The sequence below is a fragment of the Hevea brasiliensis genome, chromosome 9 (genome assembly GCF_030052815.1).
Source record: "Hevea brasiliensis isolate MT/VB/25A 57/8 chromosome 9, ASM3005281v1, whole genome shotgun sequence".
NCBI lineage: Eukaryota > Viridiplantae > Streptophyta > Magnoliopsida > Malpighiales > Euphorbiaceae > Hevea > Hevea brasiliensis.
The window spans coordinates 77,359,482-77,431,570 of record NC_079501.1 but is presented as its reverse complement, the minus strand read 5'-3'; the positions used below and the strand labels follow the sequence as shown (position 1 = coordinate 77,431,570).

The 72,089-nt window shown below is 33.5% G+C and overlaps 2 protein-coding genes and 1 long non-coding RNA gene across 4 annotated transcripts; 1 reads left to right on the top strand and 2 right to left on the bottom strand.

The window, feature by feature from the left end:
* The first annotated feature begins 42,721 nt into the window (after nucleotides 1-42,721).
* LOC131182902 (uncharacterized) lies at nucleotides 42,722-45,604 on the top strand. Its single transcript, XM_058152289.1, has 4 exons — nucleotides 42,722-42,987; nucleotides 43,045-44,290; nucleotides 44,845-44,899; nucleotides 44,949-45,604. The coding sequence occupies exons 1-4, from the start codon at nucleotides 42,722-42,724 to the stop codon at nucleotides 45,602-45,604; spliced, it is 2,223 nt and encodes a 740-aa protein (XP_058008272.1).
* A 12,474-nt stretch (nucleotides 45,605-58,078) lies between these two features.
* LOC110658373 (probable WRKY transcription factor 2) lies at nucleotides 58,079-63,586 on the bottom strand. 2 transcript variants are annotated; one of them, XM_021815946.2, is made up of 6 exons: nucleotides 63,113-63,586; nucleotides 61,551-62,068; nucleotides 60,373-60,561; nucleotides 59,278-60,122; nucleotides 59,026-59,184; nucleotides 58,079-58,776 (listed from the first exon to the last, which is right to left on the bottom strand). In XM_021815946.2, exons 2-6 carry the CDS (start codon nucleotides 62,001-62,003, stop codon nucleotides 58,209-58,211), a joined length of 2,214 nt encoding a protein of 737 aa, XP_021671638.1. In that variant the 5' UTR covers nucleotides 62,004-62,068; nucleotides 63,113-63,586; the 3' UTR covers nucleotides 58,079-58,208. The 2 variants fall into 2 exon arrangements, with proteins under 2 accessions (XP_021671638.1, XP_021671639.1); XM_021815947.2 differs by lacking the exon at nucleotides 63,113-63,586 and adding an exon at nucleotides 62,984-63,083.
* A 4,892-nt stretch (nucleotides 63,587-68,478) lies between these two features.
* LOC131183424 (uncharacterized) lies at nucleotides 68,479-70,983 on the bottom strand. Its single transcript, XR_009151508.1, has 3 exons — nucleotides 70,809-70,983; nucleotides 69,303-69,366; nucleotides 68,479-68,715 (listed from the first exon to the last, which is right to left on the bottom strand). It is a non-coding gene; the product is annotated as an uncharacterized LOC131183424 (long non-coding RNA).
* Nucleotides 70,984-72,089: the final 1,106 nt, after the last annotated feature.

The window sequence follows — 72,089 nt, the reverse complement described above, 5'->3', positions numbered from 1 at the left end:
TTGATGCATGAGGATGCTCACTAATTATCTGTAAATAGGTTCCATTTTATTAAGGTTACAGTTACTCACCTTTTGTAGCCTATCAACCACCTTACTCGAATGGGAGCTATCATCAGATCCTTACCCTTCTGAATCCATCAAGTCCGATCCTATAAAATCGGACCCTAGAGTGTTATACAAGGTTTTAAAAATCTATACATATTGTAGACACTATATTTTATCTAGACCTGAAATAAAATTTTTAAAAAAAAATAAAAATAAAATAGGAAAGTAAAAAAAAGAAAAAGAACAATCAATTTATTTTAAATTTTCAATTTCAATTTTAATTGACATTTTCAATTTCAATCTTTACTTTTTATTTCCCTTTTTTAATTTTAGTTCTCAAGTAGTAATTTTATTTTTATTATTTAATTAAAAGTGCAAATTAAAAGGTTTGTTTGGATTTAATTTTGATTTTAATTTCAATCTTAAAATTCATTTTACATTTTCAATTTATCCTAAATTTTATTTTTTATTTATTTTACAAAAAGAAAATATTCTGTTGGGTTTTTTTTTTGCCATTAAATTTTAGATATACATCTTTTTTAGAAGAAATAAAAAAAGATAAAATTAATTAATGAGGAATTAATTTTATTAAATTTCATAAGCTTCTTATCTATCTGTACAAAGAAACCCCTCTTCTCCCCGTTGACTACTCTCTTGAAAACAACCCAGCCTCTCATGAAAAGGAAAAATGAGCCTCTCCTTAAAAGGGAAAGAGTTCTCCATTGCAAAAGGAAAGAGCCTCTCTAGCTCACATTTGCTCTCCACACAAAACCCACGCTATCTGCTCTCTCAACGCCACCCACACTTCATCAATGCCTGTCCTCACCAAAAACCACTCCCTGTTTTGGTTTCAGACCCATTTTCACTTTTGGTTGAAGCCCACGGCTCACCTACTCCTCTTCGCCAACACCAGTGCTTGCTATGCTCTAGACTAGTGCCTTCACAAAGTTACCCTTTCTATTCATTTCTGCCTCAGCCCCAACAGATCCATATGTAAAATAAATATTAATAGATCATAATAATCATTAATATAATGTGAATCATAAGATTCAACCATCACCCTAATAATGGATCTTGAACAAATAAATTCTCACAGATCTATAAAGCGTACTTGATGTGGAGTTTCATTGAGCCATGCTAATAATTAAGAGAGACCATTTAATTTAATAAACTAATTTCTCCCTCTTGACCCTTCTTAATTCACACACAAGAATTTAGCGATGGAAAACTTTCTTGAGATGACTCTATTATCTCTTACTTTATGAAAGAAAAAGTGTGTGACCTTATGGTTAGAGAGAAGACCAGATCATATATATATATATATATATATATATATATATATATATATATATATATACACACCCAAGACTTAATCTGGTACATCCATCAAGTATCCTTATACAATTAGAATTAGGATTTACTTCAATTAAAGTAATCTTGTATAATTAGGATTTGTATTAATTAAAGTAAATATCAATTAATATTGGGCCACATTAAAGGAATTGATTTTGGGCCATATAGTAATATTAATTACCAGACAAAATCTTACATTCTCCCACTTGGCACAATAATTAAGTGATATAAACTTTAATAACATAAACATTAGGTGCACATAAAATAAACAAATCCTTTCCATAATGTAATTCAAAACTACCTTCCTATAATAAATTACTAAGTATGAGTTATGGCGATTGTACATTGTTTAATCACATACTCCCTTCCATATATCACAATACTAGCAACTTACCATAGTAGGTACATAATGGATATATGTTTATCACATCATGGTCCACAATAATGTCTCAAAAGACTTTTCCTATTATCATTCACTCAAAATATTATGTGTACACAATAATGAGAAATAAGAAATACTTCAATGTATATCAGAAACACATCAATGAGATCAGAGTGTCAAAGCCAATACATCATTAATTAATACAACCAAGACCCATTCTAAGCACATGTTTTTTAAATGTCTTAGGTTGTAAGCCTTTAGTTAATGGATCTGTAATCAGGAGATCAGTATTAATATGCTCAATAGACACTCTTCATTTCTAAACTTCCTCCTTAATGGCAAAATACTTTAATTTCATATGTTTGCAACCCTTAGAATATTTGTCGTTCTTGGAGAAAAATACTGCTGCGGAATTGTCACAATAAATTCTTAGAGGCTTGCTAATGGTGTCGACTACCCCACATCTAGAGATAAAGTTTCGCATCCATAATGCATGAATTGTGGCTTCAAAACATGCCACAAATTCTGCTTCCATAGTGGATGAAGGAATAATAGAGTGTTTGGCACTTTTCCATGATACTGCCCTTTCAGCTATGTAACACCCCTATTTGCATAGCCTGGTATATATTACTATTCCCGTGATTGGTATCGGTTCGGACAATTAAGGGAATTAGAACCACGACTAAGACACCTAGATAAGCCTTGAACACAAATAATTAGTAATCGCCAAATAGTTAAGTATAAATAAGAAAAACATAACACAAGAAGTTAAATGAGCCAGGAGTCACAGTGATGGGTGACCTTCTCGGGAATGACAGTGAGGTCAATCTAAACTCAAATTTTGAACCGTAAAATGTGATGCCGCGGTCCTTAGGACTATTACGAACATAGTGGAAAAGAGAAAATCACGAAAAAGAATTATTAAGTAGGTCAAATAATTAGGTCAAGGATCCAAAAGAAATATTGAATAACTTGCAAATCGGATTGAATCAGCGAGGGGCAATTTGGTCAATTCACCACTAGAGCTGACACCTGACCTAACTGTCCAATAAAATTGGAGAAAAGAAAATTTTGAGATCAAGAATTAAATTAAAGAACTACTGAAAAATAAATGCAAAAGAAAAAGAAAATTGAAAAAGTTTATTTACATCAATTGGATGACATCATCATGATGTCAAAACTAATTTTAATTTTCCCATCAATATTGACCAAGTCAAAAGCAATTTTAAAGACTTAAAAATACCTAAAAAAGAAAAGAAAAATTATTTTTAGTCTTCTTCTTCTTCTTTGCCACCCCACCTCTTTCACTAGCCACCATTGTTGCATCATGAAGCTTGAATCCAAGCTTTAAAACAATCACCTAACCCTATTTTGTCCCCAAATTCCCCATTAAAACTTGTTAGACCAACTTGAGAAGGTGATTGATCAAGAAAAGAAAGGAGGAAAAATAGAGATTGAAGATTTGAAATTCAAAGAAAGAGGTTAGTCATCAATCGCTTAGTTTTTCTTTAAAATTCATGCAAATATGCTTTAATAAACCTAGAAATTGTGTAGAATCAAACAAAAACAATTATTGAGGGACCAAACATGAAATTCATCCAGCTAGGGTTAGGGTTTGAAATGAATGAGTTTGAAGTGTTTGAATGGTTATTTGAGGTGCACTAGGTGTAGAGATCATGAATGTGCACTTTGAATGCATTAAATTGAACTTTATGTGTAGTTAGGGTTTGAGCATTTTGAAGAAATTGGAGAAAAAATTGAGAATTAGCCAAATGATGTAGTTAACCTTATTTGGGTTGAGTAATGGTCAATTGTGACCATTTGTGGTGTGTATGAATTGTTGGAACCAAGTTCCAATTCGAATTGGTGAAGGTCAATCTACAAGCAGCTTGACCTAGGTCCCTTTCAGGGACCAAAACTGAAAATTTATCAACCCAATTTGTGTGAGGCTAATTGGAAATGGAACTAGACACAAAATGGCACATTTATCATTTAGGAATCATGCCCAAAAAGTGATGACAACTTAGTGAACAATTAGGCCAAATCAGGAATTGGGCACACTAACCTGTACAAATATGACCAAATGAACAGTAGTTACATAAGTGACCATAACTTGGTCTAGGAAGGTCCAAATGACCTGAATTTTATATCGATAGAAAGCTGAGACATAGCGCTACAACTTTCATGAAGAAAACAAATCCAAATTGTGACCATAACGTGTCCAAAAACTTACCTACAATCAACCCACAAAAATTACAAAAATCCAGGAAAATGCCCAGAATTCTGGGTAACACCAAATCTGGCCAGCCATGTTCAAATAGCCATAACTAGGGCTAAAAAACTCCAAATGGAGTTATTCAAAAAAGGAAATAAATTTAAGATAATAAGGAACAACTCCTATGAAGAAAACTTAGCCAAATTACCACAGCAACTTAACCAATAGAACAGTGAAAAATAGGGCACCAAATCTGAAATTTTGAAATTTCACCTAAGAGACTTAAAATTTGAGGAAACAACCTAAACCAACAAATTAGGTAATCAAAATACGGTATGTGGGTGAAATTAGAATTCTCATACCTATTAAGCATTAGAAAGTCAATAAATTAACTTAAATAGTATCGTCAATAGTAACTCCGAAATGAAAATTTCTAAGAATGCTAGTTTAAGCATATTGGGGCTAGAATTAAGTATATATGAATTAATTTTTGGATTTATTGTGAGATAAGATACTAAAACACTATAAATTGCGTGTTTCAGCTGAAAAAGACCTAGAAAAGGATAAGGCAAACTGAGTCAAGGCCTAGAGGCAACTCACATCAGCTTTGTGCACAACAAACTTAAAATTCTTTGTTTCTACTTGACAATTATTGAAATAAATGTTGTGAATATTTTTTATTGTTATGGCTTTGAAAATCTTATTTGAAAAATAGTCTGTTGCCTACTTTGTAAATGAAAAGTTTGGAATGAAATATGATTTGTGAATTGTATGAAATGTTTAAATAACTTGATTTAAATTATTTTTAATTCACACTTGGCATGGCAATATCACTATGTTCCTCCTCCATTTATGGGTTGAGTTTGACTATATTCCTCCCTCTCTGGCTTGCCAGTCTGAGGTGAGTTTGGATGAGTACTCATTAGCTAGCCACCCACCTCCCTCATTGATTTCGATTAGTGGGGTGAGTTTGCCTTGTCGTGGTGTACAACACGGCATGTTTAGAAATTTTGTGTCATGGCCTAAGTTGTGTTATTGATTGGCAACACTATGATTATTAAATTGTTTGATCAAATTTGTGTTATATTAAGCTTTGAAAATTATGAAATATTTAAATTGTGATTTGTTATAAATGTGATTTGAAAATTTGTGAAATGTGATTGTGAAATATTTAAACTGTGAATTAATGACAAATGTTTTATATTTTGCATTTTATATTTTATTGTGCACCACTGAGTATTTTTATACTCAGCGATAGCTTTCTTTGCTGTTACAGATAGAGGCAAGGAAAAAACAGTAGACTGAGCTACTGATTGTTGGGACTACACGGAGGCTTTTGTACGGGTATTTAGTTATATTCTTGTAGTTTATTTTGATGTAAATAATTTAGTGTCATATGTATTAATGTAAAATTGAGCAGTTGTACATTAAAGTTATAATAATATTATTTTTTATTTTCCTTTGTAAATTAAGACTTGTGTATGTAAAGTTAATTTAATGCAATGTTTATGAGTTTATCGAATTATTTTGAAAAATTTTTAAGTTTTGAATTTTGAATCGAGATTGGGTTGATTTGTATTGATTGAAAGTTTTGGTGGTTGCAATTGGATTGAAATGAATTATTTGGAAGTGTTTTTACAGGTTTTTAAAGAATTATTTTTCTCAAATATAGACGGCACTCTGCCGAAATTTTTTTAAAATTTACGTAAAATAAAAATGTGCAAAAATTTTAACTAGTCTTTAAACTTTAAGTAAATGTTTTTAATACCTGCTGTAAAAGCTCACCATTTTCAAAAAGTAAGAAAATTGTTTTAAAATCCCTTGTAGTATATTTAATAGGTTACCGGTAGGCGAAGTACAGTTAATCATTAAATGTACTACGGGATCATGTTACATCTTACTGAGGGGTAGGGTGTGACATGTGTAGTGGTATCAGAGTAATGGTTTTAAAATAAAATTTGAACTGTGAATTTGAAATATTTTGTTGGTAAATACAACTGCTCAAATGTTTGATACATATGACATATTTACATCATGAATATGCACTAACGGAGGTCAACCTCCTTGTTTTTGTTATCAGAGAGTAGAAAATTTCTGAAAGCGGAATGGAAGAAGGAGATCATTCTATAGAACAATCTGTCGAGGCTGAGGCCCAAGGAGAAGCCCCAGCACTCTAGAATGTGAGTGGGTTAGCCACTCCAGCTCCCCCTCAAGCACCGCAGTTCCCTGCTCAGTTTGCACACCAGATGGCTACGTTCTTTCAACAAATGGTAGGAAACTTGCCAACACAAGCCCCTACAGCACAACCACAACCCCCAGTAAGACAATATGAGAAGCTAATGAAATTTGGGGCTACAGAATTCAAAGGAACAGTGGATCCACTGGAAGTAGAACAATGGTTAGAGAGGATGGAACGGGTTTTTAGAAAACTACAGTGTGCTAAAGAGTTGAAGTTCGAATATTCAGTATCACTTCTGTAAAGGGATGCATATGAATGGTGGAAGACCATCCCCCATAGCCTGGTAGAGCCACCAGTCCTCACATGGGTAGACTTCCTAAGGAAGTTCAGACAGAAATGGGTCCCCGATACTTATGTTGATATGAAATTGCAAGAATTTTTAAGTTTGAAGCAAGGGAACAGAACAGTAGTAGAGTATGAGCAGGATTTCTCTCGACTAAGCCACTATGCCGGAAGCTTGGTCACCACCCCTAGAGACTGGTGTAAGAGGTTTGAGGCTGGGTTGTGGCCTAGCTTGAGAATGCAAGTGGTGGGGTTCCGACGCTAGAATTTTTCTGAATTGATGTCACAAGCCCTGGAACTAGAAAGGATAGAATCAGAAGAGGCAGTGAAAAAAAGTACAAAAGAGAAAGAGAAAATAGGAAAAGCTACTGGTCAAACTGCAAAAAGTAGTTCGGGGAAGAGAAAACATTTTGGAGGATCTAGCTTACACGAATCGGGTAGAGATAGATCTTCTGGGCAAAAATCACCCCCATCCGATCACCAAACTCAGCAGACACATAGAAATACGCTGTCAGATAGACTTTGTGAGACTTGTGGTAAACCACATAGTGGAGTATGTTGTAGAGCTATAGGAGCATGTTTTAATTGTGGAGGGACTGGTCATTTTGTTAAGAATTAAGTAAGTCCACGCCGTTATGGATCATTTACCACGTCAGAAGGATCAGCCCAAGTTTCTACCCCAAAGAGTCCACCAGCAATTGGTAGAGGCAGAGGCAGAGGTAGGGGTAGAACACCTAGAAGTCAGAGTACTGTGAATCAGCCAGGACAAGGTGATACTCCAACTAGAGTATACACTATGCGACAAAGGGACGAGGATGAGACTTCTGACATTGTTACTAGTATTTTCTCAATTCTTAATTAAGATATGTATATGTATAAAAATCAATTTTGATGTGTTAGTGATTAGTCTTTTAGGACAAGAATTATGATAATAAGCATGATTGGAATTAATTTTGGAAAAGTTTCTAGTGAGAGACATCTCCTAGACTATGATAAATTATAAAGTTAATTAGTAAGCCTAATTAGGTAAGGCAAGAGGACCTAAAAGTAAGTTATAGTAATATAACTACTTTAGATGCGGAAGGGTATTACTGCTGATAGATATCAGTGGGTACCATAATCAAAATAAGTTTAAGATATTAGTGGATTTGAAAGAAATAAGATATAGGGAAGTTTGATCTATTGGGATGTATCGTAGTAATTATGCAATATTCTTGATATTTGTGCTGTAAGCTGCAGATTACAATACTGACTTGGGATTTATTGTGTAGAGCTACGCACTACCCAATAGTACACAATGATAAGAATAGCTGTAAATGACATCTATTTTGGTATAGTTATGATAAGATAAAGTTTTCTTATTGGAAAGGAGTTTGAAAATCCTAAACCGGGATTTAAAACTCTAAAGTTAGAATATCGAAAGGTTATAGTACAGTACAAAAGGAAGTAATGTGTAACACCCTCACTGTAGCAATTACGTACATTCTACTGTTTCGGTGACCAGTGTCGGTCCGGATAGCTAGAACGTTCGGAAAAATATTTTAACTAAAGTGAGGAACTATAAATAACTCAAATGTTAATAAGAAAAATTTAGGAAAAATTTTAGAAATAAAATACAGCCAAGTTAAATGAGCCGGTGCCCTAGCGATGGGTAACCCAGAGGGAAGTTGCGGTTCTCACAACTAGGAGCCCTAGACCCGGGGGAAAAATTATAAAATAATTTTTGGAACTCCAGAGAAGGGTCATTGAGGTTCCTATGGCATTAGAATGCCAAGAAAATATTTATAAAAATTTTTCAATCGGTACAGATAATTTTGACCCGTTAAGCCGAACGGAGGGCATTTTGATCATTTCGCCTTCAGATGTGATTTTTGGCCGACTTGTCCAGTTGAGTAAATAATTATTATGACATAAAATATGAATAAACATTACTAAAAATTAAATTGAAAATGAGTAGAAGAGAAAAGAAAAGAAAAATAAAAAATTAAGCAAATTATGACATATGATGATGTCATTTAAAAAGCCACCACCAATCATAATTAAACAACCAATTCATTAACCAATAAAAGAGATAAATAAAGACCAAAGAAAACAAAAAGTAAACAGCCATCACCTTCCCAATTCCAGCCGCACCATAGCTATGCCAAGAAACCCTCCATTTTCTTCAATTTCAAGCTTGAAAAATCTCTCAAACCTCACCTCAAAACCCTAAGTTATCTTCACTAAAATTAATCCACACACCCTAAGGAAGCTCTAGGCAGCCACAAAGAGGAGAAATTCTAAGGAAAATACAAGTCCAAGAAGTGCCACTTAAAGGTTAGTGCATATACACACCTTAAACTTTTATTTCCATGATAAGAGACTTGAATTAAGTAAGAAATTGTAGCTTAAATAAATAAAAATTGTGTGTATGTCCACCATGAATTTTGGCTGCCCTAATGAAGGAATAGGAATGAGTGTTTTTTGTGAACTTAGAGTGAACTAGAAATCATGTTTAAAGTATATGAATATAAGAATAATGAATTAGTAGCTAACTAAGGTGAATTGTGTAAACCATGAATTTGAGCTAGGGTTTTAGGAGTAAAGTGTGGACTTGGCTTATGAATTGATTAATAGACATTTTAATGGTCACTTAGTGACCATTTGAGGCAAGTTAATCATAATTTGGAGTGAACTAATGCATGACAAACTGAAATGGATGTGCTGCCTAGAGACAGCAGAAATGAGGCTGTGAGTCCAGCCTGTTTGGACTGCCATATCTTTGGCTGTGTAGGTCCAATTGGTGTTTGGCCAACTGGACATAAAACTATACTTATAATGGCACAATTTTGTTGAAGAAACCATGCCCAAAAGACCAAAGCAAGTGGACCAAAAGTTGGCTTCATTTCGGATACCCTGCAACCAGCACTTGCAGAAATGACCAAATAAACAGTAACTGTTGATTTGGCCATAACTCACTGTTTGGACTGCCATATCTTTGGCTGTGTAGGTCCAATTGGTGTTTGGCCAACTGGACATAAAACTATACTTATAATGGCACAATTTTGTTGAAGAAACCATGCCCAAAAGACCAAAGCAAGTGGACCAAAAGTTGGCTTCATTTCGGATACCACCGCAACTTGCGAAATGACCAAATGAAGCGAATCGCTGATTTGGCCATAACTCACTGTAGATATGGTCAATTGACCTGAAATTTTTACAGCAACAATTAAGACGTAGACAAACAACTTTCATGAAGAAATCTACCCCAAATTATGACCAGAACCTAACCCAAATGGCAGTCACAGTCACTGTTTATGGTACTGTAGATTTGGTAAATTCTGCAGAATTGAAATCCGGCCAGCTGTGGTTTTTGGACCATATCTGGAGTTACAAAACTCCAAAGGGAGTGATTCAAAAAAGGAAATTCAACTAGACAAAATAAGGAACAACTTTCATGTTTATCATTTCCTCAAATTCCCACTGCAACAGGACCCAATGGAACAGTAAAGTTGGGTCACAAAAACTGAAAATTCTGCTCTCTTGGTTTTAGGTTTGGAAATGGATTTGGTGGTTAATTCCAACAAGTTTTAAATGTAAAATGTGGTACATTGAGGGTGCTAAAACCAATGTACCTATTTTCTATCCAAAAGTCAACATTTTTGTTGACCAATGAGGTGAATAGTGACACCAAAACTTGAAATTCAAAGTTTGAAATTAGAGATGCACCTAGGGGACTTTAAATTGCAATTGGCAATTAATACTAGCAAATGTAAAACTCAAAATGTGGGATCTTGGTGTAATTAGAATTAATATATCTACTAAGTATGAAAAAGTCAACATTTTGGTTGATTAGTAAGGTGAATAGTAATCAAAATGATTAGTAAATTAAGATGAAAACCTAGAACCAATTCTAAGCTTAAATGCTTAGAATTGTATGACAAATGTAGACTATGCATCCTAGTCAAAATTGTTAAAAAAAGAAATTAAGGCCATAAATTTAAAATCCATGAAATATTCATGGATTACTTGAAACATGAAAAATAAGTCACCTAATTGATGTGCATAGATAGCTAGGGCTTATATGCCCATCACAAATGGAATTCATAAAATATTAGTAACTCAACTTGAAATATAAAATTTATAATTACATAAGTAGATTCTTGAATGTATAAATGAGAAAGGAAAAATGTTTTGAATACAATGGTAAATGTGAACCATTGTTTGGAATTGTGATCAATATGAATAACATAATGAATGAATAAATGAACCATATTAATGTATGAATGAGACATTAGTTCTCATTATTGTAGAGAGGAGAAGTATTTTGAGTACAATGGTATAAAAGGATAATTGATGTGAATTGTGATCATATAAATGATCAAATGAATGTATGAATTATAATTGAAATTTATTATGAAATAATAAAGTCATAAAACACAATATATTAATATTTAATGATATTATGTGCCCTTGTATTGCCTAGACATGTGTGTCAGATTGGATAGTTTGGCATGCCAATAGGGTATTGTTTTAGCAGTACTGCGAAAGGCTTTATGCCTGTATTCATGACTTTATGCCCGTATTCATGGCTTTATGCCCTCATTCATAACTTTATGCCTGTATTCATGGCTTTTATGCCCGATTATGTGTTATTATGGCTTTTTAGCCATACTGACTGCATACGTGGTTGACGTTCCGCGTCCCATGGTATGACGGCCCGAGGCACTGCGGTGTCCAGTGCCAACGACCTGTTATCCAGTTTAGTCAGCCTGTCATAGGTTACTTGGGCAGTGAAATTTATTGAAATAAGTTAAGAATATTAGTAATAAAAAAAATAAATATTAGAAATTAAATAAATGAGTGAGTTGACCTAAAATAAATGAGAATAGTTATTTATTAGAAAGAATCGAAATGAACTGGACCGATATCAAAATTTACTTATTATGAAACAATCTGAGACAACCTAGCAAGTATAGAGAAAATGCTAAAAGATTAGCAAAGAAAATTATAACATAAATAAATATTGCAAATGTGACTTATATAATAATATAAGCATAAATTTATTATTTTTAGATCATTTTTCTTTGTACATTATTACTGTACATTGGCGAAATAAACACTTTCAAAGAAGACTAAATTAGGATAAAATATATTAAATTTTAGAAACCGCATGTGAAGTATAAATAAATCTTAATTATTTGTATTATGTTTTATTTCTATCTTTATTTGTATATTATTTCCTTGTTATATTATTGCACCACTAAGCAGTAATGCTTAGCGCGATGGATTTGTTTCCTCGCGCAAGTACTTTGATTAAGATTTTTGGAGTCCAGATCTGCAGAAGTGTCTGAATTATTCAAGGTTGTCACCTCCTCAGCAATGCATGTAGATAGGATCCATATAGATTATATTTTATATTTTGTATTTTGTTTAAAATGCTAGATATTGTATTATAATATAGATTATGAACAGGTAATTAATAGGAATGCGATGTAAATTAATTAATTAGCTTTTTCATATGTAATTAATTTATATATTATGTAAATTATGAAATTTTGTAATTATTTTGTAAATTATGTAAATTAAGGAAATTTGAAAATTTTGCTTATGTAATTTGAGAATGTTTACATATTTGAGTATGAATGGAAATGTATGGAAATGATTATGAAATTGAAATGTATGGATGAGATTTGAAATATGAGAAAATTATGAGAATGATTGATGAGATAATTATGATTAGCATGGATAAGATTTTATTTTAGAAATATTGTTGAATTTCAAACAGGTGAATATTGAAATACGCCAAACAATAATAAAATAGGGGAAACTCCGCTGGTTTCTCCATTAAAAAATAATTGATCTTAAATTAAATGAATTCAAAATTTTTAAAGAAATAAAGTAAGATAAGTTAGGGTGCTCCGGCACCGAATGTAGCACGCCTTGCTCGGCTACACTGTAGTCGGGTGAGGGGTGTTACATTTATTGGTATCAAAGCGCGGTTTAGGCGTTCCTAGGCTTAGATAGATAGAATAAGATTGTGTGCATGACATGCATTGCATTCATATGAGTTGAGGTGACACTAATGCAGATTTATTTTCTTGGTTATTTTAGGTTAAGGTATGGACTCAGAATCGCAGAGGGCAGTAGAAGAAGAAGTAGTAAGCCGTATCCCGACTTGGAGTGATATTGGAAATCGGGGAAATCCTGCTCCACCAGTGCAAGAGGTGCCTGTACAACCCTAACAGGCCTTGTTTGAGCAGATGACTGAATTCTTTCGACAGATGACTGGGGTTATTCCACCACTGCCTCAACGAAAATCACCTCTAGGAAAAATTAGGAAGTATGGAGCTGTAGATTTCAATGGTAGAAAGGAAGATGATTCTTCAGAGGCTGAGTATTGGTTAGAAAGGACTAAAAGAGTCCTGCAGTAGCTCCATTGCACACCGGAACAGAGTTTGGAGTGTGCAGTTTCGTTGTTACAAGAAGCTGCATATCGATGGTGGGATGTCGTAACCAAGGTAGTGCCACCAGCCGATGTAACTTGGGAATTCTTTCTTATAGAGTTTAGAAAGAAATATATTAGCTGTGTTCATGAAGAGGAACAGAAGAGGAGTGGTGATCAGCAAAAGAGGAAATTTGGACAGTCTAGTAATAAGAGGCCGAGAGAACAGTTAAGTCAGACATCTGATCAAAGTAGGAGATCCAGACCCAGGCCTATACCCAGAAAAGATCAACCGGAAACACTAGTAGTGAGTGCGCCAGGACTAGCAAGAAAATGTGGCCATTGTAACAAGTAGCATAAAGGTGAATGTAGGGGATTGACTGGAGCCTGTTATAGATGTGGGGCTATAGACCATCGACTGAAAGATTGTCCTAAAAGGAATTTACCACGGACCCAAACAGAGGTCGTGGAAGCACCAAGTACAACAGTAACACCACTTCCAAATGTCACCCAAGCCGGAGAGGAGCAAGAAGGCCCAGATGTGAATTTGAGGTCAAGTGTTTCCTTTATGATATACCTAAGTGTATAATGATAGATTAGAAAAGACTAAATAGTACCATATATATAAAAGAAGTAGACAGAGGGAGTAATAGAAAGGTAAAAGAATTATCTCAGAACCCAAAACACCCAGTAAATTTCGAGGACGAAATTTAAATTAGAGGGGAAGAATTGTAACACCCTCACTGTAGCAATTACGTACATTCTACTGTTTCGGTGACCAGTGTCGGTCCGGACAGCTAGAACATTCGGAAAAATATTTTAACTAAAGTGAGGAACTATAAATAACTCAAATGCTAATAAGAAAAATTTAGGAAAAATTTTAGAAATAAAATACAATCAAGTTAAATGAGCCGGTGCCCTAGCGATGGGTAACCCAGAGGGAAGTTGCGGTTCTCACAACTAGGAGCCCTAGAACCGGGTGAAAAATTATAAAATAATTTTTGGGACTCCAGAGAAGGGTCATTGAGGTTCCTATGGCATTAGAATGCCAAGAAAATATTTAGAAAAATTTTTCAATCGGTATAAATAATTTTGACCCGTTAAGCCAAACGGAGGGCATTTTGGTCATTTCGCCTTCAGAGGTGATTTTTGGCCGACTTGTCCAGTTGATTAAATAATTATTATGACATAAAATATGAATAAACATTACTAAAAATTAAATTGAAAATGAGTAGAAGAGAAAAGAAAAGAAAAATAAAAAATTAAGCAAATTATGACATATGATGATGTCATTTAAAAAGCCACCACCAGTCACAATTAAACAACCAATTCATTAACCAATAAAAGAGATAAATAAAGACCAAAGAAAACAAAAAGTAAACAGCCATCACCTTCCCAATTCCAGCCGCACCATAGCTATGCCAAGAAACCCTCCATTTTCTTCAATTTCAAGCTTGAAAAATCTCTCAAACCTCACCTCAAAACCCTAAGTTATCTTCACTAAAATTAATCCACACACCCTAAGGAAGCTCTAGGCAGCCACAAAGAGGAGAAATTCTAAGGAAAATACAAGTCCAAGAAGTGCCACTTAAAGGTTAGTGCATATACACACCTTAAACTCTTTATTTCCATGATAAGAGACTTGAATTAAGTAAGAAATTGTAGCTTAAATGAATAAAAATTGTGTGTATGTCCACCATGAATTTTGGCTGCCCTAATGAAGGAATAGGAATGAGTGTTTTTTATGAACTTAGAGTGAACTAGAAATCATATTTAAAGTATATGAATATAAGAATAATGAATTAGTAGCTAACTAAGGTGAATTGTGTAAACCATGAATTTGAGCTAGGGTTTTGGGAGTAAAGTGTGGACTTGGCTTATGAATTGATTAATGGACATTTTAATAGTCAATTAGTGACCATTTTAGGCAAGTTAATCATAATTTGGAGTGAACTAATGCATGGCAAACTGAAATGGATGTGCTGCCTAGAGACAGCAGAAATGAGGCTGTGAGTCCAGCCTGTTTGGACTGCCATATCTTTGGCTGTGTAGGTCCAATTGGTGTTTGGCCAATTGGACATGAAACTAGACTTATAATGGCACAATTTTGTTGAAGAAACCATGCCCAAAAGACCAAAGCAAGTGGACCAAAAGTTGGCCTCATTCCGGATACCCTGCAACCAGCACCTGCAGAAATGACCAAATGAACAGTAACTGTTCATTTGGCCATAACTCATTGTAGATATGATCAATTGACCTGAAATTTTTACAGCAACAAGTTAAGACGTAGAAAAACAACTTTTATGAAGAAACCTACCCCAAATTATGACCAGAACCTAACCCAAATGGCAGTCACAGTCACTGTTCATGGTATTGTAGATTTGGTAAATTCTGCAGAATTGAAATCCGGCCAGCTGTGGTTTTTGGACCATATCTGGAGCTACAAAACTCCAAATGGAGTGATTCAAAAAAGGAAATTCAACTAGACAAAATAAGGAACAACTTTCATGTTTACCATTTCCTCAAATTCCCACTGCAACAGGACCCAATAGAATAGTAAAGTTGGGTCACAAAAACTGAAAATTCTGCTCTCTTGGTTTTAGGTTTGGAAATGGATTTGGTGGTTAATTCCAACAAGTTTTAAATGTAAAATGTGGTACATTGGGGGTGCTAAAACCAATGTACCTATTTTCTATCCAAAAGTCAATATTTTTGTTGACCAATGAGGTGAATAGTGACACCAAAACTTGAAATTCAAAGTTTGAAATTAGAGATGCACCTAGGGGACTTTAAATTGCAATTGGCAATTAATACTAGCAAATGTAAAACTCAAAATGTGGGATCTTGGTGTAATTAGAATTAATATATCCACTAAGTATGAAAAAGTCAACATTTTGGTTGATTAGTAAGGTGAATAGTAATCAAAATGATTAGTAAATTAAGATGAAAACCTAGAACCAATTCTAAGCTTAAATGCTTAGAATTGTATGACAAATGTAAACTATGCATCCTAGTCAAAATTGTTAAAAAAAGAAATTAAGGCCATAAATTTAAAATCCATAAAATATTCATGGATTACTTGAAACATGAAAAATAAGTCACCTAATTGATGTGCATAGATAGATAGGGCTTATATGCCCATCACAAATGGAATTCATAAAATATTAGTAACTCAACTTGAAATATAAAATTTATAATTACATAAGTAGATTCTTGAATGTATAAATGAGAAAGGAAAAATGTTTTGAATACAATGGTAAATGTGAACCATTGTTTAGAATTGTGATCAATATGAATAACATAATGAATGAATAAATGAACCATATTAATGTATGAATGAGACATTAGTTCTCATTATTGTAGAGAGGAGAAGTATTTTGAGTACAATGGTATAAAAGGATAATTGATGTGAATTGTGATCATATAAATAATCAAATGAATGTATGAATTATAATTGAAATTTATTATGAAATAATAAAGTCATAAAACACAATATATTAATATTTAATGATATTATGTGCCCTTGTATTGCCTAGACATGTGTGTCAGATTGGATAGTTTGGCATGCCAATAGGGTATTGTTTTAGCAGTACTGTGAAAGGCTTTATGCCTGTATTCATGGCTTTATGCCCGTATTCATGGCTTTATGCCCTCATTCATGGCTTTATGCCTGTATTCATGGCTTTTATGCCCGATTATGTGTTATTATGGCTTTTTAGCCATACTGACTGCATACGTGGTTGACGTTCCGCGTCCCATGGTATGACGGCCCGAGGCATCAGGTGTCGAAGCCAACGACACATTATCCGATTTAGTCACTGTCATAGGTTACTTGGGCAGTGAAATTTATTGAAATAAGTTAAGAATATTAGTAATAAAAAAAATAAATATTAGAAATTAAATAAATGAGTGAGTTGACCTAAAATAAATGAGAATAGTTATTTATTAGAAAGAATCGAAATGAACTGGACCGATATCAAAATTTACTTATTATGAAACAATCTGAGACAACCTAGCAAGTATAGAGAAAATGCTAAAAGATTAGCAAAGAAAATTATAACATAAATAAATATTGCAAATGTGACTTATATAATAATATAAGCATAAATTTATTATTTTTAGATCATTTTTCTTTGTACATTATTACTGTACATTGGCGAAATAAACACTTTCAAAGAAGACTAAATTAGGATAAAATATATTAAATTTTAGAAACCGCATGTGAAGTATAAATAAATCTTAATTATTTGTATTATGTTTTATTTCTATCTTTATTTGTATATTATTTCCTTGTTATATTATTGCACCACTAAGCAACAATACTTAGCGCGATGGATTTGTTTCCTCGCGCAGGTACTTTGACTATGATTTTTGGAGTCCAGATCTGCAGAAGTGTCTGAACTATTCAAGGTTGTCACCTCCTCAGCAATGCATGTAGATAGGAGCCATATAGATTATATTTTATATTTTATATTTTGTTTAAAATGCTAGATATTGTATTATAATGTAGATTATGAACAGGTGATTAATAGGAATGCGATGTAAATTAATTAATTAGCTTTTTCATATGTAATTAATTTATATATTATGTAAATTATGAAATTTTGTAATTATTTTGTAAATTATGTAAATTAAGGAAATTTGAAAATTTTGCTTATGTAATTTGAGAATGTTTACATATTTGAGTATGAATGGAAATGTATGGAAATGATTATGAAATTGAAATGTATGGATGAGATTTGAAATATGAGAAAATTATGAGAATGATTGATGAGATAATTATGATTAGCATGGATAAGATTTTATTTTAGAAATATTGTTGAATTTCAAACAGGTGAATATTGAAATACGCCAAACGATAATAAAATAGGGGAAACTCCGCTGGTTTCTCCATCAAAAAATAATTGATATTAAATTAAATGAATTCAAAATTTTTAAAGAAATAAAGTAAGATAAGTTAGGGTGCTCCGGCACCGAATGTAGCACGCCTTGCTCGGCTACACTGTAGTCGGGTGAGGGGTGTTACATAATGACTACACATTAGTGCAAACTAAGCTATAGAATATCAATAGATAAAAGAGTTGTGGAAGTAAAAATTAGAATAGTTGGTGCAAATGTAATAAAGAAACGTTATGAATATTACTTAAAGTGTTGACTAGAATGGTCAGAGGACCAAATAAAAGTAATATTGAAGTATAGTAGATTTATTATGGATGATAAGAGGTGTTAAATCATAACTCAACCGTTGAGTTAAAAAAGAAGATAAGATTGAGGAATAAAATAATTAAAGTTAAGTTATGAAATGAGAAAAAAAGAAAAAAAGAGAGAGAGATATTACAAAGGAAAATAATTGCTAAAGCAACAGTAATAAAAGATTATGATTGTACAAACAAATTAAATATTACATGAGATTGTTAGAAGTCTTATACAGACTCAAAGGAATGAAGATTATAAGATTATGTAAAAAGGAGAAAGACTAAGTTTTCATTATCTAGGATCACACGAGGTCCTAGAAAGAGTGGATCCATTAGCATGCAGATTTGCTTACCTCTAGAATTGAAATGAATTCAAAAATTAACTTATGGCAAGAGCTCATAAGGAACTTGGCACACAAGGTGAGCAATCGATATGTAAATATTATTGGTTAAAGTGCTACGGACCATCATTCCAATGATGAGGCTATATGGAAATGTGAGAAAAACATGAGAAAATAACAAATATGACTAATTGATGACCCAAACGCTTATGCCACACAAAAAAAACAGAATCTTCATTCAGTCTACTATGCATAATTCAAATATTGCTAAAAGTGACAAGCACGAATTCAGCAAAATTATCATTAAGTTTCAGCCTATATAAACTATCAATAAGAATTCCAGAACCAATAATGGAATTATTATTAAATAGACTAAAACATCCATGTCCAAACTTAACATTGAACCCAGATTCATCAAGTTTTGAAATAGAAATAACATTCCAAGAAATTGAAGGTGCATAGAGAGTGTGTAAAATATCTCAGTGATAACCATTGTCCAAGATCAAACAGAAAGTCCCTATGCCTTCAATTGCCTTCATTTAGTTCCCCATAAATAGGAAGTCTTTACTTGGATTTGTGGTTTGGATCGTAAGAAATCCCTGTATCAAGTTGGATACATGAGTAATAGCACTAGAATCAAGCCACCAAGTATTATTAGGAACTTCAATTAAGTTTGATTCAAAACATACATAAACATAATGATTACGTTTCTTTTCAAACCAAGCTTTACGTTTCATGAAATCTTTCTGATAGTGTCCTACTTTCTTACAGAAGCGACACTTATCTACCATTTGTTCTCCTTTTTCAGTTTGAGAAGCATTTGAAGATCCTTTCTTTTTCTTCTTAAACTTGTTGGCCTTTGGTTTAAGTCCTTTACCAGCTTCTTGACCCATAATGTTGATAGAATGAGTCCCTTGATTCTTTAATCTCGTTTCCTCCTAAACTAGCTGTAACACCCCTATATGCATAGCTGTGTAATGCACTGTTCTAGTGATCGGTGTCGGTCCGAACAATTAAGAGGATTAGAACCATGTTTAAGTCACCTAGAAAGCCCTGAATAAAAATAAATAGTAATTACCAAATAGTGAAGTATAAATAAGAAAAACGAAGCATAAAAGGTTAAATGAGCCAGGGGTCACAGCAATGGGTGACCTTACCGGGAAGTGACTGCGAGGTTAACTGTAATCCTAATTTTGAAAGGGAAATTATGACACCGCAATCCTAAGGACTATGACAAAGCTAGTGGAAAAGAGAAAATCACAAAAAAGAGTTGATAAGTAGGTCAAATAATTAGGTCAGAATTCTAGAAGAAACACTGGATTATTTACAAACCGGATCAGACCGGCGAGGGGCAAATTGGTCAATTCACCCTTAGAGGTGACTCATGACCTAACTGTCCAATAAAATTAGAGAAATGAAAATTTTGGAATATAGAAATAAATTAAAGAACCATGGAAAAACTAATGAAAAAGAAAAAGAAAAAGAAAAGAAAATTTGAATTTTTACATCATCAAATGACATCATGCATGATGCAATAAAAGAAATTTTATTTAATTTATTTTGACCAAGTAAAAAATGAGGATAAAACCAAAAAATTGAAAAAGAAAAATCATTCTTCTTCTTCCCTCATGGCTGGCTCTCTCTCTCACCTTCACTCTCTCTCAACAAACTCTATGGAAGCTTAAATTTAAGCTTCACAAACCTTAAATTTCCCATAAATTCCCTCAAATTTTCTTAATTTACCTTACTTTGGCAAGTAGAAAAGAAGATTGAAGAAGAAAATGAAGGAAGAAAGTGAAGGAATTGAGAGTTGGAACTTCAAAGTAAGGTTAGTGATTTAAACTTGTAATTTTTCTTGAAAATTCATGTGTTTATAGTTGAATTAACTTAGAAATTATGGAAAATTGAAATAAATCCAACATGGTAGAACAATTGGAGAATTGGGTCAACCTTAGGGGAATTAGGGTTTGACTTATTTTGATGCAATTGAAAGGTTAATTAAGTGTAATTAAGTGTGTAGATGTTGAAAAGCTACTTTAATTCCTTTAATTGAGCCATTTGCAAAAATTAGGGTTCTTGAGTTCATGAAATTGGGGGAAAAATTTGAAGGAAATAGTCAATTGATGCAATTGACCCTAATTGAGGTTAGAAATAGTCAATTGTGACCAATTGAGATGTGTAGGAGTGATTAAAAGTGCAATGCAATTCGGATTGGAGAATGGTCAATTTAGGCAGTATGACCTAGGTCCATTTTAGGGACCGAAACTATAATTTTGCCAACCTAATTGGTGTAAGGCCAATTGGATATAAAAGTAGACACATAATGACACAATTTTCATGTGGAAACCATACCCAGAAAATGACATTAAGGTAGTGAATAATTAGGTCAAATCTAGGTAATGTGCACTTTCACTGTACCAAAATAACCAAATAAACAAGCCATAACTTTGTCTAGGAAAGTCCAAATGACCTGAATTTCATACCGATGGAAACCTGAGACATAGCACTACAACTTTTATGAAGAACACAAACTCAAATTCTGACCATAACCCATCCAAAAAGCAAGCTACAGTCAGCACACCAAAACTGCCAGAACCAAGAAAGTGCCCAAAATTCTGGGTTTGAACTAATCCGGCTAGCCTTAGAAAAATTACCATATTGAAGGAGCATAAGCATGAAAATTGTTCATTAGAGCATTGAATTTCAAAAATTTTTCTTCTAGGATTACATGCATCATACCATATCTTTTATGTGCCTAATTAATTTCAATGCTCAATTGCATATTAAAACCCTTTTAATATGTATTAGGATCTATGTTTGCCATTCAAGATTGTGAATTAACAAACTAATCTATTTAAACCCTAGTTTAAAAGAGAAGTTAGAGCACTAACCTCTTTGATGCAATATGGATGTGATTGGCACCTTTAGGAAGCACCTAGGACCCTAAGTGTTGTCCCTCTAACTTGTCCACAATAAGATCACCAATGGGCAGCCCCCAATCTTGCTTCTTAAGCCTTGCCAACCAATTTTAAATTGGGTTCTTACCTTTAGAGAGGTTGTAGATGTGTATAGGACACTATAAACAATTTCTAGCAATTTTAATTCAAAGAAATTTGGGCAATTCTCTTTGAATTGATGAGAAAAGATGAAGAGAGAAGAGGGAGGAAAAGGTGCCATCATACATAGGAGAGAATAAGAGAGTTGGCTGATTTTATTTTTCTTATAACATCACTTTATATAATTAGGTCATCACTTAAAACCCTTGCCACATGTCATCACCACATTGCATCTTAATTTTAATTGACTTGATCACATTAAGCCAAGTGTCAAAGCTAGACTTAATCTTGACTTTGATCATCTTACATGATTGGAAGACAAATGGCAAGCTTATATGGTGCCATGTGTCACCATCTCATAGTGCCACATGTCACCCTATGAAATGACCAAATTACCCTAATATTTTAATTTTGAGTTCTCAACCCAAAATCATTATTTCTCCTCTTCTAATCAATTTATATCAAATATAAATTAATTAATTAATTTCTATTAATTAATTTCTCATAATTAAATTCATATTTAAACACTTTAAATATAAATTTAACTTGTATTATACATCCAATAACTTAGATTTGGCTTTAAGCCATGCTAGGGACTTTGCAATCTTATTGCAAACCAAACTTATTTAATTAATCAATTAAATCACATTTAACTTGGTGATTAACTTATGTATGTGTGTGACTCACTAGGCACATCACTAATTGGCAATGAGATATGATATTAACTCTTAATATCATCAGAACTCTTTCTTACCATAAATAATTTCTCTAAATCATTTTAGGCATCTCATAGACCATGGTTGACACCTAGCATCGCATGCCATGGCCACCCAATCAGTAATAAGGAATACCTTTAAATAAACCTTTAATCATATGTTACCATGCACTAGAATCTCTCTGTCACACCCTACCCCTCTGTAAGGCATAACATGATCCCGTAGAATACCTAATGAATCACCAACTCCGTCTACTGATAACCCATTAAATACACTACAAGGGATTTTAAAAACTTTTCTTACTTCTTTTACAGTGGTGAGCACTATTTACAGGTGTTAAAAACCTTTTTGAACTGAAGTGATAGAACTAACACATTTGAATTATTTGGAATTTCTGTAAAATTTTTGGCAGAGTGCTATCTGTATTTTGGATAAAACAGTTCTTCAGAAAACCTGTAAAAAGCACTTCAATATATTTCTAAATCTCAACTCCAACATATTCTCAACACAACATTTTTCTCAACTCAAATCCACAGTGATTTTTCAAAGACTGAGATAAAAGAAATATAATACAATTTTTAAAAGCCAAAATAACTCATAATTATTTTACAACTTCTATGTACAATTTGAATTTACAACTGCTCAAAACCAAAAACAATATGTACATACAGTGGTCATACATTACAGTACAAAATGCAAAATGTTGGTATACTCATTATACCCGGTAATCTCTCGCTGGAGGTACTAGCAGCCTAGTCTGCTGCCCTGTTTGTCTGTCTACCTGTGACAGCAATAAAAAGCTATCGCTGAGAAAATGTCTTAGTGGTGCACAACATTAACCAAATACAACTTAAATCATAGTTCATAAATCATTTAAATGATGGATATGTAAAATCATAGTTAAATTCAAGACAATGAGTGTCAGAAGGAATTTAACACAATATCACAATAAATCTCAGAGATCAAAACATATTTAACTTCAAAAGACAGTAAATGTCAATAAGGATTTAACTCCATTTCACAATCTCATAATACAAATTAATAAATCACACACAGCTTAATCATGTTCCAAAGTTCAATTCGTCCCAAAAGCCGATGGCTAATGAGGTATTCAATTCGTCCCAAAAGTCGATGACTAATGAGGAATAACATTGCTAGCTAGCAAAAATATGAGTACTCATCCAATTCGTCCTCAACAGGCATACACCTCAACACTTCAGCCAGAGAGGGAATTCAATTCGTCCCACTAGACAAGCTAGTGAGGAATACAATCAATATACATGATAGCTGTGGTTTCAAACCATTTCCAATGCGTTTCAATCAATAAGTATCCATCAATATCATTCAAACAATTTCTCACAATTTCAAACCTTTTACAGTGCTTTTCAAGCAATAAATATCCATTCAAACACATTTCCACAATTTAAAACAATAATGTATAAATAGTCATAATTCATTTCAATTGAAAAATTTAAAAGAAATAGTTGTTGTGCACAAACCTCTTATAACTGTCTCCTGGTCTGGACTCAGTGTTTCCTTCCCTTTCCCTGAGTCTTTACTAACTGAGAAACACAATTTGAAGTGTTTTAGTACTAAATTAAACTATCTCTATCGATGATGCTTGATAAGAAATTCACTGAAAGCTATTATTTGCTTAATCACCTAATATACCGACCCTCGATGCGTTCTAGGTAAATTAGGTTTTAGTATCACTAATATGTCACATTCGATAGTGTCTTAGGGTTGGTACACGTTACCAACTTAATTTCCTTGTTTGGTGCATTTTATTGCAACTTGCTGGATTCCGGTGTACTAGTTTAACCTAGCTGGACGACCTAGTTCCCTCAGTTTTCGAGTTTCGGTCAAAACTACAAACTTGTAGATCTATGTCTTACGGAACGCGGGGCAAATTTTAGGTCATTCTGAGTTATGTAGACTAAGTTATGGTCATTTAACTATTGCTGGTCAAATGGCATCAAATTAGGTCATTTTAGGTCAAATTTGGTCAACTTTGGTTCGGCCAGTTTTTGGACCCGAAATTGTGCAAGCTGTTTGACTTGCTTATGGTCATTTCTCAGCTTTGGTGTCTTCATAAGACTTGTAGATATGGGTCTTAACTATTCATGGTTAAAATTTCAGGTCAATTGGACCTGTTTTGAGTGAGTTATGGCCTAAACACTAACTGCTGCCCAATTGGTCAATTTTCAGGTCTCATTTGCACTTAATCCGAATTGGTCATTTTTCATGCTACCTTGCAAGCAGAATTTTGGTATGCTTTCTCAATGAAAGTTAGCACATTTTGTGCCCAGTTTCACCTCCAATTGGTCTCATACCAATTGGAGTTACACATTTAGAGTTATAGGCTAAAATGTAGGCTGTCCTTAATTACATTGCTTATACATATATCAATTACACATTTACCTTGCTACAAATCCACCTCTCAACCCCATTCTGTTTTGGTACATTACCAAAACCATTTACCACTTCACATTAAAATCATTTTGGGCAGAATACAAACATCCTCAATGCACCAAATGAAGCTCTAATTCACAAAGTCCAAATAAAACAATACATACATATGAACATTTCTAATTCTTACATACACTTTACACAACCAATTTACATACATATTCATCAATCCTCAATATCATAATTTATCCAATATCTCCATGAATTCAACATTCATCAAAGAGTCCCAAAGCTGTCGAAAGCTTCACATTGCCAAAATTTCACATAACTTCCTCCACTTCAATTTCAAATGCCCAATCACCACATATACATGGAAATAACTTACTAGGACATTAAATCATCCTACTCAACATAAATTCTCATCAAATATATGTATGAATATTTCATTAACATACAACCCCATGGCTGTCCAAAATTGGACATATCAAGAACTCCTCAAAACTTAAAAATTCCTTCACAAAGCAAACACCCATAACATGTATACAAACTTTATCAAAGAAATATTCAAAAACTCAAACTTACCTATTGTTGGGACTTGTTTAATCTTCACTAAAACTTCTTAATATTGGTATCAAGCTCTTCCTTGTGATGTGGGGACAATTTTTAATGAAGAAACCTAGATGATTGGAAGTGAAATGAGGAGATTAATGGAGCTTCATGCAAACAGCAATGGAGGTTTTATCTTTCTTCATTTCGGCAAGGTTGAGGGAAAAGGAGAAGATGAAAATTTCAGCTTGTATTATGGACTTACACCTGCCATTTAGTGTTTAATTTAATCCCTAGTGGTCCACTCACACAATTTAAATCATATAATAAGTTTAACTCCCATTTATTCCACATTAAACCCTTCATTTTTGCTATTTACTTTAGGTACCACCAATTTAATTTTTCATTATATTTTCCAAGTATAATATTATTTATTTTTAATGGACATTTAGGTCAAAAGACACTCCGGGATGTCAAATGACCATAATGCCCCTGTTTGGGTTGCATTGCTGATTTTTCGGTAACACCGAGTTTTGTCTGTTTTTCGATTTCTCACTTTTCTTTGTACTAATTATTTAATTTTTCTTTGAGATTTATACTTCAATTGATGTCTCTTTAAGTCCTAAAAATATTTTCTAGGGTTCCTCGTGATCCAAGGCTAGTCAACGGTCCACGCCGTGACTTCCCGGTGCGGTCACCCATCGCTAGGGTTCTCGGCTCGCTTAACTTGGTTACATTTCTTTGCTATTATTTTTCCTTTGTTTTTCTTGTATTTTCTTTTCTTGTATTTCATTATTTTATGTCTCCTCACTCATAACGAAGTGTAGTTCTAGGCATCCTAGCTGTCCGGATAACACTGGCCACTGGAACAGTAGAATGGACTACCGAACTTAGGGGTGTTACACTCTCTGTTACAAAATCCCAATTTGAGCTGGAGTCATGGTTTATGTCAAACCCCATTTGCTATGAATACTATGTTCCCTTTTAATTTCAGTTCTTGATTAATTAGATTTTCTTATCAGAAACTCTTTTCTGACTAAACCTGTCTGTCCTGGCCAGGAACTTGAAACATCAAGAATACCGTTTCAAGTTTATGTAGGGATACAATTAAATAAATATGTAATAAATTGTTAGAATTATTATGAGTTATGATACTGAAGCACTGTAATTTGAGTGTTTCAGTTGAAAAACACTTGGGAAAAGATAAGAAACATTGAGTCAAGGCCTAGAGGCAACTCAAATCATGTTTGTACATAATAAACCTTATTTACATATTTTCTCATTGAAAAATTGATTTAGTATGCATTATGAAATTTCTGTGTTAATTATGAGTTTAAGAACTTCGGTGTTGCCACTTTGTGAATGAAAATGGGACTTTAGAAATTGATTGGATTTTGCATGTAATATTTTAATAAAGTGCTTTAAATTGATTTCTGATTCACACTTAGCATGACAATACCATATTATTTCTCCTCCATTTATGGGGTTGAGATTGATTATTTTCCTCCCTCTCTAGCTTACCAGTTGAGGTCGAGATCGGATGAGTACTCATTAGCTAGCTAGCCACCTCCCTCATTGATTTCGATTAGTGAGGTTGTAGATTGCTTTGTCATGGTGTACAACATGACATTGATCGAAAATTTTATGTCATGACTTAAGTTGTGTATGAATTGACAACACTGTGTTTATGAAATTATTTGACAAAATTGTACTATTAATGTGATTTGAAAATGGTGAAATGAGATTGTGAAATGATTGAATAATGATTTGTCCATAAATGTTTTATTTACAGTATTTTAAATTTTTATTGTGCATCACTGAGTAAATTTTACTTAGCGATAGCTTATTTTGCTGTCGCAGATAAGGCCAAGGAGAAAGCAGCAGAGTGAGCTGCTATTGAGAGGACGACATTGATCTTTTGTACGGGTATTTATTTATACCCTTATAGTTATTTTGATGCAAATATCATAATGTCATATGTATTAATGTAAATTGGGCAGTTATACAGTAAATTTGTAATAATATTATTTTTGGATTTTATGCTTGTAAATTTAACTTGTGAATGTAAATTAAATATTTTGAATACAATGTGGATGAATTTATGAAGAGTTTGGAGATGAGAAATTTTGAATTGAGTTTGTGTTGATTATGTCGATTTGAGTTGCATTGGAGGTTGGGATTTGTGAATTGATTTTATTGGAAGTGTTTTTTACAGGTTTAAATTTTTAGTTTTTCTCAATTATAGACGGCACTCTGCTGAAATTTTTACAAAATTTGCGAAAAAATAAAATTTATCAAAATGTGTACTTAGTATTTAAACTATAATTAAAAGTTTTTAATTCCTACCAAAAGTGCTCACCCCCTTCAAAAGAAGATAAAATTGGTTTAAAATCCCTTATAGTGTATTTAATGTGTTATTGGTAGGTGAAGTTCGGTAATTCATTAGGTATACTACGAGATCATATTATGCCTTATGGAGGGGTAAGGTGTGACATGTTTTAGTGGTATCAGAGCATAGTTTTGAAATGAGTTTTGATTATGACTGTGACTATTTCTTTTGATAAGTACAACTGCTCAAATGTCTTAAATTGATACATATGACATATTTACATCATGAATGTGAACTAACGGAGGTTAACCTCCTTGTATTTGTTATCAAGAAGTAGAAAATTATTGAAATCAGAATGGAAGAGGGAGATCATTCTGTTGAACAATCTGTCGAGGCTAAGACACAAGGGGAAGCCCCAGCACTCCAGAACATGAGTGGGTCAGCCACTCTAGCTCCTCCACAAGTATCGCAGTTTCCTGATCAGTTTGCACAGCAGATAGTTGTGTTGTTTCAGCAAATGGCTGGGAACTTGCCAACACTAGCACAGACATAATCCCCTACAACACAACCACAGCTCCCAGCAAGACAGTATGAAAAGTTAATAAAATTTGGGGCTACCGAGTTTAAAGGAACAGTGGATCCATTGGAAGCAGAACAGTGGTTTGCAAAAGATCTGAAGTTTGAGTATTTTGTATCACTTCTGCAAGGGGATGCCAATGAATGGTGGAAGACCATCCCCCACAGCTTGGTAGAGCCACCAGTCCTCACCTGATCAGACTTCTTGAGGGAATTTAGGCAGAAATGGGTCCCTGACACTTATGTAGACATGAAGCTGCAAGAATTCCTGAATTTGAAGCAAGGGGACAAAACCATAGCAGAGTATGAGAGAGACTTCTCTTGGTTGAGCCACTATGCTGGAAGCTTAGTTTCCACCCCCAGAGATCGGTGTAAGCGGTTTGAGGTCGGGTTAAGGCCTAATCTGAGAATGCAAGTTGTGGGGTTCTGACATCAGAATTTCTCTGAGCTGATCTCGCAAGCTTTGGACTTAGAAAGAATTAAAAAGGAAGGATCAGTTAAGAAAGGTACACAAGAGAAAGAGAAGACTTAAAAGGCCACTGATCAAGCACCTAAAAGTCGTTCTGGGAAGAGAAACAATTTTGGGGGATCCAGCTCCCGTAAATCTGGCAGAGGCAGATTTTCTAGCCAGAGACCACCCTGATCTGGTCAGCAGACACAACAGGCACCCCGAGGTGCATTATCAATCCACCAATGTGAGACCTGTGGCAGAACACATGGTGGAGTATGCTTCAAAGCTACAGGCGCATGTTTTAACTGTGGAGGGACCGGACATTTTGCAAAAGATTGTACCAGTCCACACCACTCTGGACCATCTGCCACATCAGAGGGATCGACCCAAGCCTCTACACCGAGGGGTTCACAGCCAGCTAGCAGAGGCAGAGGTAGAGGTAGGGGTAGTACCCCAGCAAGTCAGAGCACAGTAAATCAGCCTGAGCAAGCTCCAGCTAGAGTCTACACCATGAGACAGCGAGAAGAGGCTGAGACTTCAGACATTGTTGCTGGTACCTTCTCCACCTTTAATCAAGATGTACTTGTGTTATTTGATCCTGGTTTTACTCACTCTTATGTGAGTGCTAGCATCATTGATTGTCTTGATGTTCCATGTGTGAAAATAGATTTTGAGGTGCTAGTAACGAGTCTGCTTGGACAAGAGGTTAGGGTAAATAGAATGTATAGAGATTGTCCTTTGGTGATCCAAGGACATACTTTTCTGTCTGATCTGATTGAAATGCCCTTCAGAGATTATGATATTATCTTGGGCATGTATTGGTTAGCCAGGCATCACGCCATGATTGACTGTAGACTGAAGGCAGTCACTTTTGGTCTCCCTCAGTATGGTGATGTGGTAATACACGAGGAGAGGCAACTATTACCGTCAAACATCATTTCAGCTGCACTGGCCAGAAAAATGATCAGAAAGGAGTGTGAAGCATACTTGGCACATGTGGTAAGTGGGGAGTCCAGCAATAAGGGACATCCCTACCATATGTGACTTTCTGGATGTGTTTCCTGATGAGTTGCCAGGATTACCTCCGAAAAGAGAAGTGCAGTTTGAGATTGATGTTATGCCTGGTGTGGACCCAATCTCCATAATACCATACAGAATGGCACCAGCAGAACTAAAAGAATTGAAAATACAGTTGCAAGAGTTGCTTATGAGGGCTTCATTCGCCCTAGTGTGTCACCTTAGGGAGTGCCAGTGTTGTTTGTTAAGAAGAAAGATGGCACTCTCCACTTGTGTATTGATTACCAGCAGTTGAATAAGGTGACAATAAAGAATAGATACCCATTATCCCGCATTGATAACTTGTTTGATTAACTAAAAGGTACAGTTGTATTCTCCAAAATTAACTTGAGATTGGGCTACTATCAGCTAAAGCTGCAAGAGCAAAGTATCCCAAAAACTGCTTTTAGAACTTGATATGGCCATTATGAGTTCCTGGTCATGCTATTCGGGTTAACTAATGCTCCAGCTGCATTTATAAATCTGATGAACACTATCTTCAGACCATACCTCGATCAGTTTGTGGTGGTATTCATTGATGACATCTTGGTATATTCGAGGAGTGCAGAGGAGCATGATAGGCACCTGAGGATTGTGCTATAGACTTTAAGGGAGAAACAGCTATATGGCAAATTGTCGAAATGTGAATTTTGGCTAACAGAAATTTCTCTCTTGGGGCACATAATATCGGCAGAAGGTATTAAGGCAGATCCCAGCAAGATTGAAGATATCCTTAATTGGAAGCCATCCAGGAATGTCACAGAAATTCACAGTTTTCTAGGTTTAGCTGGATATTACCACCAATTTGTGAAAGAATTCTCTATGTTGGCTTCTCCACTGACCAAGCTACTTTGGAAAGATGTGAAATTTTAGTGGATGGATAAATGCCAGCAAAGTTTTGATGAACTGAAGAGATGTTTGACTGAAGCTCCAGTCCTGACTTTACCTACCTCGGGTAAAGAATACACAGTTTATAGTGATGCTTCTCACAATGGGTTAGACTGTGTACTGATGTAAGATTGGAATGTTATTACATATGCATCACGCCAGCTGAAACCGCATGAGAGGGATTATCCGACACATGACTTGGAGCTTGCTGCCATTGTATTTGCTCTGAAGATCTAGCGACATTATCTATATGGGGAGAAGTGTTACATCTACATAGATCACAAGAGCTTGAAGTACTTGGGCACCTAGAAAGAGTTGAATTTGAGGCAGACGAGATGGTTAGAACTGATTAAAGACTATGATTGTCTGATAGACTATCAGCCAGGGAAAGCCAATGTGGTGGTTGACGCCTTAAGTCGTAAGACTATGGCAAGTCTAAGAGTTTCTCCTTTGTCCATGGTACATGAGTTGAAAGTACTGCATGCCAGTTTGGAGATTAATGATGAGGGACAGACATTAGTTACATGGCATGTACAACCAGTGTTGATTGATCATATTAGAATGGCTGCTCAGAATGATGAGAAATATCATAAACTATTGGGAGATGTCCGGCAAGGCAAGAAACTCGAATTCTCTGTGAGAGATGATGGCCTACTACTACACCAAGGTAGAATGTGCGTTCCTAATGATGTTAACTTGAGACAGATCATTATGAGGGAAGCACATGAGTCTCCTTTTACTATGCACCCTGGTGGCACTAAAATGTACAAAGTGTCACACCCCGACTTAGTGGGCCCCAGCTCAAGCCCCTCTATGGGTGGCCATCTTCTTTGGTGGAGTTCAATCCCTTTGCCTGGAACCCATATCACCTCATCAAGCCCCTCTATGGGTGGCCTTCTTGCGACTGCGACTCCTTTGTGGAATTAAATCGCCATCCCTGCAGGCCTTAGCCCTGCAGAGGGAACCCTTATCACTCACGGGTTTGTGGTGAGAAATTTAGTATCAAACTCTTCCTTGTGATGAGTAGACAAAGTTTCATGAAGGAACTTAAGAGAATGGAGTTGAAAATGGAGACTTAAGAAAGCTTGCATGAAAAATGGCTATGGAGTTTCCTTCACTCTTCAATTCGGCAATTTGAATGCAAATGAGGAAGATGACTTATTCAGCTGCATTTTAAGTGTACACATGTCCCACTATGTATTTAATTAATCCCCTTAGTGGTCCACTTAGTCACTTAATCATATAATAAAGTAATTATTCATTTATTCCACATTTAACCCATAATTTCCACTATTTATTTTAGGTACCACCAATTTAATTTTTCATTTTATTTTCTAAGTGTAATACTATTTATTTTTAATGGACATTTAGGTCAAAAGACACTTGGGATGTCAAATGACCATAATGTGGCATTCACGATTTTGTCTGCTTTTTCGATTTCTCACTTTTCTTTGTACTAATTATTTAATTTTTCTTTGATATTTCTAATGATATTTATTCTTCAACAAGGGTCTATTTATGTCCCAAAAATGTTTTCGTTGTCCATGTGACTTCCCATCGTTAGGTTTCGTTTAACTTGATCACATTTCTTTGCAATCATTTTTCCTTTGTTTTTCTTGTACTTTCTTTTCTTTTATTTCATTATTTTATGTCTCCTCACTCTCATTGAAGTGTGGTTCTAGGCATCCTAGACAACAACTTAGGGGTGTTACACAAAGGGCTAAAGGAGCATTACTGGTGGATGGATATAAAAGGGGATGTAGCTAATTTTGTCTCCAAATGCCTAACTTATCAGTAAGTGAAAGCAGAACATCAAGTCCTAGCTGGTTTACTACATCCATTGCCAGTACCTGAGTGGAAATGGGAGTGGATAACCATGGATTTTTTTATGGGACTTCCGAGGACACAGAAGAGCCATGATGCAGTATGGGTCATAATGGACAGATTAACCAAGTCTACTCATTTTCTGCCAGTTCAGATGGACGATAGCTTAGAGAGACTGGCCAAAATATATATTGATGAGATTATAAGGCTGCATGGAGTGCCAGTATCAATTCTGTCTGACAGAGATCCTAGGTTCACTTCTTGATTTTAGGGTAGTCTTCAGAGAGCCCTAGGAACTAGATTGAACTTCAATACGGCATTCTACCAACAGACAGATGGCCAGTCTGAAAGGGTAATTCAGATATTGGAGGATATGCTATGGGCTTGTGTGATTGAGTTTGAGGGTAGTTAGGATACTCACTTGTCTTTGATTGAGTTTGCTTACAACAACAGTTACCAATCAAGCATTGAGATGCCTCCATATGAAGTTTTGTATGGCAGAAAGTACAGAACTCCTCTGTGTTGGGATGAAGTGGGTGAAAGAAAGATGATTGGGCTAGAAATTATTCAGCAGACGGAGAAAAAGATCAAACTGATCAGAGATCGACTCAAGGCTGCATCAGACCATCAGAAGTCCTATATTGATATGAAGATAAGGGATATTAAATATGCAGTGGGTGATAAAGTATTCCTCAAGGTTTCTCCTTGGAAGAAAATTATGAGATTTGGCAGAAAGGGGAAACTGAGTCCTCGTTTCATTGGACTCTTTGAGGTTCTGGAAAGAGTGGGTCCTTTGGCATACCGATTAGCACGACCTCCAAAGTTGGAGAAGATACATAATGTCTTCCATGTGTCTAGTTAAGGAGGTATCAATCAGACCCATCTGATGTACTGCCAGTAGAAAAGATTGAGGTGAATCCAGACCTCACATATGAGGAAGAACCTATTAAAATTCTAACATATGAGGTAAAGCAGCTGAGAAACAAGCTGATACCACTGGTTAAAGTGCTGTGGAACCATCACTCAGGCAAGGAAGCTACTTGGAAGCGAGAGGAGGACATGAGGAAATAGCACACACAACTATTCAGAGACTGATACTAGGTAAAATTTTAAGACGAAATTTATTTTAAGGGGGGGAGAATTGTAACACCCCTATATGCATAGCTATGTGTAATGCACTGTTCTAGTTACCAGTGTCGGTCCGGACAATTAAGAGGATTATAACCATGTTTAAGTCACCTAGAAAAGCCTTGAATAAAAATAAATGGTAATTACCGGATAGTGAAGTATAAATAAGAAAAACAAAGCATAAAAGGTTAAATGAGCTGGGGGTCACAGCGATGGGTGACCTTACCGGGAAGTAACTGCGAGGTCAACTATAATCCTAATTTTGAACGGGAAATTATGACACCGCAATCCTAAGGACTATGGCAAAGCTAGTGGAAAAGAGAAAATCACAAAAAAGGGTTGATAAGTAGGTCAGATAATTAGGTCAGGGTTCTAAAAGAAACATTAGATTATTTATAAATCAGATCATACCGGCGAGGGGCAAATTGGTCAATTAATCGTTAGAGGTGACTCATGACCTAACTGTCCAATAAAATGGGAGAAATGAAAATTTTGGAATATAGAAATAAATCAAAGAACCATGGAAAAACTAAGGAAAAAGAAAAAAAAAAGAAAATTTGAATTTTTACATCATCAAATGACATCATGCATGATGCAATAAAAGAAATTTTATTTAATTTATTTTGACCAAGTCAAAAATGAGGATAAAACCAAAAAATTGAAAAAGAAAAATCATTCTTCTTCTTCCCTCAGGGCCGGCTCTCTCTCTCACCTTCACTCTCTCTCAACAAACTCCATGGAAGCTTAAATTTAAGCTTCACAAACCCTAAATTTCCCACAAATTCCCCCAAATTTTCTTAATTTACCTTACTTTGGCAAGTAGAAAAGAAGATTGAAGAAAAAAAGGAAGGAAGAAAGTGAAGGAATTGAGAGTTGGAACTTCAAAGTAAGGTTAGTGATTCAAACTTGTAATTTTTCTTGAAAATTCATGTGTTTACAATTGAATTAACTTAGAAATTATGGAAAATTGAAACAAATCCAACATGGTAGAACAATTGGAGAATTCGGTCAACCTTACGGGAATTAGGGTTTGACTTATTTTGATGCAATTGAAAGGTTAATTGAGTGTAATTAAGTGTGTAGATGTTGAATAGCTACTTTAATTCCATTAATTAATCCATTTGCAAAAAATTAGAGCTCTTGAGTTCATAAAATTAGGGGAAAAATTGAAGGAAATTGTCAATTGATGCAATTGACCCTAATTGAGATTAGAAATGGTCAATTGTGACCGATTGAGATGTGTTGGAGTGATTAGAAGTGCAATGCAATTCAGATTGGAGAAGAGTCAATTTTAGGCAGTATGACCTAGGTCCTTTTTAGGGACCAAAACTGTAATTCTGCCAACCCAATTCGTGTGAGGCCAATTGGATATGAAAGTAGACACATAATGATAAAATTTTCATGTAGAAACCATACCCAGAAAATGACATTAAAGTAGTGACCAATTTAGGAGTGAGCAAATTTAGATTCAATTCGAAAAATCGAACAAAACCGATTCAATTCGGTTCAATCGGTTCGGTTTTAAAATTTAATCGGTTCATCAGTTCGGTTTTATTTTAAAAAACTTTTGGTTATTTCGGTTCGGTTCGATTTTAAAGAGAAAAAAATCGGTTAAACCGAACCAAACTGAATAGCAATTTATATATTCAAATTGAACCAAATCGATTTTTGAATTGATTTAATTTCAGGGGGAATTCGTGAGTTATATTTAATTATATATATATATAAATTGTTTAATTTCATTGATTAATATTTATTAGGTTCAAACCAAAGTCAAAATTAGACAAAATAACTTAAAAATCAAGTCTAAATTAAAAAATAATCAAAAATCAAAACCAATCAGTTTGAACCGAATCGAACCAAAATAGAACGGTTTGATTCGATTCGATTTTTCATCTATTTCAGTTCAGTTCGGTTTCTAAAATAAGTAATTCGATTTTCATAATTTAATTCGGTTTAGTTCAGTTCGGTTCGGTTTGAACTAAAAACTCACCCTTAGAACAATTAGGTCAAATCCGAGTAATATGCACTGCCACTGTACCAAAATGACCAAATGAATAGTATTTGTTCATTTGGCCATAACTTGATCTAGGAAGGTCCCAATGACCTGAATTTTATACCGATGGAAAGCTGAGACATAGCAATACAACTTTTATGAAGAACACAAACCCAAATTCTGACCATAACCCATCCAAAAAGTAAGCTACAGTTAGCACACCAAAACTGTCAAAACCAAGAAAGTGCCCAGAATTCTGGGTTTGAACTAATCCGGCCAGCCTTAGGAAAATGACTATATCTTGTGCTACAAAACTCCAAAATGGAGTGATTCAAAAAGAGAATTAAAGATAAGACAATAAGGAACAACTTTGATGAATGACACTTAGCCAACTTCCCACAATAGCCATACCAATGAAACAGTGCAAAACAGGGGACCAAAACTAAAAAATTGAAAATTCTCTTAGGAGACTTAGAATTTTAAATGACAACCAAAGCCAACAACTTAGGCACTCAAAATGTGGTATGTGGGTATAATTGGAATTCACATATCTATTAAGCATGAGAAAGTCAATATTTTGACTTGAATAGTATCACGAATAGTAACCTCGAAACGCAAAGTTTAGAGAATATAGTTTTAAGCCTATGTAGAGATACAATTAAATAAATATGTAATAAATTATTGAAATTATTATGAGTTATAATACTGAAACACTGTAATTTGCGTGTTGAAAAAGACTTGGGAAAAGATAAGGAACATTAAGTCAAGGCCTAGATGTGACTCAAATCAGTTTTGTACACAATAAACCTTATTTAAGCATTTTCTCATTGAAAAATTGATTTAGTATGCATTATGAAATTTCTGTGTTAATTATGAATTTAAGAACTTCGGTATTGCCACTTTGTGAATGAAAATGGGACTTTGGAAATTGGTTGGATTTTGCATGCAATATTTGAATAAATTGCTTTAAATTGATTTTTGATTCACACTTAGCATGACAGTAACATATTATTCCTCATCCATTTATGGGGTTGAGATCGATTATTTTCCTCCCTCTCTGACTTACCAGTTGAGGTCGAGATCGGATGAGTACTCATTAGCTAGCTAGCCACCTCCCTCATTGATTTCGATTAGTGAGGTTGTAAATTGCTTTGTCATGGTGTACAACACGGCATTGATCGGATATTTTGTGTCATGACTTGAGTTGTGTATGAATTGGCAACACTGTGTTTATGAAATTATTTGACAAAATTGTATTATTAATGTGATTTGAAAATGGTGAAATGAGATTGTGAAATGATTGAATTATGATTTGTCCATAAATGTTTTATTTACAGTATTTTAAATTTTTATTGTATACCACTGAGTAAATTTTACTCAGCGGTAGCTTATTTTGCTGTTGCAGATAAGGGTAAGGAGAAAGCAGCAAAGTGAGTTGCTATTGAGAGGACTACATTGATCTTTTGTACGAATATTTATTTATACTCTTGTAGTTATTTTGATGTAAATATCGTAGTGTCATATGTATTAATGTAAATTGAGCAGTTGTACAGTAAATTTATAATAATATTATTTTTGGATTTTATGCTTGTAAATTTAACTTGTGAATGTAAATTAAATATTTTAAATGCAATGTGGATGAATTTATGAAGAGTTTGGAGATGAGAAATTTTGAATTGAATTTGAGTTGATTATGTGGATTTGAGTTGCATTGGAGGTTAGGATTTGCGAAGTGATTTTATTGGAAGTGCTTTTTACAGGTTTAAATTTTTTGTTTTTCTCAATTACATACGGCACTCTGCCGAAATTTTTATAAAATTTACAGAAAAATAAAATTTATCAAAATGTGTACTTAGTATTTAAACTATAATTAAAAGTTTTTAATTCCTACCAAAAGTGCTCAGCACCTTTAAAAGAAGATAAAATTGGTTTAAAATCCCTTGTAGTGTATTTAATGTGTTATCGGTAGGTGAAGTTCGATAATTCATTAGGTATGCTACGAAATCATGTTATGTCTTACAGAGGGGTAAGGTGTGACACTAGCTTGCTGGCCAATTCATTAACATTCCACTTATCCTTAATAGTGTTGTAATTGATTTGAAATGGCCCATATTCAGGAGGTAATGAGTTCAGAATGAAATGCACCAAGAAGGAATCATCCATCGCCATCCCTAAGGTCTTTAGCCTTGCTACAATATCACTCATCTCTATAATGTGCTCATGCATACTCTTCGACCCATTATACTTCATGGTTATGAGTTGTGCCATTAGAGTACTAGCGAGTGACTTGTCTACAGAACGAAATCGTTCTTTCACAAAATTAAAGTATTCTTTTGTATTTTCAGTTTGTGGAATTATTATTTTGATGTTGTTGGTAATAGTCATTCGCAGAAACATAAGGCTTAATCTGTTTGACCATTCCCATTACTTATGGTACAACTTCTCTTCTTCACTGCTTGTATCTGTAATAGCAGTGGGTTTTTCTTCTAATAATGCTAAGTCAAGTTCCAAGACACCTAAATGAAACTTGACTTGCTCATACCATTCAGAGAAGTTTAGCCCATTGAATACAATAACAGATGAAGCTTGCGAATGAAGAGTAATAGCTGCAAAATATTTTATACATACTCAAATTAAAATAGATTTAAACAATTCAAACAATTAGAGTATACTACAGTTCTCCTTTGGGTAGATACTATAATATACTTTCCTAAATTAAATGCCTTTAAACTTGATTGGACAATAATTAACTTACATCAAATGTACATGTTGTCTTTAGACATCCAATATATATTTGATAAAATATTATTGTCCTCATAATTCTCACTATCATAGAATAATTTATTTACCTTTGGGTAAAATCCTTAAATTTTGATGACTAATGGGTATCAATTAATCCATTTTTCATCATAGGCATCTATTGGTATGGATAATTGATAAGTTTTATATGCATGTAAACATCATTCATAGTTCGGCCACTTTGGTGACTAACAAACTATTAATTTTATTTTATTTTAATTTGGCCACTTTGGTGACTAACAAAACTAAAACAAATATCATAAGGCGTACATATAAATTATATATCTTAATAAACCTAATATTTGTTCATTCATTAGGTTTAATTACAAATCTTAATTAGATTGGGTAAAAAATATATATTTTTTTTAATTTATTTCTTTTGAGAAAATATGATCTCAAACTTAAATCTCTTTATAACACGATTTTTTGTTGTGTTAATAATCCTTATGCCCAAAACTTAATTGGGTCAAATTTTAATAATATTATTTTAATTATTTTAATCATTAACATTAATCATAAAACTTTCACGATCTACACTTTAATTCTACACATATCTAATAACAAGTAAGATCTTTAATATTATGTTCATCACCATAAATTTAATGGAGAATTTAATTGTTCAGAACCTAGGGCTCCGATACCACATATAAAATAAATCTTAATATATCATAACAATCATAAATATAATGTGAATCATAAGATTCAACCATCACCTTAATAATGGATCTTGAACAAATAAATTCACACAGATTTAGAAAGCGTACCTGATGCGGAGTTTAATTGAGCCATGCTAATAATTGAGAGAAACCCTTTAATTTAATAAATTGATTTATCTCTCTTGACCCTTCTTGATTCACACACAAAAATTTAGTAATGGAAGACTTTCTTGAGATGACCCTATTATCTCTGACTTTATGAAAGAGAATGTGCGTGACCTTATGGGTAGAGAGAGGACCATCTCATATATATATATATATATATCGAAGACTTAATCTGGTACGTCCATCAAGTATCCTTATACAATTAGAATTAGGATTTACTTCAATTAAAGTAATCCTTGTATAATTAGGATTTGTATTAATTAAAGTAAATATTAATTAATATTGGGCCACATTAAAGGAATTGATTTTGGCCCATATAGTAATATTAATTACCGAATAAAATCTTACACTATAGTTCTTCATTAAGGAGCTATTTGCTAGATTCGATTGTTGGCTTCACAACTAGGTTCATTATTTTTCAATGCCATTATATCTGTTACTCCTTCTGTAAATTCATTTGACAATTTGTAAATTGATGACTATGGATTCATTTATGTTTTTTTTTTTTTTTTTCGGTTCTCATAGTGACTATTGATTATTGATTGAGCATTTTGATAATGGGTAGAGATGATTGATACTATGTGGCTGCTTATGAGTGCTTAGTTTGATTGTTTTATGCATGTACTGAATGATAATGAGGGAAGGTGTAGAGAGAATTGAAACAGCGGCTGGGTTGTTTGCTGAATTTGAAGTTTTAGAATTGGATTATATGGTTTTATTGTTGATTCTTATTGGATGGGGTTTTGAAAATGATTGGATAGTAGCTACTAGCTACATGGCAAGAATTCACTTGATTTATTTGGTTTTAGTGTGGTTATTATTTGTTGATGTTAAACCCATAGAAGATTATGTTTTGAAACTTCTTGCTTATGTTACTAAAATGATAAAGGTCCATGTTTTCTGGGATGCATAGCTAAAACTTTTATTTTATGCTAATTTCCGTAAATGGTGTTGCATTAGATCCTGTTTATAATAGGATGGTGATTTATGATCACATAATTATGGAAATGAAATTTGTATGCAGTAGAATTATCAAGATCAGTGTGGGCATTCTATATGCATTGTTGGGTACTCGAGAATACTTTCTTGAGTATGGTTTCCTTATGTAATAAGTGTTCTGTTTATTGTTGAAAAGTCTAGGATTGTGAGTTGGAATTCTTGCTAATTGAATTAGTGGCATGATCCTTACATAGTTTATAGTTGCTGCGAAAGTTTCATTGGGTGTGATTAGTATCTAGTTCATCATGAGTAGAGTCTTAGTGATAAAGTGATGAAGATCATCATGGAGCACCACCACCCTTCAAAGGGGCAATCACTAGGGCGAGAGCTAAGCAACTTCAAAGCATGCTCATGGACCATAAAAGGATTTTCGGCTTAGGAAGGGAGCTGCTTAAGGAAGACCTAGCTTGCTTGCTCCAAGAATCTAAGTGGATCACCATGTGCCAAGTTGGAGCTTCCATTGCCACGTCACCAGCCACATCAGATTCCATTGCCACATCACTGACCACGTCACCAGCCACTTTGGACATGCCTCATGCCACCCTGGAGTCCACTTGGCTACCACCTAGGTGTTTGTAGGGTTCACGCCACATGGAGGGAGCTCATTGGTTCATTTGAATTAAAGAGAGCTACTTTTTGACCAAGTGGGCCCCAATATTCTGCCACAAAGAGGGATTAATTGCTGCCACCTTTTTCCCTTTTGCAATAAATGCTGCTGCCATCTTTTGTCTTTATAATTAATGCACTTACTATTCTTGTTAGGATAGCCAACATGGCACAATTAGTTGTAACTTTTGTCTTAACAAATTTAGCTTGTGTTTCTGTAAACCTAGGTTTATAAGGAAGAGAATACCATCTTCTTCCTTTAGTTTTTGATTGCTGCTGTACATGAGAGCCTCCCTTGGAGAGAGTTTGAGTCTTCTTTCTTGCTAATTTCTGGAAGAACTAGAACTTAGGCAACTTGATCACTTGCCTATTTTACTTGATGATCAATGTAATCTCCCACAAGTTGGGTTATTGTGTTGACACTTGATCTGTTCCTCTTTGAAATATATATTCTGGTGCTTCTTTTTCCATAGAGATTGCATCTTATTTTGTTCAAAGAAAACTTGTTTTGGTGCTGATGATCCTTGGGTTCCATTAGAGGTCTGCATCCTTAGGCAATGTTCATTTGGGTGCTTATCATATTGGTATCAGAGCATTAGGGCATCAAATCAAGTAAGTGTCCTTCATTCCTTATCTTCCTTTAGTTGATTTTTCTATTTGGTTTAAGCTTCTAAGGCATTCTGCCAAAGAGGACATTTCTAGGGTTTTTCTTTTTCTTCATCTTCCATGCTCTTCATCTTTGTTTCTCATACTTGCTGCTGAAATCTTCATCTAGGGTTTTAGAGAAGTTTCTTTAGATCTGTCTTTGATTCCAGTTTTGTCTTAGGGTTTAATCTATATTCTAGCTTATACCATCTTTGTGCTAGCTAATTTCTTTGAACTCTTGCATAATATCAAGCATGTTGAGCCTACTGCAGTAATTTTGATTTATGAGATATTGATGAGTTGATGACTAAAATTGGGAATTGACATGATTAGTAACTGATAGCAGTGCAATTTTGATGATATATATCTGCTGCACTATTGGGGTTTGTGGTTTTAGAGCTGGAAATTGTGATTTCTTACCATTGTTGAATTGGGGGAAATTATAGAAACGTGGGGTTAAAGTTTGAATTTGGTTTTGAAATTTCACCAGAATCATTTGGGTATAATTATTGTGCTTCATACCAAATTTGGGGTGAAAATACCACTGTTTGCCTATTGAACCAAATTTTGCGTAGAAACTGGACTATTTTTAGTTCACATATCAAACCAACCCAGAAAACTTTGAAAATTTACAGGCTCTTTATACCTCATTTCACCAGTTCCTGTGTCAATTTTCGGAGTTGTTTGACATTGTTTGCCTAGCAAACCAAAATTTTGTGGCAAAGCTGATCAAACTTAGTTGGCATAAGAAAACAATTCAGAAAACTTTGAAAATTTATAGGCTATTTATACCCCATTTCAGTAGTTCCCATGTCAATTTTGGGGGTCGTTTGACACTGTTCTCTTGCTGAACCAAAATTTTGTGGCAGACCTGGTCAATTTTAGTTTACATAGTAAAACCCCTCAAAAGCTGCTGAAATTTTACCAGTAGTTAGTCCATATTGGGTTTCCAGTGCGTACCAAATTTCAGATCAAAATAGAGTCGTTTGTGTGGTGAACCAAAATTGGAGCATATTTTTGGTAAATTATGTGAGCTAGTATCTGTCTTTGCCTTGATTATGAAACTTGATATTTGAGCTTGATATCATTTCATTAGGTTGTCTTCATTCCAGTTTACTAACTGTTCATTTGGTGTCTATATCTTATTTTGACCCCAGTGTCACATTGCTTGTTCTTGTGTCACGTCTTGTTCCTTGTCGTTCTTGAACATTTTGTTTAAAATTTGTGAGTTTTTGAATTGCCATTGGTATCTTAGTTCCAAGGAAACCAAGCAAGAAGAAGTGAGTGGTAAAAGGCTTGAGGGTGTGAGTGCATTAGAGGGTAAAAGCCATCTGTTTGTGTGAAACACCTAGAGAGGGTTAGTCATTTCCTACTAACTTGTTTTCTTGCTGCTCAAAATCATGTCAAATGAAACTGGTAGTAGTGGGGAGAGAGTCCTAGTTGATGAAGCTATGTATAGGGACGCCGTGGCTGCACAATTTGAGAGATTGACCTTGGCCATGAATACGTTGAGGGATGACATGAATAGGATTTTGGAGGAGATGAGAAGGGATAGGGAAGAGAGAGCAAGGGGTAGAGATGATGCTAGGGACAGAAGGCAAGAAGTGAGAAATATAGGGGAACCAAGGGTGGAGAACCTTGAGGGTGAAGTGCATGTTGAGGAAGAGTTTGAGGAAGCAATAAAATAAGAATTTGAGGTTGGGAACTATAACTATGGTGGTAGGGGTTATAGACCACCTAGGGCCAGGGGAGCTAGAGGTAGAAGAGGAGGTAGGTTGCCTAGATTTGGGGAGTATGGATATGGAGCCCTAGAAGAGAGGGTAGACACTAATGTGGGTAGTATTAAGATGAAAATTCCTCCCTTTCATGGGAAGGAGAATCCGGATGCTTACATGGAATGGAAAAGACAAGTTGAGCTAATTTTTGAGTGTCATAACTATAGTGAGGAAAAGAAGGTGAAGCTTGCAGCTGTAGAGTTTAAGGAGTATGCTATAGTGTGGTGGGACCAATTGATGGTTAGGAGAAGGACTTTAGGTCTTAGACCCATTGCTTCTTGGGAGGCTATGAAAGAAGCAATGAGGGAGAGATTTGTTCCCCAACACTACTTTAGGGAACTCCACCAAAGGTTGCAAAGGATGACACAAGGAGGGAAGAGTGTAAAGGAGTACTATAAGGCAATGGAGATAGCCTTAGCAAGGGCACAATTAGATGAACCTCCAGAGGCTACTATGGCACGTTTCCTAGCTGGTCTTAACATAGAGATTGCACATGTTGTTGAGTTGCACTCTTATACTAATTTGATTGAGTTGGTGCACATAGCCATTAAAGTAGAAAAACAATTGAAGATGAAGAGAGCTTTGAAGTATGGTAGTGGTGTCCATTCAGCTCCAAAGGCCCCTTGGAAACCAAATGTAGATAAGACTTCTAAGGGTGAGAAAGAAATTCCTAAGTTTAGGAAAGAAGAGTGGAAGGGGAAAGAAAAGGTAGAAAGTAAAGATAAGGAGAAGGGGGGTACTGCCACTACTAGGACTAGAGATGTGAAATGTTTCAAGTGTTTGGGATATGGGCATTATGCTTCCCAATGTTCTAACAAGAGAGTCATGGTGATTAGGGAAGATGGGGAGGTAGAGAGTGAGGAAGAAAATGAATCCGAACCATTGATGTTAGTTGAGGGGAATGAAAATGAAGAGGATGTGCACGTTGAAGAGCCATCCGATGGGTATGACTTTGCATTGGTTACCATGAGGACCTTGAGTGCTCAACCTATTGTGGATAGTGATGAGTTGCAAAGGGAAAACATCTTTCATACTAGGTGTGTGGTGAAGGAGAAATTGTGTAGCATGATTATAGATGGGGGTAGTTGTTGCAATGTGGCTAGTTCCTTACTTGTGGAGAAATTAGGATTGCCTACCCTTAAGCATCCTAAACCTTATGGGTTACAATGGCTAAATGATTGCAACAAAGTGAAGGTAACTAAGCAAGTAGTGGTACCTTTCACTAGAGGAAGCTACCATTATGAGGTCTTATGTGATGTAGTGCCCATGATAGCTACACATATCTTGCTAGATAGGCCATGACAGTATGATAGGTATGTGATTCATGATGGGAGGAAGAATCACTACAATTTGAAAAAAGATGGCGCACACATGCCTTGGTGCCCTTGTCACCAACACAAGCACATGAGGACCAAATGAGAATATTGAGGGTCATTCGGGGAGAAAAGAGAGTTGGAGTGAAAAATTAAGAGAGGCCGAGCACAAGAGTGAAGAAAGTAAAGAAAATAGTGATGGGAAAGAGAAAAAGAAAGAAGTGAAAGAAAAGAAAGTGAGTGTAATGGAAAAGGGAGAGGGCTTGGGACAAAAGGAGAGAAGAGAGAAAAGATGAGCTTGTATGTTGGGGAAGGGAGTTGAGAGGAGCTTTGAGGGGTGGCATGCCATTGTGCATTCTCATGTATAGGGAGAATTATTTAAATGTTTATGACCTTGACCCCAATCTTCCTTCTTCTGTTGTGTCTCTTTTGCAGGAATACCAAGATGTGTTTCCGGATGAGATACCTTCGGATTTACCACCTATTAGGGGTATTGAACACCAAATAAATTTCATTCCTGGTGCTCAAATTCCTAATAGACCAGCCGATAGGAGTAGTCCAAATTGAGACTAAGGAGCTTCAAAGACAGGTAGATGAGCTTTTGGCTAAGGGACATGTCCGTGAGAGCATGAGTCCTTGTGCGGTTCCTGTTTTACTTGTGCCAAAGAAGGATGGAACATATAGGATGTGCGTGGATTGTAGAGCCGTGAATAAAATCACTGTAAAGTATCGCCACCCTATTCCTAGATTGGATGATTTGTTGGATGAATTGCATGGTTCTTGTTTTTTTAGTAAGATTGATTTGAAGAGCGGTTACCATCAAATTAGAATGAGAGTTGGTGATGAATGGAAAACCACCTTCAAAATAAAACATGGATTATATAAGTGGCTAGTGATGCCTTTTGGTCTCACTAATGCCCCTAGTACTTTTATGAGGCTTATGAACAATGTTTTGAGAGCTTTTATTGGAAAGTTTGTTATTGTTTACTTTGATGATATTCTTGTCTATAGCAAAAACATTGATGATCATTTGCATCATTTGAAACTTGTGTTTGATGTGTTGAGAAAAGAAAAATTATATGCAAATGTGAAAAAGTGTTCTTTTTGCTTAGAAAGAATTGTGTTTTTGGGATTTGTTGTGAGTAGCAAAGGTGTTGAAGTAGATGATGAAAAGGTTAAGGCAATTAGAGAATAGCCAACACCTAAAAATGCATCTGAAGTTAGGAGCTTTCATGGATTAGCAAGTTTTTATAGGAGATTTGTACCTAACTTTAGTTCATTGGCTGCTCCATTAAATGAACTTGTCAAAAAGAATGTGACATTTGTTTGGGGTGAAGAACATGAACATGCATTTGCCATGCTTAAAGAGAAATTGTGTTCTGCACCTTTATTAATTTTGCCTAATTTTGACAAGACATTTGAGATTGAATGTGATGCATCGGGTATAGGAATTGGAGCTGTTCTCATGCAAGAGAAACGTCCAATTGCTTACTTTAGTGAAAAGTTGCATGGTGCCACATTGAATTATTCAACATATGACAAAGAATTGTATGCATTAGTTAGGGCATTAGAGACATGGCAACATTATCTATGGCCTAAGGAATTTGTCATACATTCTGATCATGAGTCTTTGAAGTATATCAAAAGCCAACATAAGTTGAGTAGGAGGCATGCTAAATGGGTAGAATTTATAGAGTCTTTTCCTTATGTTGTGAAATATAAGCAGGGCAAAGAGAATGTGGTAGCTGATGCACTCTCCCGCAGGTATAATCTTCTTACTACTCTTGATTCTAAATTATTGGGATTTGAGTATGTTAAAGAATTATATGAACATGATGATGACTTTGCTGCCATATTCCATGCATGTGAGAAATCTACATTCCAAAAGTACTTTAGGCATGATGGATATTTGTTTAAAGAAAATAGATTGTGTGTGCCTAAGAGTTCTTTGAGGGAATTGCTTGTAAATGAGAGTCATAGTGGAGGCCTTATGGGGCATTTTGGTGCTGCCAAAACACTAGATGTCCTTAGGGAGCATTTCTTTTGGCCCCACATGAGAAAAGATGTTGAGAGACTATGTGCTAGATGTGAGACTTGCAAGAGAGCAAAGTCTAAGGTGATGCCTCATGGGCTATACACACCTTTACCTGTGCCTAAGCATCCTTGGGTTGATTTGTCCATGGACTTTGTCTTGGGATTGCCTAGGTCACAAAGGGGTGATGATTCAATTTTTGTTGTTGTGGATAGGTTTTCAAAAATGGCTCATTTTATCCCATGTCACAAAAATGATGATGCTACATATGTTGCTAATCTATTCTTCAGGGAGGTTGTTAGGTTACATGGTATACCTAGAACCATTGTGAGTGATAGGGATGTCAAGTTCTTGAGTCATTTTTGGAAGGTTCTTTGGGGAAAATTGGGAACTAAGCTACTTTTCTCTACTACTTGCCATCCCCAAACTGATGGCCAAACAGAAGTAGTGAATAGGACCAGAGTCACACTTTTGAGAGCCTTAGTGAAACAAAATTTAAAGTCTTGGGAGGAATGCATACCATACATAGAATTTGCATATAATAGGGTTGTGCATTCATCTAGTGGATACTCTCCTTTTGAGCTTGTTTATGGTCTTAATCCACTTACTCCCTTGGATTTGTTGCCATTGCCTATTGATCATGTTGCTTCATTGGATGGTGAGAAAAAGGCTGAAATGGTTAAAAAGATGCATGAACAAGCTAGGTTGCATCTAGAAAGGAAAAATGAGCAATATGCATCTCATGCTAATAAGGGGCGAAAGCCTATGATTTTTGAACCTGGTAACTTGGTATGGATCCATTTAAGAAAGGAAAGGTTTCCTAATCAAAGGAAATCTAAGTTGCATCCTAGAAGTGATGGCCCTTTTCAAGTGCTTGAAAGAATTAACAATAACGCATATAAGATAGAATTGCCTAGTGATTATGGTGTTAGTAATACTTTTAATGTAACTGATCTAACTCCTTTCCTTGGTGCAGAAATAAATTCGAGGACGAATTCTTTTCAAGTGGGAGAGGATGATGAAGATCATCATGGAGCACCACCACCCTTCAAAGGGGCAATCACTAGGGCGAGAGCTAAGCAACTTCAAAGCATGCTCATGGACCATAAAAGGATTTTCGGCTTAGGAGGGGAGCTGCATAAGGAAGACCTAGCTTGCTTGCTCCAAGAATCTAAGTGGATCACCATGTGCCAAGTTGGAGCTTCCATTGCCACGTCACCAGCCACGTCAGATTCCATTGCCACATCACTGACCACGTCACCAGCCACTTTGGACATGCCTCATGCCACCCTGGAGTCCACTTGGCTGCCACCTAGGTGTTTGTAGGGTTCACGCCACACGGAGGGAGCTCATTGGTTCATTTGAATTAAAGAGAGCTACTTTTTGACCAAGTGGGCCCCAATATTCTGCCACAAAGAGGGATTAATTGCTGCCACCTTTTGCCCTTTTGCAATAAATGTTGCTGCCATCTTTTGTCTTTATAATTAATGCACTTACTATTCTTGTTAGGATAGCCAACATGGCACAATTAGTTGTAACTTTTGTCTTAACAAATTTAGCTTGTGTTTCTGTAAACCTAGGTTTATAAGGAAGAGAATACCATCTTCTTCCTTCAGTTTTTGATTGCTGTTGTACATGAGAGCCTCCCTTGGAGAGAGTTTGAGTCTTCTTTCTTACTAGTTTCTAGAAGAACTAGAACTTAGGCAACTTGATCACTTGCCTATTTTACTTGATGATCAATGTAATCTCCCACAAGTTGGGTTATTGTGTTGACACTTGATCTGTTCCTCTTTGAAATATATATTCTGGTGCTTTTTTTTCCATAGAGATTGCATCTTATTTTGTTCAAAGAAAACTTGTTTTGGTGCTGATGATCCTTGGGTTCCATTAGAGGTCTGCATCCTTAGGCAATGTTCATTTGGGTGCTTAACATAAAGCCTAAGTTCATGCACCGTGTTAACATTTTTCTATTAGTAAATAAAGCCCATAATATAATCATTAATTCTTAAACTCTTTTTATATGATAATGCTACATGTTTTGATGATGGGTGCCTGAATAGACAAAGTAGATATTAAAATTGATTGGAAGTTTCAAATCATTTTGATTTTCAAATAAATAAAATGTTATAAATAAGTGAATTAATTAAAATATTTTGGATTTGATGATAATTGCATATTAAACCCTATAAATTAAAATATATAATAATCTTGAGGTCCAATGATAATTTCATCTTAGACCTCATAATGAAAGGCATTTAGATAATTAATTAAAATTTTCCAAGGTCTAATGATAATGGCATCTTAGACCTTATGGTTAAAATAATTAAATCTTTTAGGGTTTAATGATAATTTCATCTTAAACCCTTCAAGTTAAAATTAATATTATGCTTGGGATTTAATGATAATTTCATCTTAAATCCTTAAATTAAAAATTAATAAAATCTTTAGAGTTTAATGATGATTTCATCTTAAACTCTATAAATGAATATAATTAAAATAATTAAATCTTTTAGGGTTTAATGATAATTTCATCTTAAACCCTTCAAGTTAAAATTAATATTATGCTTAGGATTTAATGATAATTTCATCTTAAATTCTTAAATTAAAAATTAATAAAATCTTTGGAGTTTAATGATGAGTTCATCTTAAACTCTATAAATGAATATAATTAAAATAATTAAATATTTTAGGATTTAATAATAATTTAATCTTAAGCTCTACAAATTAAAAATTAATTTTTTTAGATTTAATGATAAGTTCATCTTAAATTCTACCAATTTGATTAATTAAAACTTTTTGGGTCTAATGATAATGGCATCTTAGACCGCTATAAAACTAAGATTAATTATTTTTGAGATTTAATGAAGATCGAATCTTAAACTTTGCAAATTAAAACAATAAAATGTTGGTTTTATTGATAATTTCATCATAAACCCTAAGATATATAACATTAATGTTTGGAGGTCTAATGATAATTTCATCTTAGACTTTTTAAAAATCACTTATACCCAATAAATCAAAATAATTAAATTAATTTCTCTTAGACTATTCTAAAAGTAACAATAGATGTAATAAGTGATATTATTCTTGCAATATGAATCATTTGGTTGATTGAGAGCTACGAATTAAAAGGAAATTTGACTTAGGAGGCATCTTGCTAAATCTCTTAGTCAACTTGTAAGTAATATATGTATTCAATTTATAAATTGTATTTCATAAATAATTAGGCGCACCACACACGTAACACCCTCGGTCATTTGAACACTGATGATGAGATAAATATAGGGAATTGAAGGTTTTCACGATTGAAATCCCTAAGAGCTGAATAATACCTTTCTGGAATTAAAGTTTTAATCAAAGAATGAAGGAAATTAACAAAATGTTAGGTAGGTATCATTTGCATCACATATATGCTTTACTCCTTTTAATAAGATTTATATTTAATAAAATAATTGATACCTTTTAAAATAAAATTAAAATTCATTTTCTTAAATATATTTGGCTTCTATTTTTAATAATGTGGTTTAAAAAATATATAAATAAAAATAAAAAACTCTTAAAACAAAAAAATCTATTTTAAATTTCATTTTCAATTTCAAACATTTTTTAATTTTTAAGTTAATTTAATTTCAAAAAAAATTTACAAGTCAATTTAATTTTTTCAAGTTAATTTCATTTCAGGCAAGATTTTATTTCAACAAATTTAATTTTCAAAGCCCAATTTAATTTTCAAGTAGAATTTAGTTTTCAAGCCAAATTTAATTTTCAAATAAAATTTCATTTTTTTTAGATTATCTGTCTAATTTAGAAGCTTCTTTTAAAATAAAAATTTTTCAAAAATAAAAATAAAACAAAAAGCAAATGGAGTCAAAATTCACTTTTAGAGTCGTTTCACTTACTTGTGTATTTGACATACCCTAATCGTGAGATATTTAAGCATTCCTACATTTATGTTTCCGATCAAACACAAGGAATCAATATCTTAATTTAAACTCCATTTATAATTATTAGCATTAATTTAGTTGAGCATATCCTTAAATCCATCTACTCATTTAAGGACGATATGGGATGCTTAACACATTTTCCACATGTATACAAACCCCGAACCTTGAATCTCTGGATTAGAAGTGGATTATTTTTATTTGTTTTCAATCAAAATTTCCAAGAATAAAATAAATGATTTTTCTCTATTTTTCCCTTAAAAATTAGAGTGGTGACTCTACACTTTTTCACTTCAATAAGAATTGTCTGGCGACCGCAAAATACGTTGCGACACATATCATAAACATCTTATTCTAGGCGCTTAGGAACCATGAAACCAACTTTTTGGAACCTTAGAAAAGAAGGGAGAAAAAGTCAGACAAAACCCACTTCGGCTGTCGAAGTCTTAGGCTACGAAAGTCTTAGGCTTCGGAAAACACTTTTATCTAGTGCTGACTTTGACTGTCGAAGTCTTGGACTTCAACTGCCAAACCTGGAAATTTTTCAAATTTTTTAAGAAACTTCATGCTTCGACTACCGAACTTGGGAATTTCTCAAATTTACAAGTCAAAACCTTGCAAATTCCTTCTCCCATTAACACCCAAACTCATTTCAAAGTTCCAAAACATAATCCCTTCACATATGCACATCTTTGGGGCCTAAAACAACTTGAAAACATACTTAAAACCCACATACATTCATCAAAAACTCAAATCCTAGGTTTTCCCTAAACCCAACATAGCATATACATGGATTTCTTCAAATTCATCATGGAAAATTAGCCATTTAAGGCCCATAACAATTAAATATAATTATTCTAACCATAAAACATATAATTTCAACATAAAATCATAAAACCCTAACCTAACATACATAAACTTCCTAAAACTCGATTGAAACATAACTTTTTATAAAATTGAAGTTATAGAAACTCATCCTCATGAATTTTCTTAGATCTATCCATTAGATCAAGAAGAAAAGAAGATTACCTCTTTTCTTAGACCTTAGAGGTGAGAGAAGTACAACTTCAAAACTTGAATCTATTCTTTCACACTTCTAAATGGAAAAATCTACCTGTAGGTGTTCAAAAACTCAAGGAAATCTCTTTAAAGAGTTCTTTGTACGCCCCCAAAGTTGAGAGAGAGAGAGGAAAGAAGAAAACCCTAAGTGCTTTGACAGTAAAATAAGATTTGGACCTTTTTTATACCCCTCTGTCGAGGGACTTTCGGCTGCCAAAAGTTCAGCTTTTGGCTGCCAAAGTCTTCTCTATCCAAAAGAGCTTTTGGGCAAGAAAAAGGGGCTTCGGTTGCCAAAAATCCATACTTCGGCTATCGAAACTCCTTCTGCTAGAAATATTTACTTAAAAACTTTTTGGAAATAAAACTTTTAAAATATTTTTCATTCTTAAATACATTTTGAATATATCACACATATATAAATATACTTTCACATCTTATTGCCACTCCCTCATCAGTGAAATTTTACTTTTCACTAGAATTTCCATCAAGGACAGATATTTCGACATTGGAAAATGATGGATATTATAGAATCAATCTCAACTAATGCCTAATTTTTAAAATCACCACAAGTACATGTTATTAAAGATGATCCTCAACGTAAAGATGTTAAATCAACAATTATAAAATGTGTACTTCTACGGACAGTTCAAATTATATTTTGAATGAGAATAAACTGCGAAGCAACATATACATTTTTTAAAATACATATATGTTTGCAAATTCAATTATCTAAATCTAGCCCTATTTTGATCATATACACATAGACTCACTAAGTGTCTTCCTATGAAAAATATAATTTACACTGCCCCTAGAAGCATGTATTATTCTATAATTGATGTTTCAACATTTTCACATGGAGGATCTTCTTTAATAACACATGCTTGTTTTGATTTCATATATGTCAAAATCTAACATTTATAACATTATTAACAATTAATTTTTTATTATAATATCCTTTAAAAAATTTCAATCCAATTATTCTTTTTATTAATATTAAATATTAAAGAATAATTTCACACCATAGCTTTTTCACATCAAACATCTTTTTTCAAAATATATAATTAAATAAAACTATTTCAAACTAATCATATATTTTTCTTTATTTTTCAAAAAAAAATCCTTTTTAACAATTAGTCTTCTAAACTAATAATATCCCTAATCTTATCATTTTTTTTTAAATTATCCCTAACCTAACACAACATCTCTACAATTTGTAGAACAATAAAATTTTATAACATGTAACATAAAAAAATATATTATAACAATTTGTAATTAAATTTATTATATAATATCAACAATAAAATTACCTAAACAATATTATGCACTTCCTTCATCTACAGAGAGAGAGAGAGAGAGAGAGAGAGAGAGAGAGAGAGAGAGAGAGAGAGAGAGGAGATTGTGAGAGTGTGCAAGAGAGAAGAGTGCTTGAATTTTTTTTTTTTTCTTTTCTAAAGAGTGAATGGGAGAATGTCGTAGGGCCGATGAGGTTTAAATGATAGTATAAATACTATACACTACTCTTAGTTGCATTCATCAGTTGGGTCAATTCAAGAATCTTGTAGGGGAGTTAAACACTACCCAAGCTTGTGCCTTACAGGCAATGGCAGGTAGCTAGACGCTACCCAAGCTTGTGTCTAGATGCTCGGTCTGCAACCTACCTGCACGCACTGGTGTAAGGCGCGTGTCAAGCTAGACACTATCCTTAATAGCGTCCAACAACTCCATTTCTGACATCGTGCATTATTTTAATATTTTTTTACTTTTCAAACAAACAGTACATTTGTTTAAATTTTCTTCAACATGGATGCTACACATGATAGCGCCTCCCTCTCTCTCTTCTAACTCAGCAATTGTTATCCCTTTTTGGTAAAAATTTTCTATCTCACCCTTTTGGTAATTTTTTTTTAGGCTCATTAATTACCATGTTCCCCTATATGCATATTTAACTAAGTTAGTTTGATACAAATTTATTTACATGCATAATCTCTAAATTATTATAACCTAAGGTTTCTATCATACATGTATAAGTTAATTTTAATGTTAATAAGTTATTCTTAAGTTCAAAATTAATTAAGTCAAATTTCATGCATAGTTGTAATTAAGGTATAAAAATAAAACATAACTAAAAGAAAGGAGGGAGGAGAAAAGAATTCAATCCCTAAGAAAAAATAAATAAATAAAATGGTCATTTACAAAATTAAAAAACATATCTTACAACTATTACAAGGGCCTAGACCCATTACATCCCATGCAAGGAAGTCTTGAAGTTTAAATTTCCCTTTGTTCCATCAATGAAAAAATCCGCTTCTACTCCATCCCCTTTGTAATTTTTGTTCAGGTTCCATTTACTTTGGGCCGTTTTAATTAATTCACATAAAAAAAAAAAACTCAAAAGTTTCTATTGAAATAATACAGAATAAAAATTAAATAAATAATAAATATGAAATAAAAGAGAGAGAAATTAACTATTTAACTATTAATTTTAATCAATTTAAATGTCCTAATGTAATTAAATCAATTAATCCTAGTTCCAGTAGGTCTAACATTCCTAAAGAAACCCTAATAAGTAAAAAACGTGGGTTTTAATTTAAAAAATATATATATAAAGAGTCCTATTTTAATTAAATCTATATAAAACTTCTAAAAAATCTATAAGAACATAAAATTTAATAAAAAATAAAAAAAAAATCTACAACCCTAAATATATTACACTTTAATATGAAAAATAAGAACATTAAAAATAGCAACCTTAAAAGCATATAAAATTCACAAATTCAGTTATAATGTAAACTGACAAAAAAAAAGACTAAAAAGTAAAAATAAATTAAAAATGCCAAATTTACTCAAAAGATTATCAACTTTTATCATAAGATAGCTAAAACACCGAATTAAAATATAGAAAAAAGAAACCCCTAATTTCATGCACCAATTAATACAGAATATTAAAACTATCTACTACTACCACAAAATTGGCAAATCAGAGCAATGATTTAATAAAAATTTCATAATTAATCTACACAGAATTAAATGAAATATAAAAAATATTATGAAAAACTAGACATCCTAAATTATCACAAAAAAAAATTACATAGCAATGCATTAAGCTAAACACGGAAAATTCAAAAAATCATTAAAAATAGAAGAAAAATGTTTTCTGTATGATTCAAAAGACAATTCCCATTGAATCCAATGGAACACTTAAAATCACAAAAAAAAAATTAATAAATCAAGAATATAAAAATATAGAAAACTAAAAAGAAAGAAAATAACAATCTTGGAGTTGTGATGCCAATCAGAAACGTACTTTCTTTAGATGATTTCAATAGAATTTTGAGACTCTTTTGGCACCTTGAAAATCTTAAGAATGTGTTGGAACAAATAAAATGAAATAATTTTGGGTGAATTGATTAATTAAATTCTCTAAACTATGTGATTAGTGTGTGAATGCAGGTAAAAGTAATGATTGGAAATCAGAAGAGAAAGAAAACTTTTACAGAGAAACTCTGCCACACACCATTAGATCTAAAACAAAATTTTAAATTTTCCTTAATTTCAACCACTCTAAAAGTCTCCCCCCAAGCCCTAATCATAATAATGTAACAACATATTTATAGTAGGGTTAGGATAAACTAACCTAATTTAATTAGGTTTTTAAAATATTTTTTAAAAAATAAAAAATAAAATAAAATAAAATAAAAAACAAAAATATATCCTAAATTTCAACTTTTTTGTTATCTTTTTTATCTTTTATCTTTTTTTTTATTTTATCTAATAATAAAGTTAAAGTTCTTCTGCCAAACTTTTTATCTCTTTTTTTTTCTTTTCTTTTATTTTTTTAATTTATTAATTAATAAAAATGTTTTTCAATAAAACCCAAAAGAAAATCAAGCTCATATCCATTTATAATTGAAATTAAAGGTTTAATGGATTTCATTATTCAATTTGACTCAATTATATATTTTTAGACCTATTTAAAATTTTGAAAAATATTAAATTAAATCTAATTAAATAATATAGGCCTATGAATCTTAAATAAAACTTTTTATTTTCAAAATAATGTAATTAATTTTCTAAAATATTCAAAAATTTTTTATTTTATTAATTTTTTAATTATTTCATAGTATCTAAAAATATTTTGGGATTTTTACAATTCAATAATATTTTCATTATAATGCTTCTCATTACCTCTATAACATACTTGAAATAATGGGGGTAAAATGTAGGTGTCTGTATATGTACTTTGAATGAATTGGACAAATTTGATGGGACGGACAACCCAATGATGCATTTGAGGGGGTATGATGTCCACCAAGATAATTAAGCTTAAATTATTAGGCTTTTCGGGTTTTTTTGATGGATCTGTAGACTAGTCAGCAAAGGCCCAATGAGTCCTTTTCTAAACGCCTGGCTCTTTGAAGAAAGAAGACAACATTGATGAAGAATCATTCCACCAAAAAGGACCAAATCAGGATGGTAGTGATGGGAAACTTGCTGACGATCAATAAGAAGCCCTGTTACATTCCCTTGAGCTTCTTTGGGGATTTATACGAGGTGGGATGCTATAGGCTTATGGAAATGATGAAGGTGGTCAATCCAAACACCAAGAATAAGAACCAAAGGTAGAGATTGTCAATACAATTTGAAGAAGATACTCAAGCTTAGAGGCTCCAATGTCTATAAAGGGATTACTGCACTCCTTGGCCCCAGTTCTCACTTCTCATACCAAATCCTTTGCCTAAGGTCAATTCTAATGCTTCCTTTAGTTTCCACCAAATAGCAAGCCACTACACCGGCCATTATAATTGAATGAGGCATGAAAACCAGTTTGACTATGGAACGATGCCGGACCCAAGTGAAGCGACTGGAGGTGATTACTATCTTTTGTAACATAATGATAGCTTTGAGACCAATTTTCTTATGATCGTACTTTTGCTTAGTTTTTGCTTCCTCAATATATAGTGGCATTTGTAAGTTAATCGTCTTATGAAAATGTTTTACATTAACTCCAAGCATCATACCTCATTTAATTTGAATGCAATTAATAAATCATTGGGGCATGAGACTAATCTTGATGAGTAAAAAAAAAAATAGATGAAAAAAAAAATCATGGGATGATCTTTCTAGACTAACTTGTTACAAATCAACTCAAGTCAATCCAAAAGTTAGAATACATTAATAAAGGACATGAGAACATATAGAAATATATTTCTTGGGAGCCATTAAATAAATTCTTGGGAGGAGGCATTTTGATTATTGGGGGCAATTTGATAAACTTCTAAGAAATGTTAAAGCAAGGGCAACTTCTTGAAACCGCAACTTTTGAAAAATATTGCAGTACAATAAAAGCTTGCCAAGTACCTAGCATTGTGATTACCTCATGAAAAAAAAAAATAATAATAAAAATAAAAATTCCTGCAAGATGGAAAAGTCCAAAATGGGTTATCAAGGCAAAAGTTAGGTTGAAAATGCTTAGCTAAAAAATAGTTTTTGGAAAACATCACCCGATCATAGGTGTGGTGTTATGCTGTTGGGAATACTTATCTCATATTAATAAAATATAAAGACGAAAGGGTAAATATAAATAATTGAATTGTAATATTAATTTAATTAATTATTTTATGTGTAAAGTAATTTAAATATTTATATAATTTTAAATTAAAATAAATTAAATTATAATTTAATTATCTCTCTCTAAATTTAATATTTGCAATTAATTATAGTCTTATTGAGTCAACGAAGTGTTTGAATAAAATAAAACTTCATTCATGAGTTTGATATTCATTATGCTTGCCACTTTTGGAGGAAAATATGAATGGAGCAAATAAAGTAAGAATGTTTTCTTATATAGTATTTGATTTAAATGAAAATTTATTTAAAATTTTTAATAATAAAATACGTGAAATTTATTATAACTAAACTAAATTTTATTAACATTGATAGAATTTATAAATAAATTTTAAATTTAAAATTATAAATATTTCAAGTGATAATATTATCGTCTTATTATATATCATTTTATTTTATTTTATTTATTCTAAATATAAAATTTATTTCATTTAAAATAGATTTCATATTTAATATAAAATACACAAACTAAAAATTTTATTTATAAATAAATTATATCATGAAATTTGTTAGCAAATGAAATGAATTTTATTATAGGATTGAACTAAATATAATTTTAATTTTCACTTGTAATATAGGATTTTTTTTTCCTTATATTTATTTATGCTTTCTTGGAATTTGTCAAATTGATGTGGTCTTGAATGTGCTTGAGTACGATGCAACGTGAACGTTCAAGCAATTGAAACCCCTTTTGCTAAAGCTTCATGAATGTAGTAGCCACTGATTCATCTTTTGTTCCCCTCTGCGATTCTTACTTGAACAAGAAGTTTAACAAGGATAATGTGGCCATGTATACACTCATACATGTATACATATTTGAGTGCGGGGAAGTTTTATATATATATGTAGTGACGTACACAGTCACATAACTCAGTTCCTCGTTGCCATAAACTCAATTTGCAGTGCCAATTTTTGGATACTGTTTTATATTAAAAAGGTCCAGATATACTTGTCATTAAAACATAGAAGATAAGATACTGTTCAGAAGTCAGGCAAGAAAAGGAAGACCAACTAGTGAAATGACAATCCATATATAAAGAAGTAAATATTTCTATTTTCCTTGCAACAGAAACAAAATTAATAATACCAATGATAAATTAATATTTGAAGGGGAAAAAAAATAAATTAAAAAAATAATAAATTTACATTTGCGGTCCAAGCGGCAGCCTACTCATGATTTGCTGATATATTGATGGATTGTTGGATAGGTTCAAACTTGGTTCTGACATAGGCTCCACCTTAGGTTCTCCTTTGGGCAGCAGGAACCCCATTTCATTCATCGGACGTTGCTGTGCTAAATATGGGTGGACAGGCATAACGGGCATCTTGGGTTGGCCGGGACCCAATCCAGCCATTGCCAGATTGGCCAAGCCTTGTTGATTCATACCAAAGGAGAAGCTTGGGGCAGGCCCCAGCTGCTGCCTTCCTGGGAGGCTGAAGGATCCATATGCAGCAGACCTCTCAAACCTAGTCATGCTGTTGTGAATTTGTGATGGTTCCGGTCTATGAACATGGGTTTGAACAGCTGTGCCAGCTTGTACAGGTCCGGTACTAGAGGCCACAGAGTTGACATGGCTGCTATTACGAGCAGCAGGAACATCATGATTGTGCTTCCCCTCGTATGTAGTAATCACTGATTTAAGGTCATGTGATGCCCTTTCCACATGCTTCCTCACTGTGCAGCCTGCATTAGTACACTTGTAATAACTCCTGCAATGGACCAAATGTTCAGTTTTAAGTTGAACTGTAAGTTACCTACTGTGCAACCCAAATTAGAGAGAGAAAGCGCTAGCTCATTGATACTAGAATTGTCCCCAGGGTGTGAAATTACAAGTTCAAATCCCAATCAAAATCTAATAAAAAAAATAAAACAAATTAAGAAAAATGTAGAGGGGGGCAGCTGCACTGCACAAAGAAGGTGACAAAATGATAAATCATAATTTCGTAAGCTTTAATCACCTGGGATTTGGATTTCCTTTCACGACTTTCTGCCCATACTTGCGCCAGCGATATCCATCATCAAGGATATCCACTTCACTGGTAGTCTGGACAACAACTCTAGGCTCCCTAATAGCTCTAGTAGCTCCTCCCATGTCAGTTGGATAAGTTTCAATTTTCCTAGATTATCAAACATTTTTACATTATTACCGCTATAATAATGTCATGCCAGGCACCATTCATTAAACAAAAATGTAAATGGAGTATTATTACCTTCTCTTTGACTCAGATTCATCTCCTTCACCATCATAACCCACACTTCCATGTGTAGCCCGATCATCTTCATCTTCATCATTAGAAAAAGTAAATGAGGCATCAACAGCATCACCTGATTCAAAGTTATTGCCATTCTGAGCCTGCATCGAGGAAGAGGGATTGCCAAATTCAGGACCCACGGAAGCTGAAGATGTCACCTCAACATTGTCATGTCTCCACTCAGGAGTTCCAGCAGCAGTTCCCTTTTGTGCACTTGACCAAACAGGATCATTATCCATACCACCTTGTAGTCCAGTTTGCTCTGGGACATCTGGTTGCACATCCAATAGTGGATTTGACGATCCAATAGCTGCCCGCCGGTTAGGTGGAGGTTTGGGATGGTTGTGAGCCCCCTTGTATATGATCTCTGTTATGTGGCCCTCATGAGAGCGTTCCACTTTCTTCTTAACTGGGCAATTTGGATGTGTGCATTTGTAATAACTCCGTGGATACTCGCTGCCCTTCACCTGTTTCTGTCCATATTTTCTCCAGTTATATCCATCCTCAGATGGTGTCCCACTGCCACCACCAGCTACGGAATCTCCAATGGCTCTTTGGTCTCCTTCATGTTGTTGCTCATCAAGACATGGGGAATGTTCACCGCTTCCACCAGCAGTATCAAAGACTCTCTTTTCTGTCATCACAGTGTTACCTCCATTATCCACTTCAGTTGCTGATCTGGAGAAGTCTACTGGAAAATGAAGGGTGTTTCTATTCTGAGACTGGACTTTGGTCGGTTCTACACCATGAGACTGGAGAGAATTTTCAGTATGGACTGAAACCTCAATACTGGGAAAGGATTGCTGGAGAAGAATGGATAGAATTATATACATTCGGGAGGCAAACAAGCTCAAAAAACTAATTAATCACTGAACCTTTCATTTACACAATATTAACTTTATTCATCAGGCTTGGTAGTTTTAGTATTTGAAATTTACTAAAATTAAAAAAATGACCAAGGACAGTAATCAAAATCTGTATCTCTTCATGTGTATATGTATATATATTTCCTAATTATAATTCCAGCAAAGCAGAACTCAGATATGTACTTACTTTGCTTGTTGCACCAATGAAAAAAGAGGATCCTGAGTCTGGAACAGGTTTGAATGCAAAAGAAGATGCATTGAAGTCTTCAATGAAATTATCTTTACCTTTATCAACAGGCTCAGAAGCCACTGTGGAGTTCTTACTGTTACCATTTGTGACAAATGAGAATTTTCCAGTTGTTGGAGATGGTTGTGCCTGAATGATAGGTACAGAAGCAAAATTTGGCACATTATAGAAAAACTACAAATTTCAACTTTCAGAGTAAAATTTAAGTAATATGATATTCACCATAGCAAAATGAAAAGTTTAGAGATTCAAGACACTGATGAGTTGAAAGGATGCTCAAGACAAAGGATAACAACTTTGGTATGAATTATTTAATTACTTGAACTATAAGAACAAGCAATTTTATTTCAATTTTTCATCTGTTACTTCTTACCAAACATGTAAAGGTGCATGTGCATGGTAGATTTTACAGCTTGTCAACCTACTTTCAAATCAAACCTAAATGCAGGATATTATTGTACACTTCAGAGTAATGGCCACAAAAACTGTTTTACACCAGCAATATCATAACAAATGTGTCTTTGAATAAAAGGATTTGGTTTTCAAATTTCCTTCAAACTTGGTAAGATCCCATTTCACAAAAGATAGACATAAGGACAAGGAGATGCAATATACTATGGCAATATCCTGGTAATCAAACCTTCCATTGATTTGTTAAGTTTGCATGGGCAAGTAGTTAATGTCATCTAAAGTAGAAACATAAGTAATAAATCAGTAGCAAAGTCTGTGAAGCATGTAGCAGAATGGATAAGAAGAAAACTCACCCAGCAACTAGAAGTTCTGTTCAGGTGATCAATACTGAACTCAACAGAAGAAAAATCATAGATATATTAGATAATGTTTCTGCAGAGGCCTAACTAGAATCATGGACTTAAGCCCTTAATACATGGACCTGGCATTTTCTTTCCATACTTAAGCTCATTTCTTATATTAGATTATCTGTTATTTAAGATCTACTTTAAAAATAAAATTCCAAGCTCCTTATTGTATTATATTTTATTGCAAATGTTTAGTGCTTGACAATCTCTCACATTCAATTCATTACTAAGTAATAATTGAAAAGTTAAAAGGAATAAACCATATATGATGCCTAAGAATTTTCAAGATTCTAAACTTACCAAAGAATTTGAAAGGAATACCGGAGAATCTAACAAGGTTGTTGGGCTGAGACCAGGTGGTATTGTTAAGTAAGGAGATCGAATCTCAGGGTTCAGTGAAAGGTCAACAGATCTGATACTTTCTGTGTTCAACCTTGGAGCATTAAACCCTGCTCTGGCTGCCATTCTTTCCACAAGACCTCCTCGTGAACTGGATTTCTGGCCAGAAAATGGAGCTAATTCTGTAAACTGAGCACCACCAGTTTGTGTTGCATCCTTTTTGTCAGTATTTCCTGTTATCATCTGCTCTCGTGATCCAGGAAACAGCCCTTCAATTCTATTCTCCCGAGAAGGTTCTGGGATTGTTCTTGAGCTGATGTCATCACCTAAAATTGCTGAGTAAAATGATCTTGGGCTTGGATTAGGAGGCACCCAATCTCCAATTATAGCAACATTATCATCAATCCCAGCCATGTTCTCAAAATTTTGGCTAAAGGTCTGGACAGCTTGCAGTCAAGGTTTTGGCTATAGTTGAATTCCTGAAAGGTTTACAGCAAAAAGAATACGAGATTCAATGAGATATGTCCCAATAATCTGACTAACAACATACATGCTGAGGGGAAAACACTCATCAATTTGCAAATTTTATAGTTGAAAAGCAGAGGTAGGAAAAATGAAAAAGGAAGGTTATATTTGAATGAATTCTTGTTTTACACAAGCCAAAAAAAAAAAGAAGAAGAAGAGAAGAAAACCAGAACTTCAGCTCAAACTGACTCTAACAGAACTTTTGGTCTTAGCAGAGGTGAGTTTAGGATCACTGGAAAACAAAACAGAAACCAAGAATTCTAGTATATTTTCAGTTACAGAAAGGAGATTTAGGAACAAAGCAACAAATTTGCCCTTAAGATTATCCAATCCAATGAATTCACCAATGTACAAAAAGGAAGGACACAAATTCCATAGATATACTCACCAATCCAACTCATTGTTATTTCCAACTAAATGAGTCCATCCAAACATGCATAAGTATATTGGAACACATTTAAAAGATGAGGCAAAAAAAAGAAATATAAAGAGCCAAATAAAATGGATTTGTTTCCAAAATCAGGAGGCTGTAATGATGAATAAACCAATTTCCATTTTTGTTAGCATATATTACCCGAAATAAGGTAGCAAAGCATAATAAGATAACAGACAACATTCCAATTTGATGATATTTTATGAAGGAAACTAATAAAATGAAAAGGGCAAACTTCACAAATGTAGATATGCAAGCTCATATTTTCCATCAAGATCCAGAGATGAAGATTTGATATTTGGGGGGAAAAAGAAAAGAAAGAAAATATGAAATTATTGAGAATGAAAGGAAAACCAGGAAACAACCAGGTTTCAAATTTTAAACAACCAAAAAAAAAATTTCATGGTAAATGAATTATGCAATAAAAGGTAGGTACCTTAAATTGGCAGGGAGATATGGATGTCAGACATTCATTAAAAAAATCTTCAAAATTTGAGGGACTGAAAAAAAGGAGTTAAAGCTAACACCAGAGAGAGAGAGAGAGAGAATGATTAAAAATGATTACCTGATTGATTATGGAGTCAAGGCTAAGATGATGATAATGAACAAGACCCACCACCACCTCCACCACCAACCTGACCCTGACCTAGACCCAGACCCAGACCCAGACCCTTGATCAAATCTTGTTTGTTTTATCTCTCTGTTCAATTCAATCAAAATGGCAATGATCCACTTTTCCAGTCTAAGAAAAAAGAGGCTAAAACATCTTCCTATCAATGCCCTCCTCCTCGTCCTCCTCCTTCTCTCTCTTCCCCCCCTCCTTGTTTATTTTAGCCCAAAATGATATGATGATGTTTAATTGATTTAGAGAAGATTACAAAAAGCAGAATATTATTCTATTATATCACTTCCAAGTCCTCCAAGAAAAACAAAGTAAGGTTAAAAGGAGATCATTGTGGAATGTGGGGGGTCCAGAAATGGATGGAATCTTTGAAGAATGAAAAAAAAAAAAAAAAAAGTGAGAGCACCACGGAGACAGAGAGAGAGACACAGCCCTCTCAATACAAAAGCTTACACATTCACCTTTAGATCGATTCTACAGTAGTATTTAACTAATGATTCCCCGTTTTCGACCGGGCTCTCATGTTCCCTTTAAAAAACCCCATCCGGGTTCTTCCCATTGGCTAGTCCAGTCCACCCAATGACACATTACCATGTGGGTTCCAAGTGGGTATTGTTGTTCAAATAGTGTAGAGCTTGATGGTTTAAAGCTGAAAGATTTGTAGGGATAGAGTTGCAGTTGATTCTGTGCCCTACAAAAGCTCCTACTTTTAAAATAGAAATTATTTATATTATTATGGCAAATATGTGTAACGTTGGGGCGTCAATCTCTTTAGCTGCCTAACACCTGTTAACTCTTCCCTTTGAATGTGAAAGATGTTATAACCAATTTTTTGCTTGTGCTTGACCCAATTTCCAGTTCACCCTCTTCAGTTGGTTACACTCTTCAATCTATTAATTACCCTTCTAATTTTAGGAATTTTAGATAATTGGGTAATCATCTATTCACCCTTTTTCTAATTAATAACTTTAATTTATTATGTTAGTAATCTAATCACTCCAGTCAATTGACTTTGTTCATAACCTTCAACCGATCAAAAAGCTAACCCATCAAACAATAGTGGATTACTGCTTGATTTGTTTCTCATAAAGTATTTTCATCCCATTATGGGTTTGTGCTTAACGCTATTGTTGGATTTGCTGTTGAGGAAAGTTTTTTTTTAATATATTAATTAAAAATATTAAAATATATTAAAAATTAAATTTTAAAAGTATTAACTATAAAAATATTAAAATAACTAAATAATTTTTTAACTATATTTAAAATTACACTTTTTTTCTTAAAAAACAATTTTGAGCCTATAATTACAATGCCAAATTAGCATTATATAATATTCTTTCATAAATTTTAGGTAGCATACATAAGTTCACCATTAAATTTTACTAAAAATATTTTCATGTTATTCTAAAGTTTTTAAATATCTCATGATACATCTCAACTCTTTTAAACGTTCTATAATACATCTCAACTCTCGTAAAGTAGAATTAATATACCCTTTTATCATATCAGCGCGATTGAAGTTTACGCTCTTTAATTTAGAAATCTTAACGATCTTAATTTCACTTTACTCTGAAATAATTTTATTATTTATTATTATGTCAAATTAGTCAAAATAATCTATAAGTTTTAGTTTAGTCCTACTGGAATCCTTTTAAAGATTATGAAATCCCGATTTTGAGTTCAGTCAAATTTAATTGTACTATAAAAATAATTAATCAAAATAGATAAAATCAATGGTAATAATATTAGCTTAGCTATAAATAAATTTGAAAATTATTGCAACAAAACACAAAACTGCGAAACGTTAATCCATCAGTGAAAGTGGAATCCATGAAACAGTTATTTTTGTGGATTAAATTTTAGATATGTCTTCATGGACCCGAATTGTGACCCAACTTGAAAGTTTTACGCTGCGACCCGATTGTGATAAAAAGTGAGATCAGTGGTGGGCTTTGGGCCTGGGCTAAGGGATTTGTCATTCCAGGCATGGGAAACCATGTTTGCTTGCTCAAGAAGTCTTTATATGGTTTGAAACAGTCCCCTAGGTAATGGTATAAAAGATTTGATATATTCATGATTCGTAATGACTTTATTCGTAGTTCATATGATTTGTGTATATCATAGGAAGCTTTCAAATGATTCATTTGTCTATATGTTGTTGTATGTGGATGACATGCTTATTGCTGCTAAAAGCATGTTAGAAATTAACATTCTGAAAAAATAGTTGAGTGATGAGTTTGAGATGAAGGATTTGGGTGTTGCAAAGAAGATTTTGGAAATAAAAATTACTAGGGATAGAAGTGTTGGGAAGCTTTTCTTGTCTCAGTAGGCCTATGTTGAGAAAGTGGAGATGGAGCACATGTCTAGTGTTTCCTATTCGAGTGTTGTTGGTAGCATTATGTATACTATGGTTTGCACCCGATCTAACATTTCATATGTAGTTAGTGTTGTGAGTAGATACATAGCGTGTCCTGGGAAAGAGCATTGGCAGGCAGTGAAATGGATTCTGAGGTATTTATAGGGTACTATAGATGTTGGTCTGACATTCGATAGGGCCAAGATGAGTGATTCAATTGTTGGCTATATGGATTCAGATTTTGCAGGAGACTTCAACAAGAGGAGATATCTGACAGGTTATTTGTTTCCTCTATCTGAAAGTCCTATCAGTTGGAAGACAATATTGCAAGTTATAGTTGTTTTGTCTACCATAGAGGCTGAATATATGGCTTTAGCAGAGGCAGTAAAAGAAGCTTTACGATTATAGGGTTTGGTGGGTGATCTTGGGTTGATACAGAATAAGCCAACAGTATTTTGTCACAGTCAGAGTATAATACATCTCACAAAAAATCAGATGTACCATGAGTGAACTAAGCACATTGATGTCAGATATCACTTCATTTAGGACATTGTATCTCAAGGGACTGTAGTTGTGTGAAAAGTCTCTATGCATAATAATCCAACAGATATGATGACCAACAGAGTCCTAGTTAGCAAGTTTAGACATTACCTAGACTTGATTGCTGTTTGTAGTACTCAATAGTGCCCTTTTTCGAGGGCATATGGCAAGATAGAGTATTTTTGTGGTTATTTTGTTGATGATAAAGGAAATTCAAGCCAAAGGAAAGAATTGTTATTTTTTATGACTTGAATTTTGTATATGTCTTCATGGATTCAAATTGTGACCCAATCCGAAAGTTTTGCGCTGCGACTTGATTGGGATAAAAAGTGAGATTTGTGGTGGTAATAGAGAGCACAGGCTGACAGGCCTGTGCATGAAGCCCACATTGATTTCCTTGGGTATGCGGGGGCAACCCCCCGCAATATGGACCAATATAAATATTGTAATATTCTGCCATTTGCAGTAGAGTTGTAAGATATTCGGGAAACACACTAGGGTTAGGGTTTGAGAATTTTAAGTGATTGTATCTTGCTCTTTTCATTATAGTAGAACTTTTTTTTTTATTTTACCCGTGGACGTAGATCTTACAATTGAACCACATTAAATTATGTATTGTTCTTCTTCTCTTTTCTATACTGCGTGATTGTACGATTTGTATGTGCGCCTTCGATTTGCATGCCTGTTATAACAAAAACAAAATTACTTCATGCTTTCTAATGCGTTAATTTTGCTCATAATTTTAATTGTTATTCCGTTCTTAATAACTCGAAATAGATAAACTAATGAAAATAATTATTGGTAAATTTAAAAATATTCCAATAAAAGACAAAACTACTAATGTTAAGTCAATCAATGAAAATGGAAGTCATGAAATATATTATTTATGAAAAAATCTTAGGTCGACACTGTGTATCACATTCCTTATGGACTAAGCTAATAAAATTATTTTTATAATAATACAATTATAAAAATAAATACATAATTTAATTTTTAATTATTTATATCCTATAGAATAATTTAATTGATTTAATTTATAAATAACATAATAAACTGAATTTACTTAAAAATCAATAATTATTTAGTTTATAAGCTTTTATTTTGTCTATTGAGAAAAATTTATAATTATTTTATCAGTAATCTAATCAATAGACTTTGTTGAGGTAAACCCATCTTTCGGTGGTTTGGTTCTTTGGGATTTTATATTGATGGTGGATTGTGTGTGAGTGTGAATTGTATAGAATAAAGACTCTATTAAAATTATCATGCTTTTAACGATGGTTTATTCTCGTTATTAATCCCTTTCTGTATTCTATTTTTGACAAAAGAAAAATGACTTCGTTCATAACCTTAACCAATCAAAATGCTAACCCATCAAAAAATAGTTGGTTACTTGCTTGATTGTTTCTCATAAAATATTTTCATCCCATTATGGGTTTGCGTTTAGTGTTATTGTTAGATTGCCGTTGAGAAAAATATTTTTTTTAAATATATTTATTAAAAATATTAAAAAATAATTTAACATTAAATTTATAAAAATTTAATTTTAAAAATTTTAAAATAATTAAATAATTTTTTAATTGTATTTAAAATTATATTTTTTTTAAAAGACAAATTTGAACCTATAATCACAATGCTAAATTGGCATTATATAATATTCTTTAATAAAATTTAGGCGTAATGCATAAGTTCATTTTTAATCTTTACCAAAAAAATTTTATGACACTCTAAATCTTTAAAACGTCTCATAATATACTTTAATTCTTTTAAACGTCTCATAATAAATCTCAACTCTCATATGGTGAAATTTAAAATACCTTTTAGATCTTAGTTAGTAGACCATTATGTTAGTGCGATTAGAGTTTACACTCTTTAGCTTGAGATATCTTAATTCCACTTTACCTTACAAGAGTTGAGATGTGTTAGAGGATATTTTAAAATTTTAAAATACCACGAATGTCACACCTTACCCCTCTATAAGACATAACATGATCCCGTAGAATACCTAATGAACTACCGAACTTCACCTACCGATAACTCATTAAGTACCCCACAAGGGATTTTAAATAATTTTCTTACTTTTGACAAGTGGTGAGCATTTTCTAATAGGTATTTAAAACATATGATTAAAAGTAAATCTAATTAATATTTTTGGTCCATTTTAGTTTTCCGCAAATTTTATAAAAATTTTGACAGAGTTCTGTCTGTATTTTGAGAAAATAGTTCTTCAAATACCTGTAAAAAGCACTTTTAAAAATTTTTCTCAACCACTACTTCGATTTTCACAATCAAACTCAATCAATTTCAATAAATTTCTCAAGTTCAAAATTCAATAATCCTCAGCATACTAGCAATACATTTCTTTTAAATTAAATAAAATAGTTCCACTCATTTTTCATTTGAGATAAAACAATTTATGTACATTCTTACAAAATTTACATCAAAAGAAATACAAACTAAAATTTATTACAAACTTCATACAAATTTTGTACAAGCTGCTCAAGACCCATTTACATGTCCATACATTTATATGCAATACATACATCAAAAGAAATATTTACAATTGGGGTATAAATTATACCCGAAGACTTCAAGCTGAATGATCCTCAATCTTTAGCAGCTCATTCTGCTACTCCTCTAATCTCTGTATCTGCGATAGCAATAGAAGCCATCGCTGAGTACTAGGACTCAGTGGTGCACAACATACTAAAATAATCTTTATGCAGAATATAATCACATTTATTCAAAAATTTGACTAAACATAAGCATTAAACACAAAACATGAATTATGAAGTTTTAATGCAAACCAAGTTCATTTCGAAGTATCAAAATACATTTCATAAAACCCACAGTTAGATCATGCCATTCGAAACAAATAGAATCTCAATAGCCAGAGGCTAAAGAGAAATCACATCACAAGGCTAGCTAGCTCAAATATATGGATATCCATTCACATCCTCTTCTACTGGCACACCTCAACACTTCTCCAGAGAAGGAATCAAAATTCGAAACTAATTACCCCCACTAGTCATGCTAGTGAGGTGTTCAAATATATGGTCATGACACTGTGATTTCAAAACTTATCTTAACAATTTGCTAAATATTGTCATTTCAATATACATAATAACTTTTAACAATTTAAATCAAAACATCATAAGAATGCCATAATTCAATATTTCACATTATTCAAAACAGTATGCAAAAGATGATTATAAAAAGTATACGTTGTGCACAAACCTCAAGCGAGTCGCCTCTTGGCCTTGACTCGGTTCCTCGGTTTTTTTTCCAGTATTCTTTTCAACTGAAACACACAATTTTACAATGCTTCAGTACTAGAACTTAACATAAATCCCAAAATAAATTTAGCTTCACATTTACCTAGTTCTAACGTGTTAAATTCGACATTCTCGAAATTTTTGTGTTTCGGGTTACTATTCACTACACTATTCAAGTCAAATAATTGACTTTCTAAGGCTTGATAGGTATGGGAACTCCAACTTCACACACATACCACATTTTGGTCACTAAACTTGTTGGTTTTGGTTGTTTACTCAAATCCTAAGTCTTTTAGGCAAATTTGGTAAATTTCAGTTTTGGAGTCCTAAGTTGCACTGTTCCATTGGTCACTTTATTGTTGGAATTTAGCAAAACTTTCTTCATAGAAAATGTTCCCCATTGTCTTAAGTTTATTCTCCTTTTTGAATCACCCCAATTGGAGTTTTGTAGCTCAAGTTATAGCCAAAATACAGTTACTGTTCACGTGCACTGTTCATGCTGCAATTTTGGTTCTGGCAGATTTTTTATCCAACTTCGTTCAATAATTTGATCAAGTTAAGTCCATAATTTGGTCTAATTTCCTTCATGCGAAATATTCTACTATGTCTTAGGTTTCCATCGGTTCAAGATTCACCTAAATCGGAGTTTTCTAGAGAGAGTTATAGCCATTGAAACTTTACTGTTCAAATAGCAATTCTGCAGTATTGCAGGTTCAGTAACTCAACTTTGCTCAATAATTTGATTAGGTTAATAGCATAATTTGGGTTGGTATTCTTCATGAAAGTTTTAGATCTATATCTTATCTAATTTCTGGTAAAATTCCGAATTATTTTGACCTTTCTAGCTCGAGTTATGACCAAATGTTCATTTGGTCAGTTTATGCAGTGGCAGACTGCTCTTAACCAACTTTGGTCAATTGGTTCACTAGGTTTTGGTCAGTTTTGGGCATGGTTCCTTAATGAAAATTGTGTCATTTTATGTCTATTTTCATCCCCAATTGGTGGCATATCAATTGGACTTGTAAAATTTCCGTTTTGGTCCTTCAAAGTTGGCTTGGTCATGCTGCCAGCTACATGACCATTTACCCTACGAATTTGACTTTCATTCTAACAATTCCCACACATCTCCTTTGGTCATTATTGACCATTTTTCTCTTCATAATAGGTCAAAGTCATCATTTATGCATTTCTCCAAAATTTGCCTCAAACCCTAGGCCTCCAAACCCTAATCTCACTACTTAATTACCATTAGCAATTTCAAAGTTCCAATCTATAATCATTCAACTAATTAAGACTTTTAAACTCATTCTAATGCATCAAATCACCCATTTCAAATATAAACCCTAGCTGGTTGAACTCATATATAGTCCCTCAATAATTGTTTTCTTTCCATTTAAAGTTAATTTCTAACTTATATCAATTACTTAAATAAAAATTCAATAGACAATTTGAAGAATTTGTCACTAACCTCTTGTGAAGTTTCCCCAAGCTTCAATTTTCCTTTTATTTTCCTTCAAATTTCCTTCTCAATAGGCTTGCCAAGATCTAAGAACAAGTTTTATTTAGGAAAATTATGGGATTTATGGGGTTGATTCAAGCTTTAAAAACTTGAAATTAAGTAGCCATGGAGGATTTAGTGAGAAAAGGGGGAGGGATGAGGAGCTACGGGAAAGAGAGAAAAAAAAAGAAGAAGAAGAGATAAAATTTGGCTTTTCAATTTTTGTTTTTATGCCCATAATTGACTTGGTCAAAAAAGATTGAAAAATTAAAATTAATTTTGACATCTTATATGATGTCATCATCATCATCATGATGTAATAAGTATTATTTTTATTCTTTTTCTTTTTCTTTAATTCTTCAATAGTTCTTTAATTTAATCCTCGATCCCGAAATTTTCTTTTCTCCGATTTTATTTGACAGTTAGGTCAGGAGTCAGCTCTCAGGGTCAATTGACCAAATTGCCCCTCGCCGGTTCATCCCAGTTTGCAAATAATTCCATATTTCTTCCGGCTCCCTGACCTAATTATTTGGTAGCTTGATTCTTTTTCGTGATTTTCTCTTTTCCACTATGTTCATAAGGATCCTAAGGACCGCAGCGTCACATTTTACGGTTCGAAATTTGAGTTTAAAATGACTTCGCAGTCGTTCCCGAGGAGGTCACCCATCGCAGTGACTCTCGACTCGTTTAACTTCTTCTGTTCTGTTTTTCTTGTTTATACTTAACTAATTGAACATTACTAATTATTTATTTTTATATCTTCTCTAATTGACTTAAGTGTGGTCTAATCCCCTTAATTGTCTGAATCGACATCGGTCACCGGAACAGTGAAATCTATCAGGCTATGCAAACGGGGGTGTTACAACGAAAATTTTTTATAAAATTTAAGTATGAAATAACATATTCAGCCTAAATTTTATTATTTATTATTATGTTAAATTAGTTAAATAATCTGCAAATTTTAGTTTAACTGTACTTGAATTGTTTTAAAAATTATAAAATCCCAAGTTTGAGTCACAATCAAATTCAATTGTATTATAAAAATAATTAATCAAAATAGATGAAACTAATGGTAATAATGTTAGCTTAGCTGAAAATAAATTTGAAAATTATTGCAACAAAACAAAAAACTACTAAGGTTAATCCATTAATGAAAGTGGAATCCATGAAACAATATTACTTCATTCTTTCCAATGAGTTAATTTCGCTCATAATTTTTAATATTTAATTATTATTCTAACAAAAGACAAA

Excerpts from the sequence above, each read along its gene's own strand:
- LOC131182902 (XM_058152289.1), top strand. The coding sequence starts at position 42,722 with ATGTCAAATGAAACTGGTAGTAGTGGGGAGAGAGTCCTAGTTGATGAA. Across the intron at positions 44,291-44,844 it reads ATGATTGCAACAAAGTGAAG|GAATACCAAGATGTGTTTCC; the intron begins GTAACTAAGCAA and ends TCTCTTTTGCAG. Across the intron at positions 44,900-44,948 it reads GGATTTACCACCTATTAGGG|ACCAGCCGATAGGAGTAGTC; the intron begins GTATTGAACACC and ends AATTCCTAATAG.
- LOC110658373 (XM_021815946.2), bottom strand. The coding sequence starts at position 62,003 with ATGGCTGGGATTGATGATAATGTTGCTATAATTGGAGATTGGGTGCCT. Across the intron at positions 60,562-61,550 it reads TATTCCTTTCAAATTCTTTG|GCACAACCATCTCCAACAAC; the intron begins GTAAGTTTAGAA and ends CCTATCATTCAG. Across the intron at positions 60,123-60,372 it reads TCATTGGTGCAACAAGCAAA|CAATCCTTTCCCAGTATTGA; the intron begins GTAAGTACATAT and ends ATTCTTCTCCAG.